The sequence below is a fragment of the Pelecanus crispus genome, chromosome 5, assembly GCF_030463565.1.
Source record: "Pelecanus crispus isolate bPelCri1 chromosome 5, bPelCri1.pri, whole genome shotgun sequence".
In the NCBI taxonomy this organism is placed as follows: domain Eukaryota; kingdom Metazoa; phylum Chordata; class Aves; order Pelecaniformes; family Pelecanidae; genus Pelecanus; species Pelecanus crispus.
In genome coordinates, this window is record NC_134647.1 from 61,903,414 (window position 1) to 61,964,361 (window position 60,948).

Sequence of the window (60,948 nt, forward strand, 5' to 3'; positions counted from 1 at the left end):
AGCATAGGAGACTTTCTGGTCCTTGGAATAAGAAAAAATGTTGCTTATCATGGGGGGAAAAAAGTTGCTCTGGTAGTAATTTGTTCAGTACTAGACTGCTTACTCCACTGTAGTGTGTGTACCTCTTTGAAACCTGGTATTTCCCTATTGAATAGGGTTCAGGTTAAAGTAGTTTTAAGAAGGAAGAATTCCCACCCTTGTTTGTCTGGGGTGCAGGGAGTCCCCCTGTCTGCAGCTGCCCTGTGCAAGCGCCGCCCAGTCTGTCTGCACCGGGACAGAGGCTTAACCTTGTTGCTGGGCCCCAGCGCGTGCCCACAGTTGAGCGGTGCTAACATCTCGCACTGCCCAGCTCAGCTGTGTGCTGGGCCGTGTTTGCCTGGCGAATGGAAGGACTTGGTAATGTGTGAAGAATTAGAAATGTAGTAGGGCTTGATGCCACTGAAGGTAATAACTTTCTGATGTTTCTCTTTCAGTCAAGTGCTTCTGCTCCTGATGTAGATGACCCAGAGGCTTTCCCAGCTCTGTCCTAAACTGGATGTCATAAGCCAACCCTGCCCTCGTTGGGCCTTCCTCTCCGAGGCTTGCATGCTTAAGGATCCTAAACAACTAAGAAATTTAAAAAAAAAAAGAGACTGTCATTCATACCATTCACACCTAAAGACTGAATTTTATCTGTTTTGAAAATGAACTTCTCTCGCTACACAGAAGCAACAATATGGTAGTCAGTTTTGTATTTAGAAATGTAATGGTAGCAGGGATGTTTTCATAATTTTTTCAGAGATTATGCATTCTTCATGGATACTTTTTTGTATTGCTGCTTGAAAATATGCGTTTCCAAACTTGAAATATAGGTGTGAACAGTGTGTACCAGTTGAAAGCTTTCACTTCATTTGTGTTTTTTTTAATTCAGGATTTTAGAGATTTTCCTCAAACTACAAACTGGGTTTTAATTATTGCACACTATTTCCGTTTCCTTAATTCCCGTTTAGCAGATTTTTTTTATCAGCCCGTGGTCTTTTGGAATATGTGAAATTTTAATTGGGCAGACTGTTAGTGCTGTGTGGAATACTAACTCCTGGAGTACTTTAGTTTTAATGCTTAATTTCAGACTTGGAAAAACAGTCATTTTTCATCTATGTTTGGTAGTCTGTTTACGCAAAATCTTTATACAAAATTGATACCAGATACTTGAAAAAGATTCAAAGCATATTGGTTTATAGTTAAATACCTGTGTATTGATCCAGCAATGACGTGTGGATAATTGGTCTAAACAGTTTTTTTAAATTAATGTATTACACCTTTCACTCACCCTATTTACCTTTATTCCCTCCTCCTCCTCCCTTCAACAGAACAAGATGCTTTGCTGGCCAAAAAAAAAAAAAAATGTTTTTAAATTATCTATGCTTTTTCTTTGAGAGGGTACCCTGTAGATTGGAGCAACCTTTCCTGTTGCTGGAGCTGGGAGGTGGGGGAAGGTGGTAGCTGTTGCTCTGGTAGTCTGTCTGGACTTCGGCTGGGACGTGGAATTTAGCAGCACAGTCTGTTGACATGAGTACATCAGTACCTGATGTATTCGCAGCACTGCTGCGACAGTGGCAGGTCTTCTGAAGAAGAAACCAGAGGCCTTGGCTGGGCCTGGCAGGAGGGAGTTTTGCCTTGCCTTGCCTTCAGACAGGGACATTGCAATCTGTGCACGATACAAGAAAAAGATGCAAAACAAAACCCCAACACTTAACCTCTCTGTCAAAATTTTGCTCTGGATTTGTGCAGTGTTTGAGATCTAAGCGTTAGCTGACGAATGTTTTTCAGAGTGCGATTGTAAGAAACCCTTTCTACCCCTGTAGAAATTTGCCGTAGGTTTAATTTAATCCCTGTGAACAGGATTATCACTTCAGTACACAAAAGGAGTTGAGAGAATGAAGAGGGTTTCTTAGGGTTTTTATCTGCAGCATTTGTTAGGAGACAAGAAACAGGTTTCTCATTTTATTTAATGTTTTACACTTTGGACAGCTTATAACATATTTGTAGTTTCTTAACTAGGTAGATAGAAAACAAAAGGTAACGCCCTATTTTTTTAAAAGCTGTACAGGACAGGCAAAAAGTATTGGAGACCTTTGAATATGAAATATCGAACTCCTTAGCTGTGGTGTTTAGCTGGCTTGCTTTATCTGAACTGTTTTCTACAAAAGTTTTTGTTGTAAACCACTGTTAATATCATTGGATTAGACTTTTTAGTGCACTCACCTATAGTTTAAAGTTCCAGGTTGTGAGAAGGAGGCAAGTTTTCAAACAGTGGATGGTAAAATCTCTTGGTTTGTTTCTCCTGACTCTAAGCAGATCTTACACAGGTGCTCAGTGGCGGGGCTGTTGGAGGTCCAGCACTGAGTTGTTCCTCTTCCCTCTCCCTTTGTGGTTTGGTAGAATGTGTTACAGTTTCAGCATTAGGGACACCTTGGATAATGCAGTTAAATGAACCCCTTGATATACAGAAACACACTTGCGGAAAAGCTTTCTCTGTAACATAAACCCTCCTCCCCGTATCCAAACTGTATATTTGCTGCTTCGGTTGCCATTCAGCCTTTTTTTCCAGATGACTTCTGGGCCAGCCAGCCAGTCGTTTGGGGCCCTGCTAGCCGGACTTGGTCAGAAGCATTCCCTTCTCCTGCTTTAGAGCATAGAGCAGTTTCCCGAATGGCATGTCGCATACAATTTTCAAGACAGCTTGTACTTACAATTGGTCCGTCTGCTGTTCTGATAGATGTAAATTTGCCTCTTTCAGTCCATTTGTGTCAAGAACTAAAACTGTGAACATAATCTCTTTAATATTGGTGGGTGTTAACTGAAATAAAGGTTTATTTTCATGCTCTTTTAAAAATGTCATGAAAACACATGGAGATGAAACCACTTACTAGATTCATAGCGTCTCATCTAGATTCTGCCCCAAGTGGTCCAGTCTGCCTGTGGCAATGGTGCCCAGGCATTTTCATTGCCAGGAATGGACTTTGCCTTGGGAAAATGTCTCACGAGTAGCTTATTTACGATTAATGAGCTTGCTCTTTAGTAACGTTTTCTGTCCTCTTGCTTGCTACTTTCGCTGTCACGCCAAATCCAGAGGACTAGACCTTTTAAAATCCGAACAATTTGAAAAGAATGGTCAGCAGAAAAAGTTGGAGAGAAACAGAGAGAACCACATGGTGCAAATTGGCTTTAGAATGTAATGATGGCAAGGCTTGAGCATGAAAGTTCATCTTACAGATTGAATGCAACTGATGCTGGGAAGAAACAGGACTGATTAATAAATGCAAGTGTTAGCTGTGTGGGAAAGGGCATGAATTCTTCTGAAACATCAGAAGTCAGTGTGACTATATGGTGTTTGCAGTTTGAGGAGTTGAGACCACTCTTACCTGTAATGACTCTTTGCCCATGGAGATTGGTTTGCATAGCCATGCCTCTTGTTTTAATAAATGCAGGACATACGCCTAAAGCTGACACTTCCAGCACTTGCTAACCTGCTTCTTTTCTAAAATCATTACAAGGACCATGTTAACTTCATTTTGTACTCCTGGTTTGCATTTGCCAGATAACAGTCTCCTGCCCAGGCTCAGGGTGTGTTTGAGCAAGTGCCGAGTGCCCTGATGCGGTGGTTGGCAAGTCCCCTGCTAGAAAAGCCAAATGTAGTATTCTGGGTGAGGGGGTGGTGTAACCTGACTGGGGGGAAAATGGTTCATTAGCCCTTACTGGGAGACTTTCAGGTAGGAGTTACAAAAGTTTGGTTGTTGTCCTACTAGTGATGCTATTTGTCTCTTGAAGTTGGAGTAGGACATTATGTGAAGCCCTACATGGCAATTTATCTAGAGACTTGAAGAGCAAGGAGAAAATCCACTCTAGTGTTCCGCTGTCCATATGTTGAAGTAGAAGATCAATATGCAGAAGTAGATGAATGACAAAATAGTGCATTTTTTGCCTTTGTTTTTTAAATACCTTTCTTTGGCAATAGGTGTCTTAATTTGGTTGTACACAGCTGACTTGAGGTACCGATTTGTCTGCGATGCCCAGCCAGAATCCTCTTGCCAAGGTGGTTGCCAGATAGGGTATGGAAAGCACGAAAATGGAGTTCTGTTGTCTTGGATGTCTGACCCAAGTCAGAGTAAAATGTTTGCATTCAAGTGACACCAAGCCAGTCTTCACAGGTGGGAGATGTCTGTGTACAAGGCTGGAGATCAAACCTTGTAACCAGCTGCTTGACCCAAAGAGCAAAATGGCAGAGCTGGTACTTTGCAAAAGATCCTGTGTGCTTTGTGTAGCTGATGGTGTGAGTGGCCTTGTGTGGACGTGGAGAATGGTGCTTCACTGCCTTGCCAGAGACTGGTCTGGGTGTAGTTTTTCTGCCTTACATATGTTATTTTCACAGGTGAAATACCTGATGATGAAAAAAAGGCAGTGCAAGAGGAGGACATAAAAAGTGAGAATAGCTTTGTTAGCCTAAGCTCTCACTAAGAAAGTGGCCGCGGGTTTGTTCCAAGCAACGAAGTGCGGTGGTGGCTGCCCCCGCTTTGCTGGGCTGTGGCCAGCTGTGTGGCTGGAACCCACGGGCTGGTCACTTATCCAGGGCTGATGCTTGCGGGGCTGCAGGGGTTAATGCACTTTGGCTCAAGTTGGAGGGCATGCAGAACTGCCCAGTTAGGTGTTTCTGACAGATGAGTTGGAACATGCTGTCACTTCATTCCCTGGAAGAGAGAAAGCAAGTAGGAGCTTACGGGGTTGTTGGGGTGTGTCTTCCATATTTCAGCAATGATTACAACTTCAAGATAAGAAAATAAACGTGAAGACTTGAGGTGTGCTACATGGTTGTCACCTGTGTGCAGTGTCTCAGCTCTGGGTAGTTGTACAGCTGTTGATGTGTCTTCCGTGTTGGCAGGGAGCGGTGAACCCCTTGGCTTGCTGGGGTGCACCGCAGGAGAGGAGGTGAGCGGGGCCGGCACTGGTGCTCGTGGGTGGACAGCTCAGTGTGAGCTGAGGCTGCTTCGGTTTGTGTCTGTTTGCTGCCCTAGGGTGTGAGCTTGTCCACAGTTACTGATAAGTATGCTTGAGCTGTTTGATCTTCACCCATGCAGTGCTGCTGCAAAGGTCATCATAACACTGAGTAAGAGGTGAAGGAGCTTTATTTTACTTGCACATTCTTTACTGGGCAGAGTGAAGGTAAATCAGATATGGTATTGGTTTTACTGCAGTCTTTCAGTTCAGCAATTTGAATTGGTACATGCCCAGCATGTCCAGTTGTGTTTGGGATTTGTACTTGACAAACTGCAGGATTTCTGTTGTCTTGTATGGAGAACGATGAAAAGACTTGCTTCTGTCCTTTCTCCTAAGAAAGCACCTGAAGGTCTGTCTGGCCCGGCGAGATTGTGGCACTTGCAGGGCAGCGATGCAGAGCAGAAGGGAAGCGTGTCGGGACAAGATGGTCATTGCTACTTACGTGCTTTTTTGTGCAGCAGTTCCTTTTAACAGTGGACCACTGTTTACCTTTGTCAGACTTCGATGAAGATGCTAAAAGGGGTGGCTGCTCTGCCGATCGCTTGTGGACTGCTGGTAAAAGCTGTTTTCACGTGGAAGTGCATCTTCCCCTGCTGTCTTGTCTCAGCACGTCCATGTCTGAGCTGTGACCTTGAGCATGGAGGTCCTGGGCCAGTTTGGAGGTGGCATTGAGGATGCAAACAAGTCCCAAGGTTGAAATCCTATCCCAAAATACAACTCAGAACTAAATTTCTGGTAACTACATGAGTAGGGCTGCATTGCAGAGCTGCTGCAAAGCCTCCTTGTATGTGGTTTTATTGGGAGCGTGCAGATCAAAAAATCCTGCCAGCTTTGACACTCCTATTGAAAGTGTGGGTGGAGGGGGGGGGGAGGGGGCGTGCGTACATCGCTTGCATTGGCACTGTGGTGAGGCAGACTGTGTGCTATGTCTTAACGAGTACGTGCACCTCTTGAGCAAGAGGCTGTGTCGTGTGCATTTGCTGGCACATCTGGGAATTGTTTTTCTTCAGTGCACAATTTCTGCCGTGAGCGTGGTGAGCTCATGCCAAGTGGTTGGGCAGTAAGGGTAAGTATTCTCGTCCTCCAGTGATTGCCGAGTTACCTGGCAGGAAGAATAAGTTTTGCCGCAGCCGTGATATGCGAAGGATCCTTTGGCATGTGTGGGAGAGGTCGTGGGCAGCGTCCTGCCACAGGTGAGCTATGGGGTACATGCAGGGACCGTGCTCCCTGTGCTGGGAGGGTGGAGGAATGGCTGTGGCGCGCACCCAGCACAGGGGGGCCGTGCGAGCGCTGTAGCGAGAACGTGCGTCTCGGAGGCGGTCTTTCTGCTGCAGAGGAGCCCTCGAGTGTGCACGGGGAGATTGCCGGACTGCAGAACGCCAGAGCTGTTACCTGGAGTGCTGCTGCTCCTGCTTCTCTCCTCTTGCAACGTTTCCCTGCAGCGCCTTTCCCTCTGCTTTGGGAAAGCAGTTTCCTGGGCAGTAGCTGTTTTCAGTCTCTTTCTCTTCCTTGGTTCCTTATCCCCAAGAAGCGACTTTCAGGAGTGCCGCACACCGTCATGCCCCCAGTTTTGATTGCAGGCTCCAACTACTGAATGTCTTGGCCAGACTGTGAGGCCAGGTTGTTTGGGGGGGTTTGTGGGTGTCCGGTGGGAGCTGGCAGCGAGTGGTGTGCTGGGCCCCCCCGGGCTGCTGGCTGCTCAGGCAGCTGAGCTGCTCTGCCTTTACGAGGACGCATCTCTTTCCTAGGAGTACGTGCGACTGTGGGCTAACAGCTAAATCATTGCTGATGGTTTTATTTTGTTTTCAATACACAGAAACAGAAGACCGGAAAGCTAAGGTTTGAGAAGAGCCAGGGTGCTTGTTATCACTTGTGCTGATCAAAGGGAAACGCTCTGGGCATTGCAGGGAAGTGCAGAGAGAAGTCACTGAAAACTGAACACGAGGAGAGCTGGTGCCAGGGCTTGAATTTCACATTCCTAAGAAACCTTAAAATTCATGTGCACACAGGTATTTTCATGGACTCCCACCCATTGTAGAGGTGGTGTCACAGTCCAGGTGGAGGTACAGACCTTGGCAAACCAAGTAATGTGAATAACCCCAGCCTGTCTGGCGCTGGCTCAGAAGGCAGTGTGTGCCCAATAATTATTAAGTCACAGGCTTGTCCGGCAGTGCCTTTGAACTTGGGAGTGCTGGAGTGTACAGGCCTCCTGTAGAAGGTAACGTAGCCATATCTGGAATGAAAACTGGGGGAACAAGCCAGCACCCAGCACTTTGGTTTTGCTTTTCACTTCAAGCAAAAGGCAGTGGGGAAAGCCACGGCCTTGAGGTAGCAGCCTTGTGATGCAGGTGCATCTCTGTTGCTGCTGTGCAGGGAGACCTTTGCAGGGCTGCTGGGGGCCGCTTCCTCACGGAGTCGGATAACAGCTGTTCGTGGAGGTGCTCCGAGATGGTGGTATCACAGGAGGGTTTCACCACTGGCTTATGCTGCTACTCAACAGCTGTGTAGCCAGCTGCAGATGGAGAGCAGCCACCTGATCCTGGGTAGGAGGAGGATGCTCCAGGTAAGTTCAGATCTGGACTCCTTCATCTCTAGCAGCAATGCTTCAGCTTTGTTTTTAAAGACACCTTGTTCTGTGTATAGCTGCAGCATAGCACTTGAGCTTGACCAGAGAAAACAACAGGAAACAAATTTCAGGCTTTCCAACATTTTATTTATATATACACACATACACTAAACAGAGTCATTAAATGTGTAACACATACTTCAAGCCTGTAATTAGAATACTTCAATAAATGATTAAAATTCTTCTCACCAGTCCATTTGACTTACTGTGTGCATGTGCTGCCTGTTGCTTTTGTTTCTGGTGAGGATTTGTCCTTTCCTGAACAGAGCCACGAACGCAGGCTGGCCCTGGCTGAGTTGCCAGCCCTGCTGCAGCCGTGGCCCTCGGTACCCACGCGAGTGGCACTGGGGACAATGTGACCTAGTGCCAGTGCTGGGGCTGCAGTGAGGAATACTGCCTGTGGGCTGGTGGGCATTAAGTTTAGCACCAGTGGATGCAGGTGGCCCCATGCTGCTTTGTTAACCAGCTGTACACAGCTGGAGGAGCAAGGGCTGCAGCTGTGGTCCTGCTGGGGCTGGGGTGGTGAGGTCTGGCCCTGGCATAACTTCTACTCTTCCTGGGTGAGCGACGATTGAAATGATGGTTAGCCCATCTCTGATTCCTGGGGTGGACCGAGCCAGGCTGAGCCACTTGTGATCAGGCAGTGGGATAGGGGCCTCAGTCAACCCAGGCTGCGTGAAGGCATCTGAGTTAATTAACCTCTCCAAAAGCTGGGTCACCCAGCCCTGGCATTCCTGATCTTCTGTCTTTAATTCTGCCTAAGCATGCTGGGTGGATGAGGAGCTGCTGTATTGTACAGTAAGGTGTGACTTGCAGTGCTGGAAAAGTTGGTGAGTTGGGTTTTTTTACCACTTAAAGGTGTCAGATGAAAGTTACTGGACTGGCTGTACTGAAATACTTCAGTAAAGTGCAAAAAATCAGGCCAGGCTTACATCAACCTGACTGCCTACCTTGTGAAAGAGCTGCAGTTTATTTTCACCGTATCCAAAGTAAGATTCCCTTCATAGGAAAGTACGGTTGTCAAAAAAGTTGTTGGGAAGATGGAGAGCGGATTGCACTCGAGTTCAGGATGGTCTTCAGTAGTGTCTGTAACCCGGGGTAGGTACCCAGTGGCTTTGTCGATGACGGGGTTGGCGATGTACTCAGAAATGGTCTGCGTGTGCTCCGTCACCACCACTATCCTCTTGTAGAGGTCAGGAAGCTGCTGCTCATAAACCTCTCCGTCTGCCGTGCTGGGCAGAAGCTTGTACTCCGGCTCCTTGTGCCCCAAGCTGCTCTCCAGTGGCCAGTCATCGTTCCCTCCGCTGCCAACGCTGCTGAAGAGGAGCTTGTCCTGGAGGGCCAGGGGGTCGATCTTCACAAAGGCTTCCTCTACTTCGGTTGTTTCGGGCTCTTCAAAGCTGCCGGCGCTGTGCAGAAACAGGCTGGAGGACAAGCTCAGCTCGGCCTGTGGAGGGGCATGTGCCATGCAGGGATAATTAATTATGTGATTGATAACCTGTGACCTCCCACCCCCACAATGCAAGCATCTCTCACACAGCAGCTGATACTGCTAAAAATTAAAGATCTCTGCATTGTTCTTGCATTTAATTTGCCCAATACATCCTACAGTCTGACGTGGTATGAGAACAGAGCTTATCCACTATCAGAGATTGCTGGATTTGCTGTATTAAGAGATTAGTGACTTGCATGGCTGCAATCACTTTTTCTTCCAAAGGTGGTGGGATTAGAAGTTTGGGGGGGGGGGGGTACAATTTACCTTCATAGACAAGTAGTTCTTAGCCCATGTAGAGTTAGCTGGGTCTGGAATGGCTTTGCTCTGCCACTGTGGCATAAATCCAGAGAGGAGAGAGTGTAATCTGCAGATTGAATAAGTGCAATTAAAAGCATGAATGCTGATACCTTCAGCGCTGACCTGGGATGTGCTGTTTGTGCATGTGGTTACCGAAGGGCTCGGTGTAATTGTGAATCTGCCTTAGGGACCTGCGGAGACCCCAGCTGGGTGGAGAGCAGGTCAGTGTTAGCTGATGGGGCACTGCAGCTCTTGAGCAGATGTAAATGCTGCCCAGCATCTTCCTCCTGCCAGCCTTTGCCAGATGTTTGCCTGCACTAACAGCAGCCCTGCAGGCAGAGCTTGCTGGACATGGCCATGAGCCCCAGTCCTGGAAAATCTCTCTGGGGACATATGCATGTTGCTCTCAAGTAAAAGAGTTTTTAATCTCAGGGTTTAACTTCGCTCCCAGGTTAATTGCCAGGGATTGTACCCCTTCAGTTTTGTTTTGGCAGAAGCAGACCTTAAGCTCTAGGTTAAAAAAATCACAAAGTATTTGGAATAAGGCTATATTTTAAGCTCAGTGGGTGTTCTTATTAACACTTGCGTACTTTGAAACCTTTATTCAGAACAATCCTTGCTGTTCCCCAAGGTGTCCTGAAAGGACGTGACCATCCCTTCTAATAACAATTCCATGTTTTACTGGAACATAACAGATGGATCCACTCACACTTTTCTTGCTGGAGGCATAGAACAAATGCAGGCTGAGAAGATGAAGAAACTGCAGGTAAGCGCAACAGCCATCCAGTCCCCAGCACCTGAAATATGAAACACACATCATTCATCTTTATTAAAAAAATAAAACGATCTAAATATGCTAGTTCAAGTTGGACAACAATTGTGGCCTGGCTAGTGTTTGCACTTGTAAAACATACCAACATTTTTTGGTTCAAAATCAGGAATCCAGATGGACTGTTGGGGACGACAGTATTTTGTAACATAAAGATGTCTACCAATGTCCCTTGAGATGTGCAGTCCACAACCTGAAATGCGCAATTGCTGATCTCTCTTCCAGTACTGAACCAAACATCGACAGAGGACATAAACTTGGGGTGTTGCATGCAGCAGAGAGGTGCTAAGTAGGAAAGATCTTACAAAATCCAGTGCATCTTTAATAAACTGTCAGTGACTGAACTGTGTCTCAGTGAGCACCTTGGCTTTACTGTGCTTGCACTATCTGCTTAAAATGTAATTTTCACAAATCCAGATTTTATACCAGGCGAACTTTTAACTTGTCCAGATTGCTTTAATTTCCTCTCCTGCTCACCTCCCTGCATTTCTCCCACTGTCCCTGGGAGAAACCTGCCTCCAGAGGAGCCCTCCTCCTGTGCTGTGGGGATGAATTTCCTGATGTACGTGACTCGGGAGCTTAAAGTTGTTGTTGTGCCACGTTACTGGGGAGGAAATGCAGCAAAACAAACTTTCTGGTAATACTCAAGTACAAATTTTATCCACTCTCTTCTCTGGGTTTAGTGATCGTTTGTCTTGTCAGAACAAATTTGATCAAAACAATCCATCCTGCAGGACAGAAACCCGGATTGCTGCCGTTAGCTTGGTCAGAAGTCTTTGGGACAAGGTCTTGCTTTTCCATCCCCTGGGAGGCACAGGAAGAGGGACCACACACGTGATGCTGTGCTCCTCAAGAAGGCTCTGAGATCACGGCTGCTTTAGTGACCGCAGGTCCTCAGAGAGCCACCGATCCATGGGAGACGTGGAGGTCAGCAGGACTTTCTGCATGGATACCTGTGCTGGAGCGTGAACCACAGATACCTGGGCCAGCAACTCGAGGGGACCAAACCCTTCTTTCCCCCTTCACAATAAACCATCCTGCTGGCCTTCAACTGCTATTAAATGATACAGCTAATATCTTGGCACAAAACTGGGAGCCTGAAGGCAAAGAGATGCTACATTTTAAAACTAGCTGAAACTAGAGATCTTCAGCAGTTAAAAGAGTCGTGGGAAAAGCATTCCTAGTCTGTGGAAAACGGGCGGCCAAGGGCTAGGAGCAATCCTGGCCCCCCACGCTGGCAGGCTCATACTTTCCAAGCAGATGAGCTCGCTGTTGCCGCTGGGCCCCTCTCCGGCAGCCGTCGATGCTGTCATCCACAGGGTATAGTGCTCACCGGGCCGCAGGTCCGTGATGTATAACGAGCGCTGGGCGGTTGCGTTGGAAATGGCTGGAAGGAAAAGGGGGAGAAGCAAATGAAGCACCTAGCACACGTTTGCTGCATTTAACTTCAATGAACTGGGTTTCCAGCGCTTGGAGCATGGAGAGGTATTTGTTACTTTAATTAATTTCCTTTTCTATGTTACTGAATCACTGGAAGGGCTATAAAAGACCTTATGATATAGGGGTGACCTGTGCCGTCGTATAGATGGGACACCCAGGACTGCATATCTTGTCCTCTGACTACTGTTGCTTGATAAGTTAATGTTTCATAACAATCCATTAAAAGCTGTCATGCAACTTCTGCATAAAGTTTAAAAAAAAAAAAAATATTCTTGGGAGGAAGCCTGGGAGTTAGGCAGATGGAGTGAGAGAGGGCTCGGGTGGGAAAAGCGTGTGGGTGTGGGAATGCAGTGGGTGCTGCCTGCCGAGCGTGTCTCAGTGCGTCATGCAGTGTTATGCACTTGTTGGCTAGGGCTTTTAGAAAGTCTGTTATTTTACTCTGCCAATAATTACAAGGGCCTGGAGTGGTTATGACTTCAGAAAATAACTGAAAGAAAAAAAAAAAAAAAGAAAAAAAGCAGAGAAATCTGATAGTTCCACATTCAAAATAACTTAACGTGATCTGTCTCGAAGCTGGAAGCCCTGACCATGTAGTCCTATTGATGGGCAGCTGCAGCAGAGGGATCTGACTCTGAATCTTGCTGCTAACCTTCATGGCAGACCAGCTGCCTGTGACCCCCTGACTACATGGAGCTTTCTGAAGGCATCTCTCTCTCCCTCCCCTCCATCCTCCACCTGCAGCACGTGTAGATCACATTGGTCTTCACCAGATACCTACCGTAGGTGTCTGGGGTTTCCCTGTCCTTCTTCTGCAGGTATATATGGTACCTTGTGATGCAGCCCATTTGCTGGTGGGCAGGGATTTCTGCCCATGAAACCAAGATGCCATTTGCCCGTGGTGTTGTGTGCATCTGGGGCCCAGCTGACGGTGCTGCAAAATGTAAGACTGGCTTTCAAAGCTGAACTTAAGCTAGCCTAAAAATACCTGGAAGAGTATTACTGTGACTTACCTTTTGCTCTTGTGTACCCCCTAACTGATGCTGCTTGTCCAGCTCTGTCCCGATAGAGCGCAAATACGCTGATCTGATAGCACGTGTTATCTCTTATGTGCTCTAAAGAAAGAAATTGAAAGTGGAGAGTTACTAGTTAAAGTATTTACATTAGCTACTTAAATCTGAGATGAAACTCACGATTTATTAACACATCTTTCATAAAGAAGGAAAGAAATGCTTCTCTGTGGTCTCCTATTCAGCTGGGCAGAACCCTACTGTGCATAAAGCAAGCGATGTTAGCACTCGGAAGAGTGAAATCCTTTGTTTCCTCATGAAGCAACAGCTGCTGGCAGACCTGTACCCTCCAAAGGAAACCTGGGACCGCATTTTGTGCTCCAGGTAAAGGGAGGAGGTGAATAGCTATCACCTAGCTTGTTGCTCTCAGCTATGAGGTGCAGGGTTTGGTTATGCGCAAGGTCACTTAGGAGGCACGAGAATCTCACACCCTATTTCTTCCCCATGACTTCATTTGAGCATCCTCCTCCAGGCTGTTCCTGCAGGTTACGGGAGGACAGGAACTCGTTTCTGTCCTTTCCAAAGCAGAGCACAAAGCAATGGCGTGAATACACTGCTTTTTCCAGCTCATTCGAGAGTTGGGATGTAAACTCCTCAGAGGCACAGCACCGGGACAGAGGATAGGAAAGACTAACGAGGGTAATGCTCGCTGTCACCCTTGTCATCACTTCATAGCTACCCAATGTGCAGAACACTGACGCGTAGTACTGGTTGGGATTAGTAACCAACAATTAGTAGAAAGGAAATAGTCTTTTCTTAAGCCTTTGATCTCTTGTACCTCTAGCTGGCTTGTTTCATTTTGGAGGGGCTGGGGTTTTTTTTGAGACACATTTTACTTATCAGATATAAATCTCAGCTGAGAGTGACTGTGGAACTGAGCCCAGTGCAGTCATGGATTTATTTTTTTTTCATCCCATACAAAAAACTTTAAATGCCATCATTTCTTATGCTGAATTAGTACAAATTAGCATCTGAACTGCTCCTTAAAAAGCTTTCAAAATAAAACGGTACCTGAGTAACATCCTATGTCGAGGTGGTAATTACCTGCTATCACTGTGGACAGGTTGGATGCTGGAAGCTTCACCCAGGCTGGATGGGGCTCCAGGCGCCTGTTCCTCTGTGTGTCTGCCCACTCCACTACGTATCCACTGATGGACGCAGTCGATCCGACAGGCGGTTTCCAGCTGATGAAGATGCTGCTATTTCCCATGGCTACAGCAGAGACTTTCTGAGGAGGAGGTAGGTCTTACAGGGGAGGAAGAACAACCAAACAAAAAAAGAAACTCAGCACAAACTTGCCTTAACCTCAGGTGGACTCAGTAAGTTTGATGAATGGTTTTTACTGTGACTCATCTGGTTTGGCACCACGCAATGTATAAAAATAAACTGCCATTTACAGAAAAGGCATTTATACGAGGGTGATCTCCATGCTGGTAGGAATAGAGCCACATTCTTGTCTTGTCTCATGGTGCAGCATGAACATACCCAGATTTGCTTGTTTATACCATCCCCAAGCCCTGAGAGGACGCTGTCACGGCACATACCGACACCCTGCTCCTGTGATAGAGCCAAAAATACGCATCATCATTACAAGACCAAAGCTCTTACTTTCACAGTTAGGGCCAGGTTACTTTTTCTTGTGGGAGAAAATGTTGGAAAAGTCACCAAATTTTCATCAGTAGTATAAAACACCGGCATCGTTTCTGAACGTTTTTTCTAACAAATACAATTGAACTGAGCCCACAAAGCAGCTCTTGTCCTACTGCCTCCAAATAATCAGATACCAGTGATATTTCTGCACCAATCCTACCTCTGCCTAATGAAGGGGCTCATGTAACCAATGCAGTCTGCCAGCTGAGGAGCTGTGCATCTGCTTCTGCAGGAGGAGAGCATCCCGTCGATGTTCAGTGCAGCACTGGGAAAAGGTGAAATACTTGGCAGTGGCTCTGTCACTGTTTTACTGATGTTACAGCAGGACAAGAGCAAACAGAGAGCTCCCTCTTCAAACAAACCGCCTGAGACAGCAAGCTCCATCACGCCCGGTACCGGCACAGGAAATTCGGGGCTGGGTGAGTTCAGGGACCGTGCGTTAATTTTGCTGCATGGGTACCACAGAGTGCAATTTCACAGGAGATAAAGCTTGTGTGATTTCCCCTCACCATCACCTTCCCTTCTGTTCTGCCACCTCTCTCATGAAAAAAAAAAAACCTACCCTTTTCTTTTTGGCATGGTTAATTTTCTGCTGTGTCAGGTCGCTGGATGGCTGGCAGCGTGGCTCACGCCTGTGTCAGCAGAAGGGGTTGAGGGGAAATTATGGCAGTACTAATGCAGGGCAACTAAACGTGTCATGAAACTGCACCCCTGACCACACTGAAAACTGGATCTGTAGATCCCTGAAGATTTATTGAGATGGACCTTGATGAGCACAAGGTGGTGGGACCTGAATGCTTCCATGGTGTGTAGCACAAAGCAGAGCACTGGTATTATTCCCAGTGGTCCAGACCCAGAAGAAGCCCTTACCCTGGGTGCCCAGGTTGGTCACGATGGATGCAGGGGGGGACCTGCCCCTCGAGTTCTCGGCGGTGATGGTTATTTTGTAGTCCACCCTCGGCATGACTCTGGCATAGCTGGTTTGGGCGGTAACGTGTGCTTCTCCTGCCGGGGGTCTCCACTGGTCCAGGGCTTCGAAGGTCACTGTGTACCGCAGGATTCTTCCTCTCGCCTCTGACTGGCTCAGAGCCTGTGAGGAAGGTGCATTTGTTACTCTCCTCCTCTTCTGATGAGCAAAGACTGCAGAAAGCTGATGGTACCAAACCGGGGGGCCCCGGCAGGCTGCCTGGGAAAGTTTTAGACCTGCTCATGGGGGAAGATGTGGTTGGCCATTTGTGAACCAAGTATTTCACCTGGTATTAAACCTGTGACCACAAAAGAGGTCTTTGCGTCACACCTACAAGCCCTCCTGAACGAGGCTTTAGCAAGCCCGCACGCTCACGGGGGACTGCAGTTTGTCCACCCACGCTGGGATGCCCGGTGCAGCAGCAGCAATGGCCTCTTCCCCACGCCGGGGAAGCCATCTAAGAGAGGAAGTTTCACTCAAGGATAATTTTTTCTCTTCCTTTTCTGTTCTAATAGTGAAGAGGTCATTTACAGCAATGGTGTTGCTTGCTGGCCTATAGCACGTACCAGGTAATGTTCTTTGGTAACCAATTATCAGTTTTTACTTTCTTCTCTTCTAAAAGCTGGAGGAAACAAGCAGTGCTACAGAGATTGCTTGCTTGCTTGTTGAGACTACCTTCTTCCATAATACTTTTTTTTTTTTAAATTAACTTAAGATCTGCTGGCCTGAAGTACAGCTAATGCATTTTAAAGGTAGCATAGTTTCCCCATCAGTACCAACGTAAGAATACATGTTCATAAGTGAACAGGCATTTTATTGCTAAAAATACAATGTTTTTTTTCCAAAGGAAGCTAGTGTCTTTGCAGCAGAATTTCCCTTTTCCACCATGATTTTGCACATTTGTATAAAACCTGTACCACGTAACAGCCTATTCTCATTTTTCCCTTTGATTTTGCTGCTGCCCAGGCCTGTGACCCATGCTCTCCATTCCCAAGCCCTATTCCAGCTCCATCACTGCTCTGCTCTTGCAAATTCATGGCACCTAGCCACATGAAATGAGTTAATTCCCTAATGGTAGGGCCAAGAGCATGCATTTACTTGAGAGTCTCTCTTAAGGTTGCATATCTTTCTTTTTATTTCTTATTTATTTTTCCTGTTTAATTCCAGTTTAGTGAAGGTCTTTTGATGTGAGCTGCCTATTTTCCAAGCAGCAATATAGCTGGGGACAGTGAAACATGCAGCCTCCTCCTTTGAGTCTGAATTCACACCATGCTTTTCACAAGGCGAAAAAAGACTATTAACTGCACAGCTGGATTTGTAAAAATGAGCAATTTTTGATTTGGGGAAAATCCAGATTTTTACTTAAAGCTATGATAAAGAATTATTTAAATTCAACCACTTCGAATACACATCTCTGAAAAGTCAGTCTGTGCCGTCCGGTGTAACACCTCTCGCTGTTTTTTCCACCCCGGTTATCTGCAGTTGTACTATCAGTTTCACAGCTTCCTGCAGTTCCTATACACTCAGTTCATTTTGTTTGGCTGTTTTTTTGTCGCAACACAACAAAAAAAGGAAGAGGGGAAAAAAACCACTTAAAAATAAGAAAACGTTTGCAGTTTTACAGTCGCTTTGGCAGTGGCTCGGGACACATGCAGTGCTGAAACCGCTCTGAAAGCCTGCTGAAATTAAATTGGTGATCCTTTCTTTGGTATTAGTATGAAAATACGGAAATGTAGAATTGTAATACATTGTACCGAGTCTGAGTCTTTTGCTTTGTAGCTGTCGTGAAAACTATAAAAGCAATGTATTGCGTCCATTTTATGAATGATGCTGCAGGAAGTCTGCTTTGATACAGAAAGTGTCACCAGCTCACTACTGCAAGATAAAGGTCTTAAAGTTAAATGTCTTAAAGCCACAACGGCTGGAGTCACAATCACATGAGAATTTCTGCTTTCATTTATGGCATAGTACTTGTTGGTGAGGGGAGAAGATATAACAGTAATTGGAAGGTTATTTAGAGATTGCAAACTGGAAGTCAAAGATTATTTATGCTTTAAAAAATAATAATTGTACTGGCTTTGAAATAAAACCACCACAGCAAAATGCCCTACAATCCAAAAATTCCTCTTAGGCCTGGTTTTAAGTATTGGGCAGGTAATACTGGAGAAACTCAGCACCCAGCACCAGTAACAGGGCTTAGTTTCACTGGGAATATTGGTGTAGCAGACCTGGCATAAGCCTTTTCCCCTGAGCTGGGTGGTAATTTACAGTAATGTAGAATTTTTACCCTACAGATGGGTTTCAATCTGAATTCTTTTTGAAATGTCCCTTGTGGGGTCTCAGTCCCCAGCTCACAGGAGGCATTGCTCAGCAGACCCAAACCACTGACTTTTTTTGACTCTGAGTTGGTCCAATTTCAGATCTGCAGCTTTATTATTAGCAAGTGGTTTGCCCATCACCTCCTTCACACATGTAGAGAAAACCAATTTCTTCTGCTGCTGTGTGACAAGAGTCTCAGCCGACCATCCATCCACACAGCAGTGACATGGACAGGACCCTTTTAGTTGCCCAAACTATGACCATCTCTGAATTTTTTTAGAGTTTCGTCACCTTGAAGGGCTATTACAATGAATTTCCTCTTCTGCCTCCCCCATTCTTCATTGCTCTGTTCTTCATGTAAGCAAAACAGGGCAGAAACACCTCTGAAGGAAGCTCATATCCAAAAGCAGACGCACAAGGTGTGTGCATAAGGAGAACATGGAGCATGGTGTCCTCCTGGCCTCCCAGCACTCCTCTCCTGACCGCATATGGCAAACAACAATGAGGCGGAGAATGAGGGGAGGGAGATATCAATTAGAAAAGAAATTAGGAAGTCTGTAAGATTGTTATCTCTCCTTTTAGATATATCATCAGGGACACAGGTGGCCTAGTGGAAAGGGGGAGGGAATGTGTATCTGAAAGGTGGTAACTGAACTGTGATACCTCCACTTCCCTGATGTGATGTGATGTGCTGGGAACTGTAAAAGCGAAATTGCAGGTAGAAAAGAATTGCTGAACCTCCCAGGGGAGGCAAACCTTGGGTAGCAGAGCTGGTCTGTGTCCCTGCCGCTGGGCACTGGTAAAAGCCCTGTGCCCTTCTTGGGTTCAGTCCTTTCCTGTGAACACATGAACCAGAGTTCCCCCTCATCTGCTCGAGTTTCACTTAACTTACCTTCCAAAAAAGAGAGATGTTCTGCCGTTGAGGGTCCACGTCCTGCTGTCGGTACCAGATGTCCAGGAGCCCGGTCGGCACTGGTGTGGAAGGAAAAGGTGAGCAGCATTACTGGCTGTATTTTGAAGCAGACAAACAAGACATTGGGTAGACGAAGGAGGTAAAAATCCTGATACAATTAAAATTTAAGATTTAAAATGTCCCTGAAATGATGCAATATGTAATAGCCTGTATTTGCTGTTGCAGCTGGAGTTCAGCTGCATTGATAACTGCCCACATGATCATACTTGTGAAGAGAACAAGCCATAAAGCCAAGAGAGGGTTTCGCTCTGCTGCTGACTTTATCCTGCACTTGGTAATCAGGATGGCTCCCAAGGAAGCCTATGCATCAATGTGACAGTATTAGCTCTTGCCTTTGCATAAAAGTTGAGGCTAGTTAAGGTCCTTGGGGTTGGCTACATCAATCCTAAAACAGCTTCAGGTGATAGTCTTTGTAGGATCTGCAGGGTTTCACTGTCTGGCTCTAGGCAATAAATGTCTTTAGCAGCTAGCTGGGTAGGACCTTGTCAGAGGTAGCTTAAAACCCGCGTTCTTTCCATGATTCTCCTTATAGTCACAGAGTGACTGGAAACCCTTGATGTTTTGAATACACCTTCCAAAATAACACTAAAGCAAAATTCTGGCTGCAGAACAATGGTGAACAGTGTGCTCCAACAGTTCAGAACCAGGTAAAGGCACATAAAGAAAGCCAGTGTGACCAAGCATAACAAAGTTTGGTTCCTCAAGGTCCCTCACCAAAATAAACCCACCAAATTCAAATAATAATTGCTACTAATAGCTTAAGCAGCAGGCAGCTTTTGGACAATCCCAGCCAGAATGGGACTGCCTGCTATTTGCTAAATTCAAAGACAGAAAAAATCCTCAATGCTAGCAATGTTAAGAGCTATTTGTCCTGTATTAACTGCAAATAGTGACTGGAATAGAAACAAGAAGCACGAATGACAGACGAAATAAAACCAGAGCACACTCACTGGGAGCAAGGGAGGAAGCGGCAAGCTCAAAGCAGGAAGAAGTGAAATATGGGATTGCATCTGTTGGACTCCAGCCCAGATTTTAAAGTTCATTTCACATATGAACCACACAAATTAGCTGGGCAAAATAAAAGCTCACTTATGAACAGTGCTTGCATAAAGCAAGTTTTGCGGCAAGTCAGAGAAACAGGAAAAAGCTTAGCTCGTTGAAAAGGTATACTCCTGAATTTGCAAAGGGCCAAAGTCATGTGTAGAACTTCAGCTCCTTCAAAGAGGGGCAACCATAATGTACCCAGAGCTTCTTGCCTGCAACCTGCCCTTGCTGTCACCTAGTCTGAGGACAGAAAATGCTCCTTGATTAGCTGAAAATATTCTCAGTTTATGGCATCGGTTGTGTAGAGGGGTGATGACCACAAATGCCATAGCAAGCCAGAGTACATTGAGAAGGTTGAGAAAACTGTTGAGAGGAAGGTGGGGGAGGGAAGGAAAAGTTCACACCTTCTGCATCAATCAATGCTTCTTACAGAAACTGATGCTGTCAGTAGTGGTAAATAGCATGAGTAATAATGGCACTAGCCTGAAGAGCTTATAGTAATTCACAAAAAAGAGCAATGAAAGCCAAGTAGGAGATGAAAGGAGGGGATGCCAAAGCAGCCAACACATCTTTGTTGAAACACAAACTTCTGAGAAGATTTCTTCTCTCATAAGAACTGAAAGTTTTGCAGCATGTGAGTTTGTGCAGCTCGGTGTGAAGTCAGGCAAGCAAGTATGTGAGCCAGCAGCCAGCCCAAGGCAGCCGATATTAGAGCTGGCAGAAACTAATGGGATTGCCCTCAGGTTGGTGCTGCGTGTCCCTGGAGTCTGCTGTGCTATCCTCTGGAGCAGAAATGCTCTTTGCTCACCTAATTCCTGGTGGGATCTCTCTCTCCTGAACACCTGGCCAGGTTCTGCTCTGCTGAAGCTACCCAGGTCTCCAGCAACTCCACGGCATGGTGGAGGAGGCCACGCGGGGAGGCTCCAAATGAAATAACTTCTCTACTTGGGAAAAGATGACTTGGCAAAATTAAACTGTTCTGTTAAAACCTGCCAGCATCAGCAGAACTGAGAGAGTCCAGGCAGTTTCCTGGCCATTTCAGCCAACTTCTCAGCAAATTGTTGGGCGAGCTCAAGGACGCAGAGTGCATCACCCAAACTGTGGCTCATCAGCACCAGAGGGTGACCTAGTCACCTGACAGAGTCAGGTCATCCTGACCTGAGTACACGGTTGTTGCAGGAATTCAGTAAAATGTTTAGCTATGAACCAACAGAGTGTTGTTCTTTCATCAGCTAAACTGCACAACTGTCTCTGCCTTTTCCAGATGTGCCACTATGGCTTGGGGCAACATGGAGAACATTCCTCCAACCTTCAACAATGTCAAATGAAAATATCCTTCAGACCTTCTCAGTGAACTCTTGAAATTCCTGTTTTGCAAGAAGCTCAAACACCTTCATTTTTTGTTCACTAAAGCAATTCTGTTACAGAAGTTACTCCCTTGTTGGCTCTGCGTCTGGATCTACAGAGGCTCTGCAAACCAACCAGCAAAAACCCAGCAGCATTCTGACTTCATTAGCTGAAGTCTCTGCTTGTACACAAAGGTTAGACACAGGCTTCGTGCAGGAGACGTTGTCTTGTGTTACCTGCTTCTGGAGTCTGGGTTTGGTACGCACGCCAGTTGCTCCACAGTCCTCGCTCAGGGTGAATTTTACAACTGACCTGAAACTCATAGGCTGTGTGAGGCTCCAGACCATAAAGACTGCATTTCTCGCTGTTTAAGTTTTCAACCTTTAATGAAGACAAAGGACACATAATGTAAAACTCATGAGGAAATAAAGGTTGAAGGCGGTGACAGGCTGAATTACTAATGCCCAAAGGAAGCCCAGCCAGGCAAAACATGTCTTTAAAAAACAATGGGGAAAACCCTGATCTGAGGCAACTTTAATAACTCGAAGGACAATACAATGAATCATCAGGCTTGCAGTTCTTCGTCAGAAAAATCCCTCATTTAATTAAGTGAAGATAACAAATTTTCTGTTCACGTGTTTTCCTCGACTTCAAGTAATAAATTTCTTTTACCACTTAAAATAAAAGCAAAGACTTCCAATCAACAAACATTTGGAAATTGCGTGCCTGTATCCGTGAGCTACAATGAGCAGATATGACTGTATTCCAATAAAGTGGTGGGTCAAACATAACCTCTGATTCTCCAGTGCATCATATGGACACTTGACATAAGGGGGAATATTCATGCACACGCTTTTTTACAGGATCAGTGTTTTACCTTCATTCAGTTTTAGACCAATGATCATTTTTGACCAGTAGGCAATAATTTTTCTTAAATATGGTGTTAAAGAGCAGAGAAAGGCAAATTTGGACAAAGTGATTCTAGTAAGAAAAAACAATATTAAAGTAACTTCCAAGGATCATAACTTCCTTTATGTAGAAGAGAATTACCGTGCGCCAGGTGTGCCTGGTAAGTGGACGGTATCTCAGCTTGCAGTGCTGCGCTTGTGCTTCGTCGTACCAAAAAAAGGTGCAGTTCATCGCAGAAGAATTTTCAAATTCCACTAAAAAGTTGGGAGGATGTGGTTTCACTAGCAGCAAAAACAGAAAGAAGCAAACAGCGCTCAGATACGCAGCACAGCTCAGAACAGGGGGTTGTGTGGAAAATAGAATTACTGGTTTAGACTGGATGCATGCTTTTTCTGAGAGCTTTAAACAAGAAAGTGCTCAAAATATTTTCGTGTCTTTCTAAAGGGCTGGGACTAACTGAAAGGTGGTAAGTAATGCATTTACCTATGTCTATTAACATGAACACGAGTGGCTGTGAAAAAGCACTTCCTAGCTCATTGGAGGCAGCAACCACAACAGTGTAAGTAGAGTCAAAATTCAACTTGCTCAGAGCCAGCGAGCCAGACTTCTTATTCAGACTTTCTTCTGAAACACATAAGACATCCGTCCCATTTGATAGCCTGGAACAGAGGGAAAACTCTTGGTTAATACCCTCCTGTAAGCTGTGAAAGCGAAACCCTGGGTGTGCGGGGACGTGGCTCACATCCCTGTACAGTCGTGCTGCTCTGGGTCCCTTGGGGCTGCGGCTCTTTCAGCAGCTTCCCTGCAGGTTAGCTTCTAAGGGACGACCGCCGCACTGAAAGCCAGGTAGGTCATCTGCTCCTTCAAAGCTCTACTTTATCTGCTTAAATACAGGGGTTACAGTGAATACTCCTCTCGCTAAATTGGTAGTAAAGGTGTTAACACCACTTTTTGTTTTTAATTGCAGACAAAGGAAATACTTCTGGATTTCCACTGAGCCGCAAGTATGTGGGTAGGTTCCTTTTAATAGTGTAATGGTTACCTAATATTGGTTACCTAATATATGAGCATAGGTGTTGGTACACAAAATTTGGGGGGGGGTGATGGATTTGGGGGGGGGATGTTGTTTTTTTACATAAGTTAGTGTTTAAAAATGTAATTTATCTGCAGTCTAATGATCAGACTGCATGACTACAAACACAACTTTTAATTCTCAATCTGTCATTCAACTCATTGCCTTGGGTAACTCATTTAATGTCTCTGTGTGTTTTCTTCCACCTCAATCAGAGATGATTGTATCATGTTGCTTCAGGCTGACCTTTTGTGTTTTGTAATATACTTAATAACTTACTAGCAAGCACTGCTCTATCTCTGTGTTACAACACTTGCAGGACTCGGTATCCACACTTCCCTACTCTTCTGTAAATTACCTGTATACTCTCCTTCTGCTTAAAGAGCAGTGACAGATTTCTACAAACTACTAAGAAAGTTGCTGCCACTTAGGCCAACAGAAGCAGGTGAAGAAGAAGGTGGTGAAGAAGAGTGAGCCTCGCAGGGCAAGGGGATGGTCAACATGCAGCACCTCAGAAACAAATGGGGAGTAGTTCAGCCTACCCAGGCAGTTTGCAAGGGCAAAATTAATTCATTCTACCCAGACGTTTGCTTGAATGGGGGTTTTTAATAAGGTTCCTCCTATGGAAGGTGACTCCCAAAATCCAAAGGTCTCCTGATGCACCTTGACGGGCTGTAGGGTACCTTTGTTCCTTCCCCACAGTTTGCTGCGGAAGTCTCCACAATCTTTTTCAGGGAAGGCTCAGTCAAACCGGAGAGAACAAAAATACAGGTTGGGTCTAAAACAGGAAGCAAAAATAACACATTTCCAAGAAAGGTCCCTCTCTGTCTCCTTAACTAAATTCTGAGACAAGCCCCGATTGCAGGTTTCCTGGTGTGGGCACTGCTAACCACAGAATCACTAAATAGAGGAGATCCACCATGGGAAATCAGCAGGTTTGAGCCGCCATTTTCAGACCACTTCCCCTACCAACCTTCCATTTCCAAAAGGGAGCCATGTCTTAGCATACGCTCTTTACCTGCTAGACCTAGCCTAGAAGGAGCCAAACTGCTGCAGTGCAGCACACACAAATGTGAACAGAAAAGGGGTTTTAACATAAGGATAAATCTTCAATAAATGGTGTAAAAATTAAAAAAAAAACCAAACCCTCTAAGATACAATTATAGGTATTAAAGAACCTACCTGCCTGCTTTACTTACTGTATTACATATGTAGTGTTGATGTACGTGAGCCTTCCTTTATCCCAGGTGCAGATGGGATGGCCATCTGTCCCGTGCTGGATACACGACACATTTCTGGGCTCATCTGGGGGATCTTAAACAGATATTCTTATCAGAGTCTTCCTTAAAGATGTTGATAGGAGACATTTTAAGAAATGTTAGGTTTGCGTTGATTTTTTTTTAAAAGAGTTTATAGACAAGTGCAAAATATTCAGGCTAATAATTTTTATATGTGAAAATAGCTGAGTCTATGATCTCTGCAGCCTGTTGAGACCTCTGACACTTGAGCGAAACCCCAGTGACTTTACAAGGGTGCCAGATGAACACAAATGCTTGAGAGCTCTCCAGACTGGGTACCACAAGCTTTGCTTGAAGCAATCAACCATTATTCTTATTAGAAAAACAAAAAAGAAAAAGCAGCACTGATACAGTGGATGACTGCTGCAGCAGCAGCAGCTCATCAGGCTAGAAGAAAATCCAAAATTTCTTTAGAATTTTTCTTGCAAGTCCCCTGTGTCCTGGAGAGACCGGTGGGTGTCAAGGGTAGAACAGGAGGGAGTATATTTGCTCTGAGCAGGCAGTTTTATTTAGCATCTCTCTGTTTATCAATAACAGAGGTGCACAGTCTCATCCAGGAATATTTTAAATACAAAGAGCCACTAAAAGATAGCCCCTTTTCTGGAAAAGGCCATCCACTGCTAGTTTCTAACACATCTCAGAGGTACCACAGGAAATGTTTAAGAACAAGGAAAAATTAAATTCTCCTTACTTCCAGATTCTATATCGATTCCACAAATGAGTTTTTTCTTGTATTCACAAACTATTTTGCATGTAAACATGTGTTTGCCATACGTATGGACTAGAAACTCGGTGCTTACTGAACTGCCGTAATTGCTAATTAGTTCAGAGCTGTTAAAGAAAATAGCTATCCTGCACTGCTCAGTGTATCGCAGGGGTTTCAGCTGGCATGAGAGGGTGATATTGGTTCCAGGCTGGACATGAGAAGCAGTGTTAGCAGTCATATTCCCTTTGTCACATATTTCTGCAGCGCCATGGGGACGTTTGCTAGCAGTCACGTTCCCTTTATTGCATGCTTCTGCAACAGAATGGGAAAACAAACCTTTAACACGGATACATCACTTATCTTGTACAACATGCTGCACTCGAGGAAGAGAGTCTCCCCAAATTTATAGAGCAAGAGTTCCTGTCTCTGCATGGTAACTCATGGGATACTGCTGTGCCCAGTCTTCACCGATCTGACTGACTGGCATCAGAAACCAAGGCATCAATACAAAAAACCACAAACCCCGGCAAAATCGATCAGAACTCTGTTTTCTTTGTTTAAGGAAGTATCTGTGTTTCGGTAAAGCGGTGGCAGGCACGTCTTTACTGAAGAGACAAGCAACTCTTTCTCTGACTCGTAGAGACCTCCCCTTGCATATTATTGTCCTCTCAAAGTATGTATGATTCTATATTCGCCTCTTTTGCTGAGAGCCAAGGCCATGCCCCTGCCTGCGGTCGCTCCCAGCCGTGCAGCCAGCGTGTGGAGCCCCGCCAGACCAGACACTGCTGCCCACAGCCTGCCCACGCTATCAAGGATGAGGTGCAGCCATGGAGAGTGGGAGGACACTTAGCAGTAGCAGCAGATCAAGGAGTTCTTCAGGAAATTACAGTATAAACCTAATCAAGCATCAATTTTTGCTCTCTCTAATAAGAAAGATGTTTACTAGTATACCACACAGAAGCTGGGAAAAAAAAACCAAAAAAACCCAACTAAATAGCCTGAGTGCTTCTTTTAAGTGATGATTGCTATGTAGGAAAAAAAAAAATCTTACCTGCTGTGAAGCGCACCAACAACCAAATTGCTGCGGGCACAATCCATGCAAATAGCATTTTACTCCCTATAGAGAAATGAATACCTTTTACCAGTTCCTAAAAAGTGGGAAAATCATTTACAGGTATTTATATTTTACTATTTTACAAGTTCAGAAAATCCGGAACGCGATCATATCATGAGACCTTTCTAATTAACATCCTCTGCTAACACTGCTAAGCTGTGACTCTCGAGATCCTATTGTAAGCAGCAGCTGATTTTTAGATGGTTCTCCCTAGAGGCAAGCACAAGAGCCAGGGGAATGGCAGAATCATGGGTGCTTTAAAACGCTGCGTTTTAAAAACAGACAACTCTGTGCTTTAGAAAAACAAATCTTTGCTCCCTTCCCCCGCTGCAAAGACACCCTGCAGGCCCAGAACCAAAACTCTTACTGTGAAGGACAACAAGAGCAAACCCTCAGTACCCCTCATGCTGTTTCTCCCCAAGATACGGTTTGCATGCCACGCTCCAGCACAGCCCACACTCTCCTGAAATCCCGCACCCTCTTTTGAATGGAGCAGCCCCATTTATATACCCCGTGAGGACCCTCGTGTGCTCTTCAGCAAGTCGGCGCTCAGACTTTGTCCAGATGACCCCAAATCCATGTTTGGTCTCATCCCAGATGATTCCCAGACCTGAGTATAACTCACAAAATTTTCCAAAAGGAAAGCCATCCCACACAGCTTATTTATGACTATTTAACTCTACCCTAACAGACAAAGCTGCAGGCACACGCAGTAAGCACGCTGTTAACGACAGAACCAAAAGAAACAACTTAGAAATGTTTTAAGCTCCACAGGATTGCTCAAAAATTCTGTTCAAATGCAAATCTATGTATACTAGGTAAAACGCACACTCTAGTACTGGAAGTTATGAATACATTCTACACAAATTATTCAAGGTCAGCCTGAACTAAGCTCAATATTTTCCCATACCTTTTGCAACCAGCATTAACAACTATTTCCTTTTTTACCCTTCCCCTGCAGAACTACAGGAGCAGTGAGAATATATTAGATACTTCAGAAGTGAATACACCAACAAGCACTTTCTATAACTCCCGACCTGTTGCAGAGATGCAGCTATTTTAATAACTTGATGCCATATTAGACACAAGCTACTGTAAAGTGAAACTTTAAATCCTGACTGCTTTTCATGCCGTTGTGGATGGAGGGGCATTTCCATGGGGATGCGTTGCACAATATAGTCTTTGCTACATGTATATTAATATAAAAACAACAAAAAAGTTATTTCAGGTTGTTTTTATATAATGAGATGGGATCCATTCCATGTTTCTTAAGTGAACCGATATCTGAATGTGAAATACGTAAGATTTGCCAAAATGCATATTAACACCTTGTTTTATTTAAATCCAGGTGTTCTTCAGATTGAAAGGTTAAGCCTTGCTGCCGTGCCTCAGCTTTACAGAAACACACTTCATGCAACGCCTTCCGTAGGTGATTAGTAACAGCAAGGATGAGCAATCACAGCACCAAGGTTCTTCAAGTAAATGCTCTGCCTTCCAATAAACTGAAATTGCCCAGTGACTGTGTAAACATCCTTCAGACAGCTTGCTTTCTGACAGCAAAACTGTACCTAAAATACTTGAGTCAATAGACAAAAATAGTCTTGCTTCAAATAATTTTGACGAGTGTTTTACTTAGGTAAGTGCTAGACAATTTGTGCAGCACCATATGAGTGCGGCAGAGCATATAAACTGTGGTCAGAGTAAAACATGAGAAAATAATGACAAATAACCTTCAGCTTACAGCAAAGTTATATGGGAAACTTCTTTTTTTTAAGAAGAAAAAATCTCCAGATTCCACATCAGTGAGGAAAATATTATTGCTGGGCATAGGTTAAAGACAATATAAAGGACATTGTCCTGATAAGTACGAGGTAGAGGAAGCACATAAGGTGTTCACAGAGTTTGAGATCATGCATGTTTATGCATACTTATCTCTATGAAATCTCAATCAAAAACACAAGGGCTACAGACCGTACGTTTAATTTACCTATGGATTCGCCATAGTGGCATTGGCTGTTACAGCAGTCAGCTCAAGTTCTTAAATGAAATCACTTGTAAAGCACAAAAGCTCTGTAGATCACTTTTAACCAACTTTTAATGCCCTTTCCCCCACTTCTCCCTAAAAAAGCTCCGCACAAAGCAAGTGTCTGTTCTAAGGGTCTTAACACGGAACCCGCAGGAACAACTGACCAACGCCGGGGTCCCCGGGTGCAGTGAGCATCCCGAGGCAGGCAACGAGTATCCCAAGGCGGGCAGCATCCCAAGGCGGGCAGCATCCCGAGGCAGGCAACGAGTATCCCAAGGTGGGCAGCATCCTGAGGCGGGCAGCATCCCAAGGCGGGCAGCATCCCAAGGCGGGCAGCATCCCAAAGCAGGCAGCATCCCAAGGCGGGCAGCATCCCAAAGCAGGCAGCATCCCGAGGCAGGCAGCATCCCGACGCAGGCAACGAGCATCCCAAGGCAGGCAGCATCCCGAGGCCGGCAGCGAGCATCCCGAGGCAGCGAGCATCCCAGGGCAGCGAGCATCCCGAGGCAGCGAGCATCCCAGGGCAGCGAGCATCCCGAGGCAGGCAGCGAGTACCCCGGGCAGGCAGCACCCCGGGGCAGGCAGCACCCCGGGGCACCCATCCGCGGGCCGCTGCGTTTCCCAGCGCCCCGCCAAGTTGCTCCCCGCGGCGGACACGTCCGGCCGGCGCCCAGCGCCCCGGGGATCCCCGCTCAGCACCGAAAAGCCGCGGCGGGGGGAGGTGCCCGCCGCCGGCAGCCCCCCTCCCGCCGCCCCCTCGCCCCCACGGCCCGGCCCGGCCCGAGCGGGAGGCGGAGGGCAGCCCGGGCTGGCCCGCCCGCCCCCCGGGCCGGGGTTACTCACCCCGGAGCCCCGCAGCCGCCGGGAGGGCCCCGGCTGCCTCCCGCGTGTGCGCGGCGGCGGCGGCGGCGGCGGCGGCGGCACCGGCCCAGCCCGGCCCGCCCCCGGCCGGCCCCGCTCCCCCCGCAGCCAGGGGCCACCGCGCAAGGGGGGCAGGGCCGGGGGGCTTGCGGGGGGCTCCCCCGGCGGCCGCAGCTTTTCTGCCGGCGCCGTGCGCGCAGCCGGCCGCAGGCAGGAAAAGGAGCAGAAGCGGGGCAGGGGCCGGCTGGCAGGGCACGGCTGCCAGCTCCTCCCCGCCTGCCCGGCGGCCGGCCGGCTGGCCGGGGGGCAAGGCACAGGAAATTCCAACGACAGAAAGGCCCGGTATGAGCAAAGGATGAGACTACCAGAAAAAGTCTGTGAAACTCCCAAGCTTAACTCTCACTACCTCCGTCACGCCTCTTGAGCTGGAAAGAACAAGAGCTGCGATCAGAATAAAATAAACCCTCGCCTCCCCTGCTAGGAGACAGGGGCTTGTCCCGAGATACATCCCCTGCGATTCTTATCTTTTATGCGACGCTTGCTTCCTCTCATTTTTTTCAGCACTCCCACAAACTACGGCCGTATTTAAAAGAGCTTGTAACGAAAAAGCATCTTGTCACTGTTGCGCCTTCTCTTTCCTGGACATCGATAACGTGAACTCGGTTTTCCTGACAGCACTTCTCTGACGTGATTAACTTCTGTTGGCTCGAAAATTGTAGCAAGGGTATTTTGGGGGCAGACATTCAAATGAATGAAGAAGCAGCACAAAATTTGCAGCCTCCAAGAGGCCAGAGTTTTGCATTTGAACCTCCAGTCCACTTCATCTCTCCCAAAGCCCAGCATAACATTTGTACTTCTTTCTAGAGAGCTGACCAAGTTCATAAAAATATCATGTGTGAACTGCACCAGTGTGTACCCTTCAAAACTCCAAATATCAACAGTTTCTTTTTTAAGTATATATTTTGTTTCCCCTTTGTCTTCTTTTAGTTCACGCTACATTTTCACTTTTCACAGTACTGCTTCCCAGCACAGGCTTGATCTACACTCTGCAAAGCCAGGATTTATGTAATTTTAAACCAGGACGCCTTAGGAATTTATATGGAATCTTATCTCATGTTTCTTATTGAGGCCTCATTCATTGCTACTCCTTGCTGCATGTATTTACTTCTCCTCTTTGGAAAAATATGGCAGCAGCCATTACACGATGTGCTCAACTGGCATTAGCCAAACTTGAGTGGAGTTTTACTCATCGATGATACGCTTAAGGGAAGGTGCACATCGGGTGCCCCAAGTGATCAGAGTTTTGTGTCCTGGTGACAGGACGCTAAACTGAAAATCACTGACCCACTACCTTTCATAAAATGAGGTTGCTTTCTTTTTTCTCTTTGCTTATTTTTTAGCACCGATGTCTGCTTTTTCATACAATCCTTTCTTCATTGACTTGTGTTGAGCACAAAGCTCCAGGAGAAAGCACATGGTACTTATGAATCATAAAGAAAACAGTGTGTTCCCTGCAATTGGATGTCTCACCAACAGCTCTGCCCTCTGCTTGACCGCAACAGAAGAGCTGAAACACAAGGTCCTGCTGCAAATGGAGCTGCCAGTGCTGAGAGGACGTTGTGCCAATCTCCCTGCTCCACCAGACAGGGGATGATGTCAAGGAAAGTACAGAGTCATCAGTTCTCTGAGAGGAGGGGGTGTCTGCGATTCTGAAAATGAAGCTCGGGAAAGCACCAGCAGCAGTTGACAGAAGAACGTGTGATGTTTGGTGGTGACAGGGGCCAGCTCCTGAGGAGCATCTGTACCGAAGCAGAGAAGGGCAAAGAAAGAGGCTGTAACAAAACGCTGTTAGTGGTTGTAGCGTAATGTCTTACACCTCAGGCAAAGTTGTGCTGTCTGAGGTCCACACCTGCCTGGTGCAAGCAGAAGACATGTTGTTCCAGTAGCTTGGTTTTCATGGCGTGAAGTCTATATGATCAAACTGAGCACATGCCAATGCACAGCTGTAAATGCAAGACCTAAGGCAGATTGTTGACCGTGCACTTCAGGGAATACCAGCTGCCTCGGGTGGAGCTTGCTTGCAGGAGGAGAATTACAAACTGTCTCCTAGCAGACCTTTGCGGGCAACAGCACATGATGGTGGTTACTGCAAGGGAGGCAGGGAGCGCTTCTCTCACCATGAGGTACAGGTGCCTGCTGTTACCTCACCTTCTTATTTCTGCAGAACTTCCAGTGATACAAAGCTGAAAGGAGTCTCCATTGGTAGAGGCACTTGACGCATTAAGGTCAAGACGCTTTATGCTTCAACCCACCCTCATAACACAGTGAATGCTGGAATAAGGAAAAAGAGTAAAGAACATGGACTTACAGACAGTGAAAATAAAACAGATGTAAATAATGTAATGAAATTTGAACGTATACTGTCAGGGCAATTCATGCTCAGCTTCTGGAAGTGAAAGACGAAATAATTTATCTGGGATCAAAAATGCACATAAAAGGAGACTTCTAAAGCAAAGTAAAACAAAACAGAAGAGCAGGAATGGCTTATTCAGCCATTGTGTCCATTGGCTTTGTAGGAAAAAAAATTGCTATCCAAAAATATAAGAAGTTAAACGGTGAAGAGCTGCCTGTTTTCCAAATATTTTAATGAGAATCAGAGTACATTAAAGCTGATGATGGAAGAAGGCTGGAGCCCAGTCAGAAAATAGGCAAGTACTAATGTTAAAAACGTTACTGGAGAAAACAGAATTCAGAGTCAAAAGTGAAATCAGCAGGTGCAGCCCTTACACTCTCTGGTTTTGTCAGGTTGGTCTGGAAATAACCTTGAGAGAGAAGAATTGTGAAGGAATGGTGGTGAGTCATCAACGTCAAAAAGATAAGAGTAGCAGATCACCGGGATTTACTTATTTGGGCTTACAAACCCATGCAAAAGACTGTGAGTATGTCCAAAAACCCTGCTGTGGTTGTCATCAGTGGTCAGTCAGGAAGGACCAGCGTTTGTTTATTTAATGTATTTCCTCCATAACATTCTCTGGAGTTCTTGCTTATACCACATTGTCTCGTCCAGCTTAGGAAGAGCTGTTGTGATAGTGTTTGCATCCCCACTCTTTCAAACGTATGCCATGATTTTTTGTCTTCAGTTTGTTCAACATAATTCCATTTTCTTGTGTCAGCAAAGACGAACAATTATTAAAAAAAAAACAGATTTTTTTCTGCCTGCTTGAAGACCTTAGAGGTTGATAGACTGCTTTCAGACTGACATTTCTTACCCAGTAGAAGGGTCAGTCTTTCCAGCCTGCTCTTTTTTAAGTTTCTCTGAATATCTGCTGTTTTCTCTCTCTGGTTTTGGTGATAAGGTTCCAGAGGAGAGTAACAGTTTCTAGATCTGATTGTATCAGGGACCACACAGGCAAAGCTGTGCAGCAGCACTGCACTAAATGAGAGGTCTCTGGCCACGCCATGAGCACTGCGTTGATCTCACTGTCAAAACTGCCGTCACATTTTGTTGCAAATTCATATTACCTCTGTGGTTTTTTTTGCGATGCTGCCAACCCTCCATCGTTGGCCACTCTCCCTGTGGATGAGAAGGTCTCCATTTTTTTGGTGCTGAGCTTTAGCTGCTGCTTTCAACAGCTGATAACCACAGCAGCAGGTAAGAGCCTTCTCAATAGCAGGGCCACCACGGACAGATGAGGACACGGACTTCTGGAGCAGACAGAGCCATCCAGACTGGCAACACCAACACACAGCACACCAGCCCTCTGCGGTCACGAACCCAGCATGCAGCACCAACACCAAAGCTTGAGAAGCTCAAAGAAGGTACCACTAATTCAGTATTGAATATAGGAGTAAACAAAACCAAATCACAGATGTTATCATTTGGAACTACGATCAGTTCTTTGATCCAATTTACTTCGCAGGACCATGACTCCTGTCAGCACCGTGGAAGAGGTGGGACCACTAGGTGTGGCTGAGGGGACACAACAGCTCAGGCTGCTGAATGTAAAACCACAGCCCAAGCACACACAGCTCTGCTTCCAGGAACCGAACTTGACCTGTTCATTCCGTCTGCCTTTCTTGCTTCAGCTTCTTTAATGACTTTCAGCTGCTCAGATGTCCAGTTCCTTGCAACCCAGACAGTGGAGTTTTGGTCCACAGCACTACAGTAATATTGAAGTTACTTCTACAGCAGTAGAATGGGCAATAATTCATTGCATCTTTGTCTGTCTTCAATATTGCAGGTAGTCTGTGCACTGGCTCTCCTAGTTTTACATCTGCTGTGTATGCCAGTGATTCTCACTGAATTTGCCTTAACCCAGCAGGAAGAAATCAGTTACTTAGTTTGGTAAATGCAATTGCTCTGTCTCCTCTTGAGTGCATAGCCGAGACAAGGAAGGCTGAATTCATGGGGAGAGCATGGGTCCATTCTAGAAAAAAAATCACGTAGACGATGTGCGAGACACAGCATCACCCTGCATCCTTTAGGAGATTAAGAATCATGAGTTTTTCTAATATTCTTGTGGCAAGATTAATTTCTTTCTGTTAAGGAAAGACTTGGCTGGCTTGGTAAGTAGCAATCCTGAAATCTCCTTTAATAGATCACTTCTATAGTTTGTTTTCTATTCATTGTGTTCAAGCTTGCTTCTATCTTTTGTCCAAACCCTGCTCCCATTGCTTTGCAAGTGATATTTTCATGGGATTTGACATTCAGTGAAGCTGATGTTCAGTGAAGCCAGTCAAGACACAAACCACAGCCTCACTTCTCACATCCTCTTCTATGAAATGCAGGTTTGGTTTCAGTCTCTGCTGTTGTGCTCAGCCCTTCTACCCTGTGAATAACTCCTCATCTTCCCTCTTAAAGAATTATTCCTCCTGAGGGCTAAGGAACGTAAGAGGCTATATGGAATAGCATAATTTTTAATGAATATTCCTACTTTTGTTGTGTGGCTGGTTTAGCTGCTGTCATTTTTCCCTTGCCGCATTTTTGGAAGGCTCTTGCTGATCCAAGCATTTATTTGCAGCTTTGCACACAAGTGTTGGTCACAACCTGGGCTTTGAACTTTTGTCTGTGCATTCAGAAATCCCCAGAGGTCTACTGTTGTTATTTAACTTTGTGAAATGTTAAAGATTTTAATCCAATTTTCATCTCTGCAGCGTATTTATCTGCCACTAAATCTCTTTCACAATTTACTGACAACCAGGTGCTTACAAACCTTTCAGCATGGAGTAGTCTGGCAAATGTATATGCAGAATAAAAACAAGCGGCGCAAGATTACTCAGAAAACATTTCTAGTGTCTTCATATTCTTGTGCTGCTCCTGTTATCAAATGTTATACGGTGCTTTCGGACTTCAGATCCTGAGGCTTTACCAGAGGTAGTAATTGTTACTATCCAGTCTCTGTGGATAAGAAATGGAGGCAAAGTGACTTGGTGAAGGTCATCTGGCCAGTCTGTCACTAAGCTGAGACTAAAACCCAGCTCTCCTGCTCTTCAAACACTAAACCAGAATTAATGCTATGTCTTCCTGCAGAAAGCATGGTAATGAGGGCAGAGCAGCAGCATAAATGATTTAAAATTGTAGCTATTTATGCATATTTAACACACAATTTAGTACGTGTTAAATGTATTTATTTTGTATTTATTATGCATTTCATTTAATCAATTTTCAAGCATACTTTTTGAAGGGGGACGGTAAGCAACAAGACCCAAAGGTAGCATGTCTCTGGCTGATCTGCACCATGCTATTGGTAACTCCTCCAGCTGGGCTGAGGGCTTGCGTCCAAGCAAGATCACAAGCTCACACCTGATACGCCCTGTACTAATGCGATACGCCCTGTACCAATGCGATGGGATGGAGATAAGAGCAGGCAGTGTATGTCTCTGCTCTTCTCCAAGCCTGCTGAAGCTTTGAAGAGCCTACACCCAATTTCTTATTTCTTTTTAATTTGTTCTCTCCTTCCATTTATATAAAAAGATCCTTTTTACTGAGGTTGTGTTAGACCCATGAATAGCAATGAGACACAGCATCATGGTGCATCTCTGTGGGTGACGAACTATGGTGCTTTGATATTTAATTGCATTACACTTAGATGAGCAGGCAACTGCTGGCTTGCACCAATACTCCTCTCACTGAGCTCTTCCCCACGCTGTTGAGGGACATCTCCGTGGGCCTCCAGCTGCCTCTGTCTGGGGGATAGGGTCACCAAGCTCAAGGGACATGGGGTCACTGCTCCTTTACATCAAGGGACATGGGGTCACCACTTCCATACACCAAAAAAGCCTGCCTTGTGCAAAGCCTCCCTCCCCCCCTAATTTTGACAGCAGCCACTTTCTCTGTGTTACTCATTCGGCACAAAAAAAAATGTCTCGTCATAAAATAATTACATACAGATTTCACTTGCATGGGATAACGTACAGATGACTTTGCAATCTCATGCAGATTGAGTGAGAGTTACACAACAGATCAATGCTTTTTGGTGCATGCTGTCTGTGGGTAGAGACATTACTCAGCGCATACTTCTTTTATCTGCCTCCAAGGTATGTAACCCCATGTTGCAATGAAGCTGAACAACCCATGAAACTCATTGCCAAACTGATAAGTAACTTGTGGAAATTGCTGGCACAAGATATGGCTGCCAACAATATAATCAAACTTCGAAAAAGGTTTAGAAAATACTAATATCAAGAATTAGAGAGCATGTAATATTTGAGGGAGAGAGTGAACCCTGGGGTGATAAAATAAATGTACCAAGAGCAACATCATGATTTGATTCTAAACACTGGGCCGTCCATCTGTTCAAGGGTTGCTCACTATGAGGATCTCCGTGTTTTGGATTTGCACGCTTATAGTTCAGTCCCCATCACTCAGGATGCTGGTTTACATCCCTAAATACCGCACTTGGTGGAAAGAAGGCACAGGCGGGCTGCAAAGGGCAAAGCAGGCAAAGACAAACAGCAGAACGACGATCACATCTGACAAGTAAAAATCTGGAACCAAGGACACGATGTTGCATTGGGGTAGTGGATTATTATCAAAATTCCTGCTTTCTTCACCCACCAGTCAGTTTACCCACCAATGCATTCATTGCCAGCAGTGAGCATCATGGGTATCCATCCCAGACTAAGCCTGTCACCTCTTTTAAACCTCTGGTAGATACAAGCACTGCCCAAATGGGTTAGAAGGGAGAGAGAGGGGGGGAGCTGTATTGTATATTAGAACAGAATAGTTCAGTTGGAATATATGTATACATACATATATACATATATAAATATACACACAAACATATATTTGTGCCATTCTCTTTCCATTTTCTCCAGTAACCAGTCCATATTTACTAGCTGCATCTATGCACCCATGTAAAGGAGAAATATTTCCTTCAGCCCCCAAGAAATCAGTGGGAGCTTTGCCACTGATGAAGCACGCATCGATGGTGACAGCAGGGCAATGTTTCGTCCCTGCTCCACTACGTGTTGAGAGCTGCCAAACAGGAGAAGAGCTGTGCTCCTCTGGCCACAGATGTATGTGCAGGTCCATCCTGGAGTGAGTTAGCAAGGCTAGAAATTCAACCAGCATGTACCTGGAATGTAAGACCAGGCTTTCAGCCTTGTTTTCTGACAAGACAAGCATTTTCACCCACAGGCTTTGGTAGTTCAGGCAACGCAGGCAGCACAACTGTCAGGATGTGGACATTGAAAAAAATGCCTTCCCCATCTCACATTTGGGCTGCTGATAGTACGTGGCTGTTCTTTTACAATTTCCTTCCTGCACAGGCAGCAATCACTAATTTTAGACTCGTTTACATGTGAAAGTCACATTGCTGGCTTGGAAACAGTTTGCTACTTCTAAAGAAGAATCCTACCCAGTCTTGCCAGGTAACTACTATTCCATAAATTTAAGCCACAGTTCTCTCGGGTTGTTAAAAGGAAACAATTACAGCACACAATGATGTTGGTTTGAAGGTATCCAGGAGTAAACAACAAAATTGATCCACTTGTGCAACAGCTATTAGAGAAATGCATACAGTGTCTAGCAAAAGTTGAAAGAAAGATTATAATTTCCAGGTTTAGCAGTTCTACTCCAAAAAGTGATTTCATAATAATGAAGTGGATAACTCTAGATAGGTAATTATATATAGGTTAGCATTTACATTAGCTTTGTAACTTTTAAGTCTTACAAAAATTTGTCAAGTCTTGCTCTTGCTATTTTAGGAATTTTGGTTTGGTAATGCAGAGTCAGACGATCCTTTTGCCTTTTAATGTGCTGGTGTTAACGTCATTCTTACACGACACATTCCCTGCCAATATTCCCTGCGCTATACGTGGCCAGCTCAGTCACCCAGCACCCTATGAGCTACAGAGGCTCCTCAGTGAGCAGAAATCCCATGTATGCGTATACAGTTCAGAGGTTCTTCGTGCTACTTATTGTAAATGGAGACTCAAAGCTATACACAAATATGACAAGATTCTTGCGAGCATGCCAAGCTGCTAGCAGGGCATATTTAAGCCCCTGGTCCCTCCTGTTAGCGATGAGGGAGCCACATGTTTTTTGCTGTTTTGGCTGGATGCAAGGTGAGGAAGGCACCGCCGGCAGTAGGCTGCTCCGGGCTGTCTCTAACAGGAGTTTTACATGCAGAGCTTCCGTGCACTGCTGAAGACATCCCCAAAACAGCACATGTGTGAGCTGGAGGAACACGGCTTTGCTGGCCTGTGGAGGCTCAAGGGGCTCATGAAAATGTTGGCCTCCAGCCACCCAAGGCAGCAAGGGCAGGGCCATCCTGCCCTCCCCTGCCGCTTGGTGGGGAGCTCTGCAGCGCTTTCACACAGCCCTGGGCGTGCACAGGTGTGCACAGATGTGCACAGGTGTGCACAGGCGTGCGGCTCTGGCACCAGCACCCGTGCCCATGCCAGCCACATGCAGTGTCACGTCCGCCGGCTGCAGCTCCAGACCAAAACCAGACAGTCTCTGCTGGGACAATAAGAGGTAGGAGAAGAGGGGCACCAGAGCAAACCTCGGGGAGAGCATTGAGTGCTCAGGCATTTTACAGAGTATTGTAAACTTCTTTTATGCTTGTATTCCTTAAAAGCATTTGGAATGTTTCCTTAAAAAGGTGTGGGTGGTCAGCGAATAGATATGCAATCCAACCACTCACATTTCCAGGGAGCCTCCTGTTGCTTTAGGAACATTTTGCAAGACCACGTCTGAAATCCCGGACAACCTTTTAAACGATTTCACGACCACTCAGCAGGAAGGAGACTCCTATAGTTCATTTTCTGTATTTCAGAAGATCTGAATTCCCTGCCACGTGCCAAATAAATGTCGTTTCGCTGTGCCACGTTCTGCCTCGCACACCAAGGCTGAGGCGCTGACAAGCTGCTGTGAGGAGGTGATAAATCCTTCTCTCAAAGTGAAGAATCCTCCCAGTGACCAATTTAGAGAGACTATAAATCAGTCTGGCAGACGATGAAGGCTTGTTCTTACCTGATGTGTTTTTTATTATTGAATGGGAGGGAAAATGAAATTGGGTTATTCTGTCATACAGAAAAGATTTCATGTTCTTGGTACCCATCTCTGCTGTGCAATATATAAATCCTCCTCGGTGTAGTGTCTCTTCATTAGGAGTGATCCCAAGACATTTTACACTATTCAGTCAGGCTGTCTAAGGGATCATTTTATCTATCTTAACTGCAATCAGCTCCAGGGATGAAATGCTCCAAATATTCAACAAGAGAATGATTTTGAATAATAATTGAAGCATATTCCATCCTGCAAAAATCACCTGCTTTGTATTTCAGTTCTTACAGGAATCCAAGTGTATGCTTTTATGCCTGTGAAAATATGAGGCAAGTTTAAAATTGTGATTTATCGGCCAGAGTATTCCAGGCAGCCACAAGTATTTGTAGTCAACTAAGAGGGTGAATTTCAGATTTGCAGTTTTGCTCCAGTTCTGCTGTTTGCAATCTTGAAGGCTGATGTGTGCCATGGTCATCGCTTTGGTTCTTTTATCGCAATTACAATTTCTCTCAAAATAATCTTCTGATGCTTTGAGGAAAGCAGGTCTTTATATCCACTGATTCCCCATTCATGGCTCTCAGGCAGGAGACCAGCTCATCAGGGACCAGCGTTTGCTCTTGAACGTCACTGGCCAGCGTGGGTCTCCACTGGCTCTCCAGGAGGGAGCTGTGTCCCCCCTGGACCGAGCCGAATGTGTGGCTTTGCCCGCTCCGGCTGTTGTTTAAGATGAGGTTGACCTTCTCCAGCAGACAGACGTGGTGGCCCCCTCCCTCCCCATCCCACAGGTGGGGAAAAGAGCTTGTGTAGTCTCTGAAGAAGATGTTCGTCTCCGGTTCTGGGAGGGCTGCAGGGGGCTGTGCTTGGTAAATGTTGGCAGCTACGTACCCCAGCAGATTCCCATCAGACACCTGAGGTTTGTAGTCACTGATCTGCTCAGGGGCCATGACAGTGGCAGGTGCCACGCTCCTCGGGTGCTCCCTGTCCTCGGGTACCTCTCTGCTGGGCTTCCTTTTGGTGGTCACATTCTTGTACTCCTCATGTGCTGGCACCTCCTCTATCTCTGTAACTGTGGGGTCACTAGTGTCCAAGAATGGCTCAGGGAAACTGTTACTTGTGAAATCGCTCTTTTCCTGGAAAAGAAAATTTACCAACAGGAGAGAGATCATTAGGGCATCCCATGAAAGCAATGAAGCAATGACTTCTTGTCTTCATCTCATCTTCCTTCCCACCTCTCCCATCCAACCCCTCCTGTGAAATAGACCCCAGCAAGGTGGACAAGAGAAGACAGGGGAGCAGCTGTGTATGTCTCCATGCTTCGCCATGCACTTCAAGGGCAGCTTGAGTCAACTGTGGCCATTAGATAAAGTGTATATTGAGGCAAGGTTTAAAGACGTCAGCTAAGCTGGGCTCCCATGCACCTTGCAAATGCCTGGGAAATGATTCCTGATCAGTTCCTGGTCCCACAGAGCTTAATTCTCTTCCCATCCATGTTTCTCACAGCTCCGGAGTGAGCTTTAGTCTAAGGGGAGACAAGTGTTGTGACAGGACAAGGAGTAATGGATTTAAACTAAAGGAGGGTAGATTTAGACTGGATGTAAGGAAGAAATTTTTTACAATGAGGGTGGTGAAACACTGGAACAGGTTGCCCAGAGTGGTGGTAGATGCCTCATCCCTGGAAATGTTCAAGGTCAGGTTGGACGGGGCTCTGAGCACCCTGATCTGGTTAAATCTGTCCCTGCTCACTGCAGGGGGGTTGGGCTAAATGACCTCTAAAGGTGCCTTCCAACCCAAAGCATTCTATGATTCTGTGATTCTAAGTGAAGAAAAGCTGGGAGATAATGGTGCGATTACCTGGAGTGACTTTACCACATTGCTGTTTTCCATGCGGGGAAAGTCTTCAAACAGCCATTTTGGCAAGAGCAACACAACGATGGCATTAATTCTTTACCAAAAAGAAAAAATAAAACCTCAAATTTAGTCCATTTTATTAGTCATTTGTTCATGCAGGATGAAATTGTCCCCTGGCAGAAGGGTAACACACAAAGTGTACCCATCCTTCATGGACAGCTTGGAAGCCCCAGGTTTACCCTGTATGGGGGGGTTCTCCCATTTGAACTCTAGCTCTTCATCTTTCAACCTTATTCCTCTTGGTTTGATTCTGGAAGCTAAATTATGCTAGTTAAATCCCTTGTGTAAAACTTGTCCGTATGTGAAAATGTTGCTAAACTCGGGGGTGAGGGGAGAACCAAATTATGTGTATGAACCAGAGGAGGCATGTGTGTCCTGAACTGATGAAATCAAATACACAGCAGTAATGAAAGCTGATTTTCCTACAGCCAAAGCTGCTGCAGAAATGAAAGTCATTCACAAGAGATTTTAATTTCACTGAGCTTTGCTGACATTCTGGTGCATTGCTGTGTTCCTGGGAAAATACACAGTCCCTGTTGTTGCTGAAATGCTTGTGTTTCACAATTACATCAAGAGTGGAAGAATTAGGCTGGATTCAGGAGCTGGAAGAGGCAGCCCCTTGACATCCTCGAGCCTCAGGTCTCCTCTCCCCTATTTCTTTGTTTGTCAGGAAGGCCCAGCCCGTAGCTCTGCACCACAGAGGTCATCCATTCCCATGGATTTGTGCTGGGTACAGCAGTACCTGGACTCCTGGACATCCCTATTCCAGTTAAATGGCAAACTGGGACAGAAGGAGTGTTGGTTTGTGAGGGTGCCTAGCGAACAGCAGTCAGTGTAAAAACCAGCATTAAGATTCTCCCCATTGAGTTGTTCCACTGTTGCACTCTCCAACCTCTGCCTGTCCCTTGGGGTCCAGGCACAAGGGGCTTCCTCATCCCCTCCTCAGTCAAAACTGGGAGTAACAAGTCCTAGGATAAAACTTAACTACAGGGGCTATTTTTTTCCTCTCTTTTTCTACCCCTTATATCTGTGTAATAATATATTGCATGTCCCTAAGCCTGGCATTGACAAAGGAGTGATTTTTACTTTTTTTGTTGGTTTCTACCTTACTGTAGAGAGCATAGATGTCTTTTCATATAGCAATATGATTAATGGGAGAAGTCATCCTTAGTAAGAGCAGGTTTCTGTAGTTAATTTTAAAATATTCTGGAAGAAAGGCAGGAGTTGGAAATAAGGAAAAAATAGTGAAGAAAGCAATACCTTTTTCTGGCTGATTTTTTAAACATCAGAATTACAAAAACAACCAAAAATATGACCATGCTGATGCCCAGTCCCAGGAAAACTCCAATGTCGTCATCTGAAAAAGGATAGAGAGGAAAAAGGTTAAGCGGGTGGCCCTGCTCCAGCGCCCCATCTGCCACCTCCTTTGTTGATATAAAGGGCAGATCTTTCACAAAGCAGCCTTCAGCATTTCACTTGCCCTTTTTCTTCTTGGTTAAGAAGCAAAGCCATAACAAAAGCAAAACCAAAACTGCTGTCCCATCTGCGTTGTCCTGTGACCAGACCATTGCCTCCCAGTCAAAATGCATGGGAGGGTTCAGCCAAGTAATTCAAAGAAGTATGGTCACTGTGTTTAACCATTTCCTATGCAACCTTACCTTCCAGAAATGCTGAAGTGAATTCTTCAGCTTATGTTGGTTTTGCTTTTGGTTTAAGTACTGCAACAATCATAACATAATCTTTACCAGAAGATGTGCAAACCAGAAGCATAACCAAAGTTAGAAAAATGGATCGGAAATGTTTAAATGAGTCTTGGGTTCAAACTGCAAGGTTGAAACAGTCTGTCGCTGTTATGCTATATGTTAACATCTTACATTTTCCTTGTTTTCTTATCTCCTACTTGTTGTAATGTACATTATATTATAAGTCTCATAAGAAAGCAAAACTTAAGGCATGCATTATACGGGTGCTATTGAGCCGTGAGAGCACTGCAGCCTTTCCTGCCATGCAGTCCATGTCTCCATCAAATGAAAAGTTGCTTTTCTGGCCCTGACCTCTCCATAGTGTAAGGGAGCTTTCGCTTCACCATCACCGGATGCTGCAGGTGCTGCTTGGGCTAAAACTTCCACTTCTGGTCAAGGAGAAAGTCTGGCTTACCAAGTCTGAGCTACTATCTTCTTACCATGGGAGATCTCTCTGTAGGTGCTACTCAGGAGCTGGTCCTCTGAAGGAACTTAAACAGAGAGAGGAAAGAAATGTCCATAACTGCATTTAGAGGACAGTGGGTGGCATAGAAATTATGGCTTGTTTTTATTTTGTTAAAATTATTTAGAAATAATGGTATAATGAGAAAAATAAAGCCCACTAAAGTAATTAGTAACTCCAGCTCTGGCTGAACTCTACACAATCTCCTATTTCTCAGAGATCCAATTAAACGAGATGTTGATGAACACATAACACCACTTACAAAACATCTTTCATGCACATCGCTTCCCTCAGTATCTGAAACAAGAATTTAGTCTTCCTGAGGAATTGTACATCATTTTTCATGAGCACCTACAGATTATTTCCCAAAGTGTCTGAACCCTATGGGACTGAATTTTCTGACAATATCTGATTGTGTGATGGGCTGTGTGGTGAGGGAACATCTGCAGCTAAAAAGCCTGCCATGGCAAGAAGTGTGTTTTTGCTAAAATAAGAAGCAAGCTTTCTTCCTAGCCAAATTCAGCAATTCCCTTGGGATGCCTTCTCCTTAACAAATACGTGGCACCACTGTTGCTACAGAAAAGGGGTAAGGGTCCAGGCCAAGGGCAATCCCACCACTGGGCTGTGTGTTGCACTGAACCTGGAGCCTGGACCAGAACCGCAGCTCTGTGGTCAGAACAAGCCACGCACCGCATCTCCCCAGGGTCACCTCCCTGCACGGGGACTGGGGCAATCACCCTGGGCCAGGCATGAGCAGCACAGCCAGAGAGGGAAGGAACCACCGTGCCCTGCAGGCAGACCTCAGCTGGACTGATCTGCTGGGGTCGGGGCCACCCTGCAAGAAAAAGGGGCTCTGCTGGGACATGCGTAGCATGCACGCTTGCCCTCACAACAATGTGCCCTGCCAGAGCATCCTGGGCAGAGCACACAGGGCAAAGGCACGCTGGGGTGGCAAGGGAGTGCTGCAGCAAGGACAAGGAAGGTAGTCAGTCCCCTTTCACCGCGAGCAGGATGAGAATCATCATCTTGGACTGCAGCAGTTAAAGCACAGGTCACGAAAGAACAACTGCTCTAGCAGCAAGGCTGAGGACCACCTGGGTAGGTTGCCTTTTCCTGGAAATTAAGAGCAGTTTCAGCAAACATCTGTCAGGAATGGAAGCAATACAGCTGCTCTTGCCTTGGGATCAGGTAATTGTCCTTTCCAGCCCTGCTCCCTATGATTTTGCTACATCTTTCAATGGCAGTGAGCATTGCTGATGATGTGGTTGTGGGTCCACATTGTATTTGAAGGAAGGGAAATGCCCCCAGAGCAGCTGGCAACAAAAAGGGCCCCTTTTGCAGAGTCATCTGTGCAAGCACAGCTCACACTGACAGCAGGATTTTCCCAAGACAGCAAACTGCCAATACTGGGAACTTTGGGAAGGGCATACTCGCAAGTGCACCTTCAGAAGTACAAGGATCCAGGTGCTTTATGAAACCCCTCATTTGCATGTGTGAAAACTCCTCCATACCCTTCAGTTGGCTGACTGCTTTAGGAAAAATCTGCCCCCCATGTTTGCCCCTCTGTCCCCAAGAGCTGGCTGTCCCGGCAAGACAGGGATGAGAAGCCACCTCCTCCACAGAGTGGGGCCATCAGCTCGCTCAAGCCAAACATTGGGGCAGCAGAGGGCTGAACGCATTTAAGCAGAGGATCAGCATTAATAAGAATAGCAACTAGCATCCTCATCTGCAATCACAGAGCTTCAACTGGCCGAGACAAGGTTATCCAGCATAACGTATCCTATGTGTATATATAATATATACATATATCCTAAAAAACATGGGCCACTTGATTTCAGCCAGTGATTTCTGCAACAGAGCTAGTAACTGATCAATTGATACTGGTTCAGATGAAAATGAGTGAAAACCTTTTGGAATTCACAGCCTTTAATGAATGAAACTGCAGTGGTCAAAGGATGGAGTATATCTGAACCTGGTGGAGCAAGCCCTGTTCCACTTCTGTTTTGTACTTGCTTTGCAAGGACCAATGCAAATGAAAGGCCAAATGCAATTTCTTCCTATCCAAAGGGAAAAAAAAAAATCCCAGAAAAGGTACTGTCTCTGATTTTGTGCATTTGAAGCATATGCGTCTCCTAGCAGAGCTCCTGGAGCTCAAGTATTTCAGTTCCCTAAGCACAGTGTGTTTGCAGTACAAGTCCAGTCAGCTGAAGTGCGCTGCAGACACCGCAAAGCATCTCAAATATATGGGAATGTGGAAGGAAAGTGATGGAGCACATTATTCTGCAGCCTGGAATTCAGCAGTTTTGGGGGGCAGGTGTCACTGGCACATGGAACTTGTATAAATTAAAAAAAAAATAATATGATTACAGTAATGCCTGAGATGGGCTCAATCTGAATAAGGAAGATGAAGAATGAGGTTCAATCTGTGGGTTCAAGTTGGAGACTTTATTGTGGGTGTCAGCTGTGGGTTGTGCTGGTGCTTTGGAAGCAAACCTTGTCACAGACACGAGCTTCACTGCTGTCTCATGTTGGTACTTCTCCACATGAACTCCCAAGTTTTGTTAAAGGAGTCTATGCAGCCACTAAGGATGAAGTCTCTATTTTTAAGGACTTAACACATTTCTAAGCCATTTGCTAGAGCAAAGGTTAGAGCATCCTCCTTTTGACACCCAGCTCTTCCCCCTTCCATGCAGACGGAGACGTGCTGCTGACGTTTAAGCCCATTTGAGGATCAGGACTCTGGAAATTCATGTGGCTAGAGCTGGAGGTGCCCATACCCCGACCTGCCCAGAGCTGAAGGCTGTCAGTGTGTCCGTGAGGATAACACCTAATAGCCAGGGCTAACATCCATGAACAGCCTGATGAACCAGTCAGGAATATTTGTTTCCATTTCTTGGGAAAAAATGGAGTAACTGACCTTCTCAAAGCCACGAGGGGTGCTAACCAGAAACACAGAGCCAGTTTGTCATAGAGAAAGTATCTGAGCAGCTTCAAATAACCCACCTAAAATTGCATCACAGCATGGGATGGTGAACTGATGACATCCTCAGGTGTTACCACTGCCTGCAGCTACAGCTAGCTCTGTCAGGGCACTAACAGGTCTTAATGGCCCTGACCAGCCTCACCTGGGACCTCCACCCACACCCCTGCCCAGGGGGCTATTTAAGCTCAGCCCTGGGCCACTCAGCCCTTGCCTGGGCTATGCTGGAGGAGCTCTGAAGGTCCAAACCCTGACCAATGGGCTGACTTCATGACTTGACCTCAGCCCTGCCTTGTCTCCATGAACCTGCCCAGCCACCACTGGACACTGTGTGCAGCATCCATAAATGCAGATGTTTTATCTGTGGTGTCCATGGAGCAGGTATGGTGGTGCTGGTAGATGTCCTCAGTGCTCAGATGTTGAACTGTGCATGCATTATCCTGGTTCACCTGGATGAGGATCAGCAGCAGGATGGAACAGCTTGGGAAGCTCAGTATGCCCAGCTCTTGAGGACAGCCAAAGCCAATGCACACAGTGCTGGAGATGATGACAGTCCTTAATTTCCTTTCTAAATTGGCCCATACTCTTATCTAAAAGAGTTTCTAGAACTGAAACCTGCCTGCTTCCCACTCCAGGTAAGAAAAGGCAGGCTGCAGCTTGGCCAGTGGGTCTCTGTAAGTTGTTTTTTATGTTTTGGTTGATCTATAACATTTTATTGTCAAATGTGCAAAGTGGCAACCTCATCTTTTCTACCACAAAAAGGGAGAACAACTCCATTGGTGTATATTGTGAAGTAAGATGTGGTTCTCACATGCATTAGATCTGTGCACAGGAGTAAAGATCAGCTAGAGAAGGTGGTCATACAGACGCATTGACAAAAATATCTTTTCATGTCCTGCAGCCAAGAGGTTTTCATCTAGAGCCCTGCTTTCCTCTGGTCAATGGGAGGGCTTTACATCTTGTTTCTAAAACTAAGTAATTCTGCAAAACTGGCAGATTGTGGGAACATCAAGAATGAAACAGCAAGTTGAGCTCTGCAGCTCCATTGCAGCAAGCAGTAAATTCTCCACCTAACTGGGCTTACCTTGGCTGGAGCTTGGTTTGCCGATTCCATCGGGGTAGACTGCGTACACTGACACATTGATGCGACCTCCTGCTGCTGCCTCTTCTGGAAAGAAGCAAAATTTGCCTTTAAAAAGTATTTGTAAGCTGCTGTGAAAGCTCTGGGCTTGTTACTGAGTGGTAAAAGTAGATGGAGGTGTGGGGGGGGAGACCCCAGCTCTGAGCCTGCTGCATGCCTTCCCTCCCCCAGGAAAAGCCACTGCATGAGCTGTTCCCAAAAACACACATGGAAGAGCAAAAGCATGGTCAAGTAACTGGCCAAGAAGTGCCCAAAACCCAATAAACACCAGGCATTTGCAGGTCAACCAGGGGATTAGGCCCAGCCAGCATGGGTTCATGAAAGGTAGGTCCTGCTTGACCAACCTGATTTCCTTCTATGACTTGGTGACCTGCCTAATGGATGAGGGAAAGGCTGTGGATGTCATCTACCTGGACTTTAGTAAAGCTTTTGACGCTGTCTCCCACAGTATTCTCCTAAGGAAGCTGGCGGCTCATGGCCTAGGCAGGTGTACTGGGTAAAAAAACTGGCTGTATGCCCAAGCCCAGAGAGTTGTGGTGAATGGAATTAAATCCAGTCGATGGCTGGTCACAAGTGGTTTTCCTCAGGGCTCAGTTTTGGGGCCAGTCTTGTTTAATATCTTTATCAATGATCTGGATGAGGGGATTGAGCGCACCCTCAGTAAGTTTGCAGATGACACCAAGTTGGGTGGGAGTGTCGATCTGCTCGAGGGTAGGATGGCCCTGCAGAGGGTCCTGGACAGGCTGGATTGATGGGCCAAGGCCAGTTGTATGAGTTTCAACAAGGTCAAGTGCCAGGTCCTGCACTTCGGTCACAACAACCCCATGCAACGCTACAGGCTTGGGGAAGAGCAGCTGGAAAGCTGCCTGGCTGAAAAGGACCTGGGGGTGTTGGCTGACAGCCAGCTGAACATGAGCCAGCAGTGTGCGCAGGTGGCCAAGAAGGCCAAGAGCATCCTGGCTTGTATCAGGAATAGTGTGGCCAGCAGGAGCAGGGAAGTGATTGTCCCCCTGTACTCGGCACTGGTGGATCTGCACCTTGAATATTGTGTCCAGTTTTGAGCCCCTCACTAGAAGAAGGACATTGAGTTGCTGGAGCATGTCCGGAGAAGGGCAACAAAGCTGGTGAAGGGTCTGGAGCACAGGTCTTATGAGGAGCAGCTGAGGGAACTGGGATTATTTAGTCTGGAGAAGAAGAGGCTGAGGGGAGACCTTATCGCTCTCTACAACTACCTGAAAGGAGGTTGTAGTGAGGTGGGTGTTGGTCTCTTCTCCCAAGTAGTTAGTGATAGGATGAGAGAAAATGGCCTCAAGTCGTGTCAGGGGAGGTTTAGATTGGATATTAGCAAAAATTTCTTCATGGAAAGAGTGGTCAAGCATTGGAACAGGCTGCCCAGAGAGGTGGCGGAGTCACCATTCCTGGAGGTGTTAAAAAAACGGGTAGATGTGGCACTTTGGGACATGGTCTAGTAGGCATGGTGGTGTTGGGTTGATGATTGGACTGATGATCTTAGAGGTCCTTTCCAACCTTAATGATTCCTAGTTTTACTTTTATTAAAAAATAATCCAGCCACCAAGCCAGGAAACATGAAATTAATTATTACTCTACCCTTAATTGTTTTAGTGGTGGACTTGGTAGTGTTAGGTTAATGCTTGAACTGGATGATCCTAAGGGTCTTTTCCAACCCAAACGATTCTATCGTTAATGTGGGAAGCAGAAACAGAGTGGGTGAAACTTAGCCTTTATAATATATTTTGGCTTTATAATATCCTGATAAACTGCACCAATTAGCAAAAGGACTCCTGGAATATCTTACCTTGGATGTACGTGTGTGTTTCCTGGTATGCGACTTTCTTCCAAAAATACTGCTCTTCCTGGCTATACTGGGCAGTGGAAACCCACTCCACTATGAACCAGAGTGGGGACCTCCTGCTGTGGCGGGGGGGCTGCCAGGCCACCAAGACCCCACTCTGGTTCTCAGGCTTGACCTCCATGGCTGCTGGTGCTGGGAATTCTGTGGAGAGAGATGGCAAGGGGGCTGTCACCTGAACCTCATCTCTGAAGAGCAGGAGACTTGGAAGGGTCAGCTAAACCCAGGCAAAATACGGCTTTTCTGAAAGTATTTAAGGACTGAAGAGGCAACAAGAAATTCTAGAATGCAGTGGTTTTATACATATAAAATAAATCTGTATTAATAGAAAACAAATATGTTTTTATATATATATCTGTGCTCACGCACACGTATCACAAAAGCACTTTCAGCTTCGTCATGTCTCATCTGAAATGCTTTACCTGTCATTTCTTACAAGAAAGGCGCATGATTCTGATAAGTATGAGAGATTAGAGAATTTTTTCCACCTTGTTTCTTTTTAGTCATATATTTGTCCTCAACTTGAATGGGACTTTCCCCTCCCATTGCTCATTAAAAGAGAGATTTTTTCAAAAATAGGAAAGTGTGGTTGTGGGGAAAACCACAACCTGTGGCACAGAGAACCTAAGGTGGCCCAGAAAGCATTTTTCTTCCCTTTCTGTTTACCCTGGGTCGCAGCTGGGGCTGTCTCCCTGGCAAAGGCAGCAGGAGCTATTTTGGGGAGCACGGAGTAGAGGAGCACCCCTGTGCCAAGCCAACACAGGCAGGACAAACTTATTTTTAAACTTGTTGTTGCAGCCTTCAAAGTCCAAGGGCTGCAGTATGTGGCTGCAGAGCATCTCCATCTCCGGGGGATGCTGCCCTTGTCTGGAGGACTTTGTGTTCCCTTGGCGGAGTGGACAGAGCTCCGCTGGGGCTTTTCCCTTGCTTTAGCAAAAGCTAGTATTTTTCCCCTGCAATCCTGATAAAATCCGATCTCTGTTAAGGCTGCAGTTGGTGTGTGCAAGATCCTACCTTCCTGGCTGCCGGTGCCCTGGCTGAGGGTGATGATGGCAGGGCTGGAAGCCCCCCTGGAGTTGTGAGCGGTGACGTGGAGGGTGCGGGCTCCCGGGGGCACCAGGATGCTGCATGCTGTGCTGGAGGTATTGCAGAGGAGGAGTATTCCTCTGGGGCTCTCGGCGGCAACAGTGTAGCCCAGGATCCTCCCACGGGCATCCTGGGGTGACAGGGGCTGCAAATGGTGAGACAGACAGCCCTTTGGGGTCCGACACTGAGCAGCCCCAGTGCAGGACAGATGTCCCCTCACCTGAGTGGCACGTGGATGGATTTTGCCCCAATGACACATTAAGGTCTCATCCTCACCCCAACTCTTTGGTCTAAAGTGCTCTTTAGGAAGGGCATCGCCTTCAACTGCCTCTTGGCAGGTGCTCTCCTCGGGGAGGAGCAGAGCATGCGAAAATTTCACAGGAGCTGCCAAAAAATACCTTACCTTGATCAAGACCGTCACCTCGCGGCTGCCGTTTGGGAACGCTGGGCCCAGGCGCCGCCAGACGTCGGGTGCTGCGGCAGGGGCTGTGGGAGGAAGCGTGGGATGTCGGCGTAAGCCCCCAAAGGGGAACCAGCCGGGGCTCCCACCCATGCGCAGCCTTTGCAGAAAGCCCCGCTTGGCTGGCAGCTCCACGCGCGGCAGTGGGCTGGTCCCCACGCAGCCAGCGGCAGCACGGAAGTCTGGCAGCAGGCTTGCTGCTGCATGGCTCTGCTGCCGCGGAGAGGAAACGGCCCAGACTGCAAACAGCAGCGAGCACTGGTTTTTAGGACAAGCAAGTCCCCAGCTTCCTCACTGTGACCAGAATGTAAGCCAGGGCATCACTGCTCGGGCGTCTCAGCCCGCTGCTGGCCGAGATAACTGAGCCGGCTGTGCCTGAGTTCATCCCACTGTTAGTAACCAGGATGCAAAGGGGGAAAGCTGACCTGAGAAGACAGGTATTTGTGGCTGGTGGGACACCTCACCTGATGTGGCTTTTCCACCTAGGGCAAGAGGTGCTCACTGCTGCCAGGGAGCAAGCAAGCCAGCTACCAAAGACAGATAAGCGCATCCCATCCCTCTTTCTGGTTGGAACACCATGTGCCCGCGAAGCCCCCCTGGTTTCTCTCTGGCTCTCACTATGCTGCAGCAGCCTCAGGAGTCTGCCAAAATCACTGTCACCCGCAATGTGCCACAGGGCTGGGAGCATGTGAGAAGGGCATGAGAGGAGCTGCCAGCTTGTAACAGTGCTCAGCCCTCAGCTGCAGCTTGGGGATGGCAGTGGTGCCTCTCGGGCCACAGCATCGTGACTGATGTCTGCCAACAGTGGTCTCCAGCGGTGCAGGGACATGCAGGCTCCGGAGTCACATGCACGTCACGCACGTGCCAGGTGCGCATTATGCACGCGCATATTGCTGGCTAACTTGAGCTGCCCAGCAGCCGGAGCTTTGGCCAGGTCCCCGCAGAGCATCTCAAGGAGCCGATGGGGTGCTTGGGAAAACACAGCAAGAGCAGCACCAAGGCTGAGCTTACCTGCCTCGGGCGTGGTGTAGAGAAAGGGGGTGCTCCAGGCGCTCCAGGGGCTGTTGGCAGGGCTGAGCCGGCACCTGACCTGAAACACGTACTGGGTGTTACTCTGCAGGTCATGCCGTGAGCGGGGCCCGTGCTGCGCCGTGCCATCCCACACCTCCACCTGCAAAGGAAGCAGGGTGCTGAGGGGGAGCAGGACCCAGCTGGCCCCCCGCCACTGCCGGCCCCCAATGCAGAGCGGGAACACGCGGCGGTCGCTGCCTTCCTCGTCTGCACGGATGGGAATGGTCACAGTCCTCCCCGAGCACACAGGGCTGGCTAACCCTTGGGGCAGAGCCTGCCCTGGGGGACTGCCTGCGAGGGGGTCCCCATCGCTCCTCCCGTGGTGCTTCGGCATGTGCTTTTGAGACTGATGCTGTTGCAAGATGCGGTGCACGCGCAGTCTGCTCTGCTAAGGGCAAGCTGGGGGGTGTGCAGCAAGAGCCCCCAGTCAGGCGCCGCACGGGGTTTCTGGCACCACGGCAATTTCGGGGGCTCCAGAGGGCGCTGGGATCCAGCTTCAGCCCCTGCCAGCACCTGGGGAGGTTTCCAAAAGGGACCCGGGTGGAGCTGCCCCCGGGGCAGTTGTGTCTGTGAGTGTGCAGGGGCGACCGACGAAGTGTGCGTGCACTGAGCATCCCTAGAGGCTGTTTTGCCTTGTCCTTACAGAGCTGGATAACATTTGGAAATATTTTGAATTTTGCCCTTTTCCTTAAAAAGCAGAGCTAACCTTGCCTGAAAGTCTGCCTGCCCTCTCAGAGGGCATCAGGTGTCCTGCCCCACCAAAAGTAGGGGGCTGTCCATAGCTGAGGTGTGTGCCCCCCACTGGCACCGAAGCAAAAGGGTGGGTTTTGAATGACCCTCAAATGCTGCCATTGCCCGTAGGGGTCTCCAGCAGGTCTAGGACTGGCACGTCTCCTAAAGGGGGGCAGCTCACACAGGGTCCCCCCTCCCACAGGTCTGCATGGGGGGAGGTTTTGGGGGGTCCCGGGCTGTCTCACATGCCATGCTGAGGTGCCTGTGGCTTTGTGTCGCTCCTCACAGTGCACGTTGTCCAGCAGTGTCTGCTTCCTCCAGTGGATGGTGGTGGTGGGAGGTGATGTCTCTGTTGTCTCAGCGCTGGCAACCAGGGGCAGAGCAGGCACCACTGCGGGGAGAGCCAGGAAAGGGGGCTGGCACGCCATGGGCGGCTGCTCTCACGCATGTGAGCAACACCACTCGTGCGTGTCCCTAAGGTGACATCTCGGGGTGGTGCATATGGCATTGCATGGCCCCAACACATGGTGCAGCTCATGGATGGATGGATGGACGGACAGACATACCGAGCTCCTGCAGGTCAAGGCGCTGTGGGGCTGAGCAAGCAGTGCCCAGCGCGTTGCTGGCCTGCACCCACGCTGAGTAGCAGCTCCCGTTGCGCAGTGCACTCAGCGGCACTGGTGAGCCCGCGGGGAAGACCTGCTCCTCCTCAGCATCTTCATCCTCAGCATCCTCCGCTGCCGCCATCCCCACACTGGGAAGCAGAAGGCAGCCCTGGTCAGAGCCCATCCCAGCATCACCCACCCACTGGAAAGGTAATCCCGTCTCTCAAGGGGTCACAACTTGTGACTGGGGCACAGTCATCTCCAAAACTGGAGTTTGTCACTCCTGAAGTGAACTAGAAAGTAATTGCCTTTGGTTCTTGACATTTCTGTAGGGCATTTGCATTTTCGTTATAGGAAGGGAACTTGCTCAGTTCTTTCTGGCTGCATATTTCAAAGTTTGAACCCAAGCAAATTTAGGCAGGCAGTTAATCGGTTCTCTTCACAAAGCCTACGTACGATGGGATTTAATGTGTTTACTTTAATAATTGAGTCAGATTAACTTTGAAAGCCTGCCAGTCTTGTGTCACGGGGACTTCGGTGTCAGATGTGGCAGAAAGCATCACGGGCCAGGTAGGAAGGGCTGTGGCATGCTGCGCAGCAGCCAGCACGCCTGCTTCTGGTTCAAGCTTTTGTATCCTGCTAGAGTTTCAGTTTCGGGGTTTGGGCAGCGTTAGGCTGCACCCTCTGCATGCCCTTTAGCTTAGAGAGAGTCAATGCATCTGCAAAAAAAATGCGTGGCTGTAATGCGTTGCAACATGATGCTATGTTTGCTGGGCCACTTCTAGCAGTGAGCGCGTAAGGTCCAACCTGCAGAATGAAACCTGCAGTTTAACACGTGATTTGCAAGCAGGAGACGTGAGCTTTAGAAAGCATAACTAGGGCACGGCACCCGCTCCCAGCCGCCAGCAGCAGAGCAGTCCTGGTGTCACCCGGGTTTGCGGCCACCACGCCCCGACCGCATGCCCTGCGCTGGCTCTGCCGGTTACCACGCTCCCCCCCAGCCCCATCCGGCTCGGCGCATCGCCCGCCCCACAGTCCCACGTCCCGCGGGGCCTTACCTGCGCAGGTGGAGTGCATAGTGGGTGTGCAGGTGGGTTGGCCGCCCCGCGTCCCACGTGCACGCCAGGCACTCCGAGTGCTCGTGGATGGTGCAGGTCAGGTTGCCGGGAGGGTCCGGAGGGTCTGCGGAGGCAAGGTCAGGCAGAGCGCATGGGCACCCCCCCCAAGCAGCGCAAAGCCCAGGCTGCTGCAACCCTCCCCGACCGCCTTGGTGCTGGCGGCTTAACAAAAATCACCGAAACCCCATAGCCGTGGCGGGGTACTCACAGCCAGCCAGGACGTGGGTGCCGCACACCAGCTGCTGCCTTTCGCTGGCGGGGCAGTGGGCGAAGCAGGCGACGGTCCCGAAGGGCATCCGGAAGTCGCGCAGCTGGAGCTGGACGGCACTGTTGTTGAGGGGGTGCAGGGGACCCTCAGTGAGGCTGTAGTTGAGGAGGATGAGGAACTTGGCCCAGGGGCAGCCGAGGGTGGAGAGGCAGTTGATGGAGATGTTGGAGCCCATCCGCACCACCGGCGCGGGCTCGATCCAGACGTGCCCCGAGCACCTGATGTTTGCAACACCTGTGCCAACACCCACCAGGTCAGGGCAGCCCCAGGTGGGTGTCCCACGGAAGGAGATGATGCCCGCGGGCTGCACAGCTCTGTACGGGTGGCTGCTTTGGTGGCATGTGGGCAGCACCATGGCAGGACCGCACGGCAGGGGGCTGCCGGTGCCCCCCGGCCCCCTCGGTCCCCCCGGGGACAGGGATAAACCCCCCTGCCTTCAGCAGTGACGCAGCACCTGCTGACTCATCCCCTCAGATTGGAAACAGCTAGTTTCACCAATTTTAGGTTTTGCTCTAATGCTTAAATGACTGCAGGGAAATAACCCATAGTCTCAAGAGCTCTGATCCCCCGAGATTAGGGCAGCAGCCCCTGCGCAGAGGCGTGCATTGCCCTTCGCTATCAGATGAGGGCTCTGCATCAGCCTCGGCAAATCCGGCTCACAGCCAGTATCGGGCTCGATCTGGCCTTCCTGGAAAGGGTGCAGCTGCGCTCCGGCTTCATGTGTGCAGGGGCCGGATCACACTGCTTGTCACAGCTGCTGAAATGCCAGTGTGCTTCAACGGGGCTGGATACGGCCCCTGTCCAAGGATGCAAGCAGGGAGGAGAGGGTGCCACGGGGTGTGGGAGCCCCCTGCAACGCTAATGAAGTGCTCCCCCCACAATCCATAGCTGTAGTCCTACAATTTTCCTACTCCTACTCCAATTCCCCAGCAGGGCCAGGGCATTTGCTCCGGTGGTCAGTGAGGGTGATGCCGCGGTGGCCGAGCCACACCGTGCCGAGCTGTGCTACGCGGCCGCTTACCTCTGCACAGGCAGCAGAGCAGGATGTGGAGCGCCAAAGCCTCGCCGGACCCCACCATGGCCTGGGCTGCAGCTGCTGCCCGTGCGTGGCATAGGCTGGGGGGAGGAAAGGTGTGAGTTGTCCCACCAGCCTCATTGCTGCCCGACACGGTCGGGTCTGCCCTCATCCTGGGATGCTCAGGGACCACCCCGGCGGTGGCAATGGGGATGCATGGTGAGGGTTTTGTTGGGCATTTGGGGTCAGGTCAGATCACACCAGCAGTGGGAGCACAGGGGGACAAGCCCACGGGCACACAGGACTCAGCATTTCGGGTAACAGGCACCCCGTTGGCAGAACCCAGTGTCCAGCCCTGGTGAGCAGCCCTGAGGCCACTTTCCCCAAGCTTCCACCTCCAGTGACATTTCTCTTAGTTTTCATCTCTGCGAAATTTCTCTGATCCTTTCCTTATACAGACACATATTTTCATGCAGTTTTTGGTAACCCACAGGCTGGACAGCCTCACCTCCACCCCCAGGCAGGTGGTGGAGCAAACCCTCCTGGAAACCATCTCCCAGCACATGTAGGAGGACCAGGAGCAGACAGTGTGGATTTAAAAAAAAGAAACCATGTCTGAGCTGCCCGAGAGCCTTCCTCGAAGAGAACTCGCGTGGGGGGTGAAGGGAGTGCAGGGGATGCGGCTTGTCTTCATCCTGTCCCTCTGCTCAGTCCTAGGGAGGCACATCTGGAGCACTGGGTCCAGGGCTGGGCTTCCCAGGACAGAAGAGACATGGATGGACTGGAGTGAGTCCAAGCAAAGGCTGCAAAGACGCCTGAGGGTCTGGAGCACCTGAGATGCGAGGAAGGGCTGGGAGAGCTGGGGCTGTTCAGCCTGGGGAGGAGAGGGCTCAGGGGGGTCTGATGTCTGATGGGGGGGTAGAGATGAGGGACCCAGACTCTTCTCAGCACTGCCCAGGGACAGGACAGGAGGCAATGGGCTCACATTGAAAATCAGGAAATTCCAGTTAAACATAATAAAAAGCACTTTAAGAGTGACCATGCATGGGACCAGTTGCCCTGCAGTCTCCATCCCTGGAGATGCTCAGACCTGACCAGACACAGTTTCGTGGGACAGAAACTTCCCCTGTTTCAGTAACATCTTTCCCACCCCCTTTCTGTGGTGGGTCCTGCCCAAGCCGAGCAATGGCTATTCCTGCCAGCGTTCCCCCCCTCCCCCTGAAACTGTCACAGAATCCCAGGGAAGGGCTTCCCGCTCCCTCCAAGGAGCCACACTTGTGTCCACATCCCATGGTCTTACCTGAATTTTTCCCTGTTCACTTCACCTTCCTCCCCAGCCTCTTTGGATTCACCCCCCTCCAGGCCAAACCCCCCGTCCAGAGGGGAAGCCCAGCCTCGCCAGCCCCACAGGGCTCGGGGTATGGGGTGCAAGTACGGGGTGCAGGGCTGGCACAGCCTTGCAGCAGCCAGGGCACAGACCAGCGGGGTGCAAGGAAACGCAGCTCCTTGGGGGGGCGATCGCTCTTTTCCAAGAGAAACATCCACCTGGGAGCAGCTTGCGTGGCACAGCCGAGCCCCCCTGAAGGCTGGGGCGATGCTGCGGTGGGCGCGGGGCTGGGTGCTGGGCAGACCGTTACCATAGCCTTACACCCCATTCACGCGCATGGTGCTGAAAACTGAGCAAAGCCCCACACCTCCACCGTTTTCTTTTTAAGCCAACAATAATTAAAATAACCCTATACAAAATCTGACGTTAGAAATGGTGAGTTTTCCCTTGAGGGACATGCTGAACCAGAGTCCACTGTAAAAGCTTCAAAATGATGTTGTTCAGCCCAAACCAGGCTACTAGCTACAGCTAATGCTTTTGTATTTCTCCTGCTGTGTGAGCTGACCTCGTTTAAGAGCTGTTCAAGTATTCATAATGAGTGAGTCAAATTTCAAGTGCCCTCCTATTACCTGACCCACTAAGAGAACTTGAAGGCCTCCCAACTGCCTGCAAACGTTCTGCAAGTTAGAACAAAGGTGGTGGTGGTGGGGGGAACAACCTCGTGGTCTATGAAAAGAGCTGAAAATACAATAAATCTGCCCGGCTGCCAGCTCCAAGATTGCAGGCTCTGCCTCCTCCGGGGATCACTCACATTCGCATTTTTAGTCCAATTTACAGGCATTTGAAAACTCCAAAGCCAGAAGGAACAAGACCATTCCCGTTGTCAGGAGGCACTGGTCTTTGATGTCATCTCTATTAAAAAGTCTCCTTGTACATTAATGCTAAAGAAATGCGAAGCAGATGAAGAAGAAGGAAAAAGCTGTCCCAGTTGTGCAAGCCCAAACCATGCGAAATCTTTACTGGCAACGTGTGTCAGAAAGTGGCTAACGCACATAAGCAGCAGCGGAGAAACACGAGCTGGGATTTTTTGGCTTTAAATCTGGGTGGTAGCGGGCTGGAAGCTGGGCAGAGCTGGGGGGTCCTTACCTTGCCAGTCCTCAGGACATGTGCTGCCGGGCCCCTCTGCCGGCTGCTGTGGCCGGGGCTGCAAGCGTAGTGAGAAGCATCAGCAACTGTCAGCAAGCCTGACCTAGATAGCTGCGCCGAGAAAAACTGAGAGTTTCCAGTCTGAGTCAGTCCATGGGAAAACCCAGCACCCCTTAAAGGAACAGCCTCGGGGGGGGGGGGGGGTGTTGTCTTTTTAGTCTTTAAGTTGTTAAAGAATTTGGTGTCACCCTGGCAAATTCAAGTCCATGCCAAATGGATTTTTTATATTCGTGTGGCTTCGTGCGAGGCGACACGAACCTGGCGGAGGGGTCCGGGGGAGCTGGGCTGAGCTCCATCAGCAAAAGAACATTTTTCTACTAACCCCAGAAGCCTACAGTGAAAAACTCCTTAAGGACTGAGGTTGTTTTCCGCGGCACAGAGTGTCACCCCCTCTGCTTGTGCCGGTCCCCAGCTTATCCAGGGATGCTATGGGCTGCAGACCCCCGGGGCGGGGGGCAGAAGGGGCTGAGGCTCCAGGGCTCTCCATCCCGCCGGCTCCCACCGCAGCTCCCAAACCCCCCCGCTGCAGAGCCCGTGGCTTCCTTTTTCATGTCGGTTGAAGAGTTAACCTCAATAACAGTGTTAACCTCATTAGACACTGCAACCACAGGAAATACCGCACCAGTCGCCTGCCTCTGCCCTCCCAAGAAAATGTTAAGGAACATAATTTCCAACCCCCCTGGGACAAGGCAGACTGTTCCTCTGCCAGCAAGCCCCCGCTGCTCTGGGTTTTGACTGGTCCGTGGGGGTTTTTGTGAAAATGAAGGGTGGGTGAAAGCAAGAGTGTCAGCCTTGGGGGGAAGCCTTGCTGCATGCTGGAAGTATAACGTGTGGTTATAGTAACATATATAATGCATCTGTACGTATAGTTACACACACCGCGAGCAAGATCAGGAGGGTTTTGATAAGAATTTTAGTTTCAGCACATTACAGGTATCTTTAATGCATTATGTAATGAAGGTATTTATATTAATCTATCGAAAACCATTTTCAGGAGGCAGAGGGGGAGTCTTGCCTTGCGGGTGGGCTTTGCTGCGGTTTGAGGGTCCTGATGTGGAGGGGAGTGAGCTGAGACGACCCAGCCCAGGGTTGTCTGCCTGTGGTGACATAGCTGGGGCTGAGCAAGAAAAGCTGGGTGGGACCCACTGCAGGACACACATCTGGGGCTGGGGCTGCACGTCTGGGGCTGGGCAGCACTGTGGGGGTGCACGGCTGGGGCTGGGACAGCACCGTGGACCTTCAAATTTGGGGTGGGGCAGCATTGCAAGCGTGCACATCTGGAGCTGGGCCTTGGCATCTGGATCTGGGGTGGCACCGTGGGTGTGCACATCTGGAGCTGGGACAGCACCAAGGGCGAGCACATCTGGGCCCAGGCAGCATATCTGGAGTGAGGACAGCAAAGTCGACATGCACATCTGGAGCCTCCGCAGCACAACTGGAGCCGGCACAGCAGCACATCTGGAGCTGGCACAGCGCATCTGGGTGTGGTTCAGTGTGCCTCCAGCCATGGTGCATTGTGGCTGCTCCCCAGCACCCAGCCAGCCTCGGCACCTTCCGGGATGGGTGTCGCAGCCCCTCCGAGCTGCTGGTTCCCGTATTTTGCAGTTTGGTTTATTCATCTCCATTTTTCTGGTGCCAGTTAAACTCATGTCTTCTTATCTCTTCCTGAGCGGCCATGGCGAGCTGTGGCTCAGTGCCCTGAGGCAGCCAGCCCTTGCGCAGGAGGGGAGCAGCATGAGCACTCACGCCTGGCTCTTTCCCATGGCTTGCTCTTCCCTGTGCTCACAAAACCCAATTGCTTCAGCCTTCCTCTGTGGCAGGTTACACTGCCTGGGCTTTCCAAACCCCATCCTCCCTGTTGCTCCTTTCAGGGCTCTTTGTGATTTGCCTAGGTCTTCCTGACAGCTTGATGTCCAAAGGTGGTTTTGCTGCCACAGAGGGAGTCCTTCCAGAGACTCGCAGTGCATGGCATGGCAATGGCACAGCACGGCATGGCATGGCACAGCATGGCATGGCAATGGCACAGCATGGCAGGCTTCCTGCAGTGCACCCCAGGATGGTGCCTTTGTCACTCAGTGCCTGTTTCCCTTGGGACCCAGGGTGCTCCCCAGCCTTTTTCCAGCTGAACACCTGCCCGGCCCACCATCCCTGTGGCACACTCGCTGTGTCTGGCCCAGGGCTGGGGTCAGTTACCCCCTTCCCCACCAGCGTTTTCTCCCAAACAACCTGCCTTAGTCGCATAAGCACTTGCATCCCTTCTCCCCCGGAAGTACCCATGTTTTGGGGGGCACCCACTAGGCCTGAATTCAAGCAGCCAAGAACATGCACAGGGGAGCGCAGGGGCCACCTCGCTCCTGCCTCCGCTCTAGCATGACTTTCCCGAGCCGCGCGGCCGCCCCCGCACAGGCGATTGCATCTCACAGAGACTTCCTCGCTGGCTGCTGAGACCTACCCTGCCCTGGCCCCCGTGCCAGCCCCCATCCGCCACCAGCACCGGCACTGGGCGCTGCCAGATCCTGCCACCTCCTCCATGCCCCGCTGACCTTCCCTCTGCCCTCGTCCCCTGGGGGTACCAGCTCTGAATCCCCTTTCCTCCCCCCGGGATGTGCACGCTGCCCCGGAGTCATCACCAGTTTGGCAGCGGACAGAAACCTCTGGCTGAGCTGGTTGCCAAATGAGATTAAGATTAAACCGGATTAATTTAACTTTTGTTATCTTTGATGGGCTTTCTGCTGGCCGGGCACACTAAAATTGCTGCGGTGAGTCAGAGGCTTAGTTTAGCAGGAAGGAAAGGTCGGGCCAGAAAGGGTTCTGCTGCCAAAAGCGAAGCACTTTTGTCATACCCAGAGCAGTGCTTGGCACAGGGGACATGGGGGACGTGGCCATCCCAGGCACACGGTCCTGTGCAGGTGCTGGGCACATCCCTTTCTCACCGTGCCTGCATCACCGCAGCGCACCTTCTGCTGCCGACCAAACGCACTCACGCAGAGGGTCCAAATATTTGACTTTAAAACCACCACGGTGGCATTTATGCTGTGGCAGAGGCCAGGGGGACGGGGGGCTGCACCCACAGGGGCTTCCCTGCACCCGCTGTGGGGTTTGCAGGGGTTCCCCACATGCCAGCAAGTCTGCAGCACTCTGCCCAGCACCGCAGGGTCACCGGTGCCACTGGGGGGGACAGACGTGCCAGCGGGAGGGCAGGCCTGGGAACTGGGGCCGCTTGCGTCAATCCTGCTGGCACTGGTTTCCGGGCAGGATTAGGTTCCTCTCTGCTGTTGGAGGAGTAAGTATTTCCAGGTCCAAGTCCACACTGCAGCTCGATAAGGATGGACAGGCCTTAGTGCAGGAACAAGGAAGGTGATGCCAACGAG

General features: G+C 48.2%; 3 protein-coding genes across 7 annotated transcripts in view; 1 reads left to right on the forward strand and 2 right to left on the reverse strand.

The window, feature by feature from the left end:
• Positions 1-865, forward strand: part of SERBP1 (SERPINE1 mRNA binding protein 1) — a 16,933-nt gene extending 16,068 nt beyond the window's left edge. For all 5 annotated transcript variants that reach the window (XM_075710139.1, XM_075710140.1, XM_075710142.1 and 2 more), the window contains one exon: positions 474-865. In XM_075710139.1, coding sequence (XP_075566254.1) covers positions 474-530 — 57 coding nt within the window. In that variant the 3' untranslated portion in view covers positions 531-865. The remainder of the gene's footprint in view (positions 1-473) is intronic.
• Positions 866-8,359: 7,494 nt separating this feature from the next.
• Positions 8,360-26,182, reverse strand: IL12RB2 (interleukin 12 receptor subunit beta 2). Its single transcript, XM_009489471.2, has 15 exons — positions 26,125-26,182; positions 25,059-25,385; positions 24,269-24,383; positions 22,481-22,656; positions 22,139-22,278; positions 21,325-21,469; positions 18,617-18,696; positions 15,309-15,528; positions 13,833-14,033; positions 12,732-12,833; positions 12,500-12,652; positions 11,531-11,668; positions 10,162-10,249; positions 9,420-9,519; positions 8,360-9,107 (listed from the first exon to the last, which is right to left on the reverse strand). Exons 1-15 carry the CDS (start codon positions 26,180-26,182, stop codon positions 8,607-8,609), a joined length of 2,544 nt encoding a protein of 847 aa, XP_009487746.2. The 3' UTR covers positions 8,360-8,606.
• A 12,912-nt stretch (positions 26,183-39,094) lies between these two features.
• On the reverse strand, positions 39,095-55,108 carry IL23R (interleukin 23 receptor). Its single transcript, XM_075711528.1, has 14 exons — positions 55,051-55,108; positions 53,970-54,263; positions 53,702-53,825; positions 52,605-52,792; positions 52,284-52,429; positions 51,247-51,406; positions 50,179-50,261; positions 49,704-49,920; positions 48,636-48,833; positions 46,763-46,846; positions 42,676-42,726; positions 41,754-41,850; positions 40,437-40,527; positions 39,095-39,715 (listed from the first exon to the last, which is right to left on the reverse strand). The coding sequence occupies exons 1-14, from the start codon at positions 55,106-55,108 to the stop codon at positions 39,095-39,097; spliced, it is 2,412 nt and encodes an 803-aa protein (XP_075567643.1).
• Between the last annotated feature and the right edge of the window lie 5,840 nt (positions 55,109-60,948).

Coding starts and splice junctions, on each gene's coding strand:
- IL12RB2 (XM_009489471.2), bottom strand. CDS start 26,182: ATGCTATTTGCATGGATTGTGCCCGCAGCAATTTGGTTGTTGGTGCGC. Junction 22,657..24,268: donor AACACTACATATGTAATACA/GTAAGTAAAGCA, acceptor CCTCTGTTCCAG/GCTATCAAATGGGACGGATG. Junction 15,529..18,616: donor ACATCTCTCTTTTTTGGAAG/GTAAGTTAAGTG, acceptor CCTTCCTCACAG/GCTCTGAGCCAGTCAGAGGC.
- IL23R (XM_075711528.1), bottom strand. CDS start 55,108: ATGGTGGGGTCCGGCGAGGCTTTGGCGCTCCACATCCTGCTCTGCTGC. Junction 52,430..52,604: donor CCTTGACCTGCAGGAGCTCG/GTATGTCTGTCC, acceptor CTCTCCCCGCAG/TGGTGCCTGCTCTGCCCCTG. Junction 46,847..48,635: donor AACACACACGTACATCCAAG/GTAAGATATTCC, acceptor GCTTCTTTCCAG/AAGAGGCAGCAGCAGGAGGT.